The sequence below is a fragment of the Vicia villosa genome, linkage group LG3 (assembly GCF_029867415.1).
Source record: "Vicia villosa cultivar HV-30 ecotype Madison, WI linkage group LG3, Vvil1.0, whole genome shotgun sequence".
Taxonomy (NCBI): Eukaryota; Viridiplantae; Streptophyta; class Magnoliopsida; order Fabales; family Fabaceae; genus Vicia; species Vicia villosa.
In genome coordinates, this window is record NC_081182.1 from 49,522,270 (window position 1) to 49,594,358 (window position 72,089).

General features: G+C 32.3%; 2 protein-coding genes and 2 pseudogenes across 2 annotated transcripts; 2 read left to right on the forward strand and 2 right to left on the reverse strand.

Moving 5' to 3' along the window:
* The first annotated feature begins 21,944 nt into the window (after positions 1-21,944).
* Positions 21,945-22,903, forward strand: LOC131655675 (uncharacterized; annotated as a pseudogene).
* A 17,842-nt stretch (positions 22,904-40,745) lies between these two features.
* On the forward strand, positions 40,746-41,482 carry LOC131655676 (basic blue protein-like). The gene is made up of 2 exons (XM_058925509.1): positions 40,746-40,968; positions 41,044-41,482. Exons 1-2 carry the CDS (start codon positions 40,785-40,787, stop codon positions 41,247-41,249), a joined length of 390 nt encoding a protein of 129 aa, XP_058781492.1. The 5' UTR covers positions 40,746-40,784; the 3' UTR covers positions 41,250-41,482.
* Positions 41,483-49,213: 7,731 nt separating this feature from the next.
* On the reverse strand, positions 49,214-51,231 carry LOC131655677 (probable indole-3-pyruvate monooxygenase YUCCA10). Its single transcript, XM_058925510.1, has 4 exons — positions 50,579-51,231; positions 50,172-50,405; positions 49,884-50,009; positions 49,214-49,666 (listed from the first exon to the last, which is right to left on the reverse strand). The coding sequence occupies exons 1-4, from the start codon at positions 51,224-51,226 to the stop codon at positions 49,436-49,438; spliced, it is 1,239 nt and encodes a 412-aa protein (XP_058781493.1). The 5' UTR covers positions 51,227-51,231; the 3' UTR covers positions 49,214-49,435.
* A 1,559-nt stretch (positions 51,232-52,790) lies between these two features.
* On the reverse strand, positions 52,791-58,789 carry LOC131658012 (probable indole-3-pyruvate monooxygenase YUCCA11; annotated as a pseudogene).
* Between the last annotated feature and the right edge of the window lie 13,300 nt (positions 58,790-72,089).

The window sequence follows — 72,089 nt, forward strand, 5'->3', positions numbered from 1 at the left end:
GCACAATACAAAATTGTTGGCTTCTAGCATGTGATGTACATATCTCTTAGACTGTAGAGGAGTCAACCCAATTCACATGTAGCTAATCCAAGTGCTATATATTCTGCTTTAGAAGAGAACCTATAGATTGTTTGTTGTTTCTTAGCTTTTCAAGACACAAAAGATAAACTAATGAAGAAACAATACCCTGACGTAGATTTTCTAGAATCAATGCATCGACTAAATTTGCATCAGAGTATCATAGAATTTGCATATTATAAAATCTAGGTAACAACAACCCTCTGCCAAGATATTGCTTCAAACATCTTATGACTCTACAAGCTATGTGATAGTGCAATTGAACATGATTTTGGAGGAATTTACTCAATTATTGTGTTGCAAGTGTTATGTTTTGCCTTTAGTAATTTAGATACAACAATCTACCAATGAGTCTTCTAGATGAGGTGACACCTTCAAAGGGTTTGCTTCCATCTCGTTGTATCTTTGTTCAAGGAATTAAGAGTGTAGAAGCAGGTTTTGATGCAAGTAAACATATATCATTTAACAATCTATGTGATATTTTCTTTGTTAGATAACAATTCCTTCCTTTAAATGGGCCACTTTAAGGTCAAGAAAGTATTTCAGGATTTCTAGATTCGTGATTTTAAAGTTTATGTAAAGAATGGTTTTCATATTTGTTGAAACAAAATTGGTTTGTACCATATCCCTTAGATTTTGATGATAACAAAGTATTTAAGGAACAATTGGGTATTCTAATATTTGTTAAAGTGTGCAGGAACATAGATCAAAATTCATATTCAAAGTCAGTTCTGACTTTGCATTGAACATTCAAAGAGAAGCCTTAAGATCAAACTCTAAAGAATCAGCTTCTGTAGTGGTCAACTTTTAAAGAACAAAGTTTGAAGAAAGTCAACCTCCGAAGATCCAAACTCTGAAGAAGTCAACCTCTGAAGAGTCAGAGTCTAAAGGATCAGAAGTTGAGTTTCATCTTCTGAAGACTCGGAATCTAAAGCCAGTCAAAGCTCAAGGATCAAGAAACTCTAATAGGTCACTATTAAACTTTGAAGACATTTTGTCTTCTTCTGATTGTCCTCTTCTGATCATGTGAAGACTTAGCAGAAATCTGCAGAAGACAGTAGCAATGCGACTGATAATTCCTCTTATAGCAACAAATATTCAAATGGCCTCTAAACGATATTAACCATATCTGGAAGCTTTCCAACGTCTCTGATAATGATTCTCTCAAAGATTCATTGTGCATGAAGTCCTCTCCAATGACTCTTTTATGTTCCTCTATAAAAGTAGCTGAAAACTTTGAGAAGACACAAAAGGTATTGATTAAGTTTGTTTCTATGAGAATGAAGTATTGATTTTGATGCATATGCTAAAATTTAAAAAAATTTTAAAATATTCAAATTAGATTCTTCATTAGAAAAAAGGTAATGAGTTGATTTTTTTCTAAAACAGGATTAAAAATTCTGTTCATAATAAAAACTACATGGTTGACAACATACGACCAAAATTTTTTGGGAGTGTTAGTTTGAAAAATGACAACTCTTGCTATATTTAAAAGGGTTAAATATGATTTTAGTCCCTATAAATATGCAACCCTGCATTTTTAGTCCCTATAAAATTTTTCTTCGAATTACAGTCGCTGTAAAATTTGACGTAACCATATATGGTCCTTGTTGTTAGTTTCCACTAACGGAGGATGATGTGGCGTGTGTGACATGGAATAATAAAAAAAATGAAATTTCCAGCTTGGATTAAGATAACATAAGTGATAAAGTCAATTCATTCCTCTCATTATCAAACGTTATTCTGCAAGCTTTCTTCTTTCCCTAAAGAAAAACCCTAGCAACGCGTGGTCACTCATCTTCATTGGTGGTCCCAGCTATCGTGGCCATCGTTTTCCTGTCTCTGTGTGGTCCCTCATTTCACTTGGTGTCTTCGTCCTTTTGTGGTCCCAAGTAAACTCCTTTTGTCCCAATTTAGTAATGTTAGGGTTAATAAATAGTGGAATCTGAGTGTTCGTATTGTTAGGAATACATATTTTACATCTTGTTCCGTAATAGGTAACAAAACTGTTTGTACTGAATACCTAAATTTTTACCCTAATATGTACGTGAGTTAAAATTGAATCTTAAATTGGTAACATTATGTACAGGAAATAATTACATTTAAATTGGTGTTTTATACATAAGGTTGTTTTGTAAAAAAAAACCCCAAACATTAGATACGGTGGTGGGGATGTAATTGGTTTTAATAGTCAAGACGTAGATTAATGGTCCTTTTTTGAAGCCCGTGACTTAGTGAAATCCATTGAACCTTAGTTTGATGCTAATACTGTTAAGATGTGGTGGAAACATGAAAAAAGAACTTTTGGAGAAAATTTAAAGTCATTTAGCGATGACGGAGATGCTACTGAGTTAAGAATGTTTGTTGTTTAGCATAAGTGTGATGTTGAAATTTATTGTGGGCCAAAACCTGAGACATGAGGTAATACCTTTATGGATAGGGTTAGGGAGAAGGGGAAGGATAAACCAGATGATGCTAGTGATGATGAATCAAGTGGTGATTCAGTTAGGGATGTGCATTTTGATGATAGTGAGGAGGAGAGGATGAAGGGTTTAGATGAAGAAATGGATGATATGGTTGATGGTGTTGTTGCTGAACATATAAATTAACCAGCTCCTTGTGCCTCAACTGAATCAGTTAAGCAAATGTTTATCACAGAAGAAATGGGGAAGCAACATGTCATTGAAGAAGAATATATGACAGATGAGTTGGACAATAGGACTGAAGATGACAGTTGTGATGAAAGGCCTTGTGTAATAAGGTTCAATGAGGAAGATAAATTGAGTAAGGATTATATTTTCAAAGTAGGAATGGAGTTTCGTTCCTTGAAAAAATTTAAGGATGTCATACTTAAGCATAATATGATAAATGAGAGGGATTTGAAGTTTGAGAAAAATGATTCCAATATATGTAGGGTGGTATGCAAGGATAAGAAGAAATGTAATTATACTGTCTTGTGTAGTAGAGTGTTAACATCCATAACTTTTAGGATAAAAACACTGTATGCAAAACACATGTGTGGAAGAAAATTCTTTAACAAAAGTGCTAAGGTAGAGTGGGTTACTAAGGTCATTGTAGAAGGTCTGAAGAACAATACAAAGATGAAACTAAATGAGGTAGTGACAGATGTAAGACTTAGGTATTCAACTGAAATCCCAGGGTGCAGGGCATTCAGGGCAAGGAAAATTGCAAGACAAATAGTTTAAGGGGATTCAAGTAAACAATTCAGTTTGTTGTGGTTTTATGGTGCTAAGTTAAGAAGGGCCTCAGTAAGTAATACTTTCAAAGTCAACACTACTACCCTAGCTCCAGGTTTGAAATCTAGATTTGAGAGGTGTTACATTTTCTTTGATGGGACCAAGAAATCATTGACAAAGGCATATAGGTCATTTATTGGATTAGATGGATGCCACTTGAAACACAAATATGGTAGTATTTTACTTATTGCAGTGGGCAGAGATCCAAATGACCAATATCTACCAATTATTTTTGGTGTAGTTGAGAGTGAAACAAAAGACTCATGGAGCTGGTTTATGAAGTTGCTTATTGATATATTGGAGATGGTAGATGGTGTTTCATATCCTATCAGCAGAAGGTAATAGCTTCAAGTTACTTATCATTATTTATAAATTACAGGTTATTGTAAACACTAACAAAACACACCAATTATACCATAAACCTTCATCTTTTACATTTCACTAACAAGTACAGATTGACCATGAAAGAAAAAAATAGGCAAACTGTCTTCATCTTTCCAGAAAATCCATCCGACTTTAGCTGGATCTGGAATTCCACATTCTTCTTCATTGCTGACTCATACAACTCCTTCAATGTTTCAACAGGTTGCATATCCCTCGTCTTGGTCGAATCATTTCTCCATTCTTCATCTAAAGTCTCGATTGCATCTTGCCATGGTCCCATAGTATAATTCCATTCGAATAGATTGCACGTTTCCTCGCTTTGCCAAAAGAAACATCTCTAGAATAGTCTCCCTTGATTACGACTGTTCTTGCAATGATACAAAATCATACGAAGATTGTAGGCACACATTCTCCATCTACGATTTCTAACACTTGTTAACTGAACTGAAATCGATTTGCTTCTAATTAAAAAAGATGACATACCTTGTGTAATTGTTGAGCACGATGAAGAATGATGAAGAAGAACAACTGTGAAGAAGATTGTGAAACAACCCGATTTGGGCGCAGACAAGGATGAGGATATGGTTTTAGGGTTGTGTAATTTCACTTAAATATAAAACAAATAACATTATTATAAAAGTTGGCCTACGAGTCACATAAATAAAATACACTTGGCAAGCCACGTCATCCTCCGTTAGTGGAAACTAACAGCAAGGACCATATATGGTGACGTCAAATTTTACGGGACCATAATTCGAAGAAATTTTTTATAGAGACTAAAAATACAGGGTCGCATATTTATAAGAACCCCTGACATATTTAACCCTATTTAAAGTATGTTCGATATTTTCTTTCCATCATCCCATTTTGTTGTGGCCTCATAATTTACTAGTAAAAGACCCGTGCGTCCGCACAGGTAAGTCCATTCTTATCTTAGATCATTGATAAGATTTAGTTGTTACTGATAAATAATTATAATTATTATAAAATTACTAATAACAACAAATATTTAGTAATAAATATATAGCAAATCACCAACATGATAAATCCAATATGCCTAATAATTATAAATATTTATAAATATCACTAATAACTATAAATATTTACAAATATTTGATCCGTTAAAATAAATAAAAATATCATTAAGGTATTGTGGTGATAGTGACCCGTTAAAATAATGAGTTTTAGTGATAAAATTTACAGGAGTCGGTAAAATTTAAAATTATTTATTTGATACACTATAAAATATATTTAGATATACATATAAATTTAAAATAAATCATCTAATTATAAAATGACCATGATCATATAAATTAAATTGTATTAAATAATTAAACAAAAAGAAGAGAAAAATAGATCCGTGAGATGAATAAAAAGAAAAAGAAAATTTTGACATTTGAAAATAAAAAATTTACTTCTCAAATAAAGAAAAGATTTACTTCTCAAATAAAGAAAAAATTTTCATTAAAATAAAAAATATATTATGGTGATAGTGACCCGTGAGATTGAACATTTTATTATTATATTGTATTTTTAGGTGATTTAGGTTGAAGCTTCTAGAATTTCGAAGATGCATATCCGAAACACATTTCTCATACATTAAATTACTTTCAGATATGTATCTTCGAATATTTTAGAATTTTTAGGACAGATGTATAAAGAATTTCCCGAACATTTATGTATTTTCATAGTCACATTCATTAAATTTACTTGTTGTTTTGGTTTGATTGACTTTCTCATGACCAAAAACTACGTAAACACATGGCAGGCCAATTTTATCAAATTAAGAGTAATTTATATGTGTAAATTTTATTTTAATTAAGAGTAGTTTGTGTGTAAATTTTATTTTGATCGTTGTTAAAAATTTGCATGTAGATGTGGAGAAAATTTTCACCATGAAGTGTTATGGAGTGGAGTGTCTATGTAATGTTTTGACTTGAGAGTCTATTTTAATAGATTATTTCAAAAGCTTAAAAATGTAATTTTTTTTAAAAAAATGCAATGTTTTGACTTGAGAGTCTATTTCAAAAACTTAAAAATGTAATTTTTAAAAAAAATGCGTATTTAAATGCAAGAAAATTGAAATATTTAATTTTTCAAAAAAAATTCTTTATTTGAGTACAATGGAAATTGAAATGCTTAATTTTTTTAAAAAATTCTTTATTTAAAATTCTAAAAGAGTGCTTCTAAAACAAACACTATCCATTTTTTATTACAATCTTCTCTTTACCAATATTGAAACTATGTAACACATTTGTGTTTTCTTTCACATTCCCAGTGCAATATATTTATCAAATTTTATATTTCTACTTTTAAGTGTTTCACTTATGTATTGTTTAAATAAAAACCTTTGAGAAACTGAGCCACTCAAATAGTACCTGTTAATTTCCAAAACACAGCATATATTCTTCCAGCTTGAGTAGAAAAACTTTCGGAAACAATTTTTTACACCATAAATATTATACATAACACAACACCAATGTCACTCTCTCTATACAGATTAACCTTAATTAGAGCTAAACAAAATATATAGAAATTGTGAATGGTGAGAAACAAATCAACCTTGTATGTACACTATACAGATTCACATTGCCAATGCTTGAATCATGGTGATGAGAGTTGATCTATCAACTCCAATAAACCAAGTTCTTAATAAAAATCCGGCGATGGTCTCTTATATTTTCAAAACAACAAACCAATCAAATAGAATTAACAAATAAACCAACAAATCCAACAAACCACCATTTCAGTAACAAAATCAAAAACCTGATTGTCTTACAACAATTTCATCTCCGAAATCGAAATCCTACATTTCACATAACCGAAATTAAGATCAAACAGAATCCTAGAAGGCCATGGTGTGAGATAATAACATCACTTACATCGTCGAAACGAGCAGGGGGAAGCCATGAAATTCGAGAAAACCTAGATACCGCAGCAATCGAGAAGAAACGTGGAGTTACAATACAGTTAGGTTTTCGGTGAAGAAAGGGAAATTGGATGGAGAAGTAGCCCTTAATTGAGTCGAGCACGTGACCGTTAAACCTTGGTTGCTCGTTGGTCGCTCCGGAAACACGCCGCAAATAAGGATCAAGATCGTTACGTTCTCTGTTCTCAGTGGAAAGACTTGTGAAGTGAACAGTGAAAGAAGGGGGTAGAAAACCGAACTGTAACTGTTGTGAATTCAATGCCAAGAACAAAGTATAAACCAAAGAAGAATAAAGGACAAGGAAGAAGAGGAACACAATAATTGGTTATAATTGTTATTCTTGTAAACTTGTAATCTTGTTCTAAGAGAAAGTAAAAGAATAGCAGTTATAACCAATTATTGTGTTCCTCTTCTTCCTTGTCCTTTATTCTTCCTTGGTTTATACTTTGTTTTTGGCATTGAATTCACAACAAATTGGTGCGGTGAGCGTGGAGAAGATGCCTTCAACAAAGTATGAGATTGAAAAGTTCACCGGAGTGAATGATTTCGGTCTGTGGCGCTTGAAGATGAAAGCTCTACTGGTTCAGCAGGGTTGTTTGGAAGCGTTGAAGGGAGAGGCAGCCATGAATGCAGAATTAACGGCAGCGGAGAAGAAGAATATGATCGAGAAAGCACACAGCGCAATTTTGTTGAGCCTTGGTGATAAGGTTCTCTGGCAGGTATCAAAGGAGACGACGGCATCAGGGTTATGGGTGAAACTTGAAAGTTTGTATATGACCAAATCGCTGGTAAATCGACTCTACCTGAAGCAAGCTTTGTATTCATTCAAGATGATTGAAGACAAAGTATTGGCTGAGCAGTTGGATATGTTCAACAAGCTGATTCTTGATCTTGAAAATATTGATGTGAAGATCGATGATGAAGATCAAGCGTTGTTACTATTGTGTTCTTTGCCTCGATCACATGCTCACTTCAAAGAAACTCTCTTGTATGGAAGGGAGTCCCTGACGTTTGAAGAAGTTCAATCAGCCTTGTACTCTAAGGACTTGAATGAACGAAAGGAGCATAAACCTTCGACTGTTGGCGAAGGTTTGGCCGTTAAAGGAAAACTCTTACGAAAGGATGGTAAGTTCGACAAGAAGAAAGGCAAAAGCCAGTCGAAGACTTACAGTGGCGAAGCATCTGGCATTCGATGCTACCATTGTAAGAAGGAGGGTCACACAAGAAAGGTGTGCCCTGAACGCTTGAAATATCATGGAGGTAAGGATAATGGCAACGCTGCCATTGTTCAAGATGATTTCGAATCATCTGATGTTCTTGTGGTTTCAAGCAGTGACTCTAAGAAGGAGTGGATTATGGATTCAGGTTGCACTTGGCACATGACTCCAAACAAAGACTTGTTCGAGGAATTATGTGATCAAGATGGTGGATCAGTATTACTGGGAAACAACAAGGCTTGCAAGATTGCAGGTGTTGGATCTGTGAGATTCAAGCTCCATGATGAGTCAATAAAGTTGTTGACTGAAGTCAGGTATGTTCCTGATTTGAAGAGAAATTTGCTTTCTCTTGGTGAATTCGACAAGAAAGGATATGTTTTCCAAGGAGAGAAAAGTATCCTAAGAGTCATGAAGGGTTCGAAGGAAGTCTTGAGAGGCGTGAAGAAACAAGGCTTGTATACCCTTGAGGCTGAAGTTGTAAGTGGTTCGACAAATGTTGCATCCACGAAACCTTTGTCGAAAACAGAAATCTGGCACATGAGATTGGGCCATGTCAGTGAAAGGGGTCTGGTCGAATTAGGGAAACAAAATCTGCTTGGTGGAGACAAAATCGAAAAGCTGAAGTTTTGTGAACCCTGTGTACTTGGAAAATCTTGCAGAGTGAAGTTCAACAAAGGCAAACAAAGAACACATGGATCCCTTGATTACATCCATGCTGATCTTTGGGGGCCTGCAAGGTGTCCATCACATTCAGGAGCAAGGTATTTTCTATCCATAGTAGATGATTATTCCAGAAAATTATGGGTATTCATCCAGAAGACTAAGGATGAAACTTTTGAGAATTTCAAAAGTTGGAAGACTCTGGTTGAAAATCAGACTGGCAGAAAGGTCAAGAGGTTGAGAACCGACAATGGCCTTGAATTTTGCAATGAGGCATTCGACAGTTTTTTTGCTGCCTCTGGTATTGCAAGGCATAGAACTACTGCAGGTACTCCACAGCAAAATGGTTTGGCTGAAAGATTTAATCGAACTATTTTGGAGAGAGTCAGATGCATGTTGACTAGTGCGGGGTTAAAGAAGGTGTTCTGGGCTGAGGCTGTTTCGACAGCAACATATCTGATAAACAGATGTCCTTCGACAGCGTTAGATATGAAGACACCTGAAGAAGTTTGGTCGGGACATCCACCAGATCTCGACAAACTGAGAGTATTTGGCTGCATAGCCTATGCTCACATTAGGCAAGACAAGGTCGAACCTAGAGCTCTGAAATGCATGTTCATGGGATACCCTGAAGGAGTCAAAGCTTATAGGCTATGGTGCCTAGAGCCAGGTCACAGGAGGTGTATCACCAGTCGAGATGTAGTTTTCAATGAAGCTGAAATGGCTTTTAAGAAAACTGATGATGTTGGTCGAAGTACAGAAACATCTGACGAAGAGCTGGAACAGGTAGAGATTCCTGTTGAGGTGGAGCATGTTGATGCTGAATTGCATATCCCAGATGAAGTCGAAGAAGAAGCAGAAGATGCTGAAGTTGAGGAAACTGACGATGACTGTTAGAACAAGATTTGTTCTGATCAATTATCTTAGTTTTGATGATAACAATAATATGAATTTTGCTTAAGATAATATGGTACTCTAATCCAATGCAATTTCCTTTTCAGGAAATATATAAAGAGTACGCATAATTCAGCGCTCAGAAGCTTTGTCTCAAAGGGTTCAGCATGCAACATCAGAACATGGTCTGGCAAGACATCAGAAGATGGTCGAAGCAGAATCAGAACATGGGTCTATGGAAGCATCAGAAGAACAAGAGAACAGAAGCACTGAAGTTCTGATGGTATCACGCTCAGAAGCACTTCAAGGTCAGAAGATCAGAAGATGCTATGCACCAAGCTGTTTGACTCTGATGATATTCAAACGTTGTATTCACAAACATCAGATCAGAAGGAAGTACAAGTGGCAAGCTACGCTGACTGACAAAAGGAACGTTAAAAGCTATTCTAGGCTACGTCAGTAGACACAGCGTGAACAAGGCTCGAGGTAGTTGACAAAAGCGTATAACATTAAATGCGATGCTGTACGGAACACGCAAAGCATTAAATGCACTCAACGGTCATCTTCTCCAACGCCTATAAATATGAAGTTCTGATGAGAAGCAAGGTTAATGATTTTAACGACTCTGAACGAAAACAACTCATATCAACTTGCTGAAACTCTGTTCAAATCAAAACTCAGAATCTTCATCTTCATCAAAGCTCACTACATTGCTTTTGTAATATATTAGTGAGATTAAGCTTAAACGTTAAGAGAAATATCACAGTTTGTGATTATCGCTTTTAAGAAGCATTTGTAAACTCTTAGAATTGATTACATTAAGTTGTAAGGAACTAGAGTGATCGTGTGGATCAGAATACTCTAGGAAAGTCTTAGGAGTGAACTAAGCAGTTGTAACTAGAGTGATCGTGTGGATCAGAATACTCTAGGAAAGTCTTAGGAGTGAACTAAGCAGTTGTAACTAGAGTGATCGTGTGGATCAGTAGACTCTAGAAAAGTCTTAGAGGGTATCTAAGCAGTTGTTCCTGGAGTGATCAGTGTGTGATCAGAAGACTCTGGAAGACTTAGTTGCTGACTAAGTGGAAAACCATTGTAATCCGTGCGATTAGTGGATTAAATCCTCAGTTGAGGTAAATCATCTCTGCGGGGGTGGACTGGAGTAGTTTAGTTAACAACGAACCAGGATAAAAATATATGTGCATTTATTTTTATCTGTCAAGTTTTTTAAAGCTACACTTATTCAAACCCCCCCTTTCTAAGTGTTTTTCTATCCTTCAATTGGCATCAGAGCGCCGGTTCTAAGGTGCAAGCACTTAACCGTGTTTAGAAAAGATTCAGGAAGAGAAAAACGCTTCAGTAAAAGATGGTTGATGAAAGTGAAAAGTCTACACCTACACCTGCATCTACATCTGGCTCTGCTGAGCAATACAACGGTAACAATGGTTATACTAGACCGCCGGTATTTGATGGTGAAAACTTTGAATACTGGAAAGATAAACTGGAAAGTTACTTTCTTGGTCTAGATGGTGATCTATGGGATCTTCTGATGGATGGTTACAAACATCCAGTAAATGCCAGTGGCGTAAAGCTGTCAAGGCAAGAAATGAATGATGATCAGAAGAAGCTTTTCAGGAATCATCATAAATGCAGAACTGTTTTGCTGAATGCTATCTCTCATGCTGAGTATGAGAAGATATCTAACAGGGAAACGGCCTATGACATATATGAGTCCTTGAAAATGACTCATGAAGGAAATGCTCAAGTCAAGGAGACTAAAGCTCTAGCTTTAATCCAGAAGTATGAAGCCTTCAAGATGGAGGATGATGAAGACATTGAAAAGATGTTTTCAAGATTTCAAACTCTTACTGCTGGATTGAGAGTTCTTGACAAGGGATACACCAAGGCTGATCATGTAAAGAAGATCATCAGAAGCTTACCCAGAAGATGGGGTCCTATGGTGACTGCATTCAAGATTGCAAAGAATCTGAATGAAGTTTCTCTGGAAGAGCTTATCAGTGCCTTGAGAAGTCATGAAATAGAGCTGGACGCAAATGAGCCTCAAAAGAAAGGTAAGTCAATTGCATTAAAATCAAATATCAAGAAATGCACTAACGCTTTTCAGGCTAGAGAAGAAGATCCTGAAGAATCAGAATCTGAAGAAGAAGATGAACTGTCTTTGATCTCCAGAAGGCTAAATCAACTCTGGAAGACCAAGCAAAGGAAGTTCAGAAGCTTCAGAAGTTCAAAGAAATTTGAACGTGGAGAATCTTCTGATGACAGAAGATTTGACAAGAAGAAAGTCATGTGCTATGAATGCAATGAGCCTGGACACTACAAGAATGAATGTCCAAATCTTCAGAAGGAAAATCCCAAGAAGAAGTTTCATAAGAAGAAAAGTCTTATGGCAACCTGGGATGAGTCAGAAGATGATTCAGACTCTGAAGATGAGCAGGCTAACTGTGCGCTGATGGCGACAGAAGATGACGGATCAGAATCTACATCAGAATCAGAGTCTGAAGAGGTATTTTCTGAACTTACTAGAGATGAGTTAGTTTCCGGTCTAACTGAACTTCTGGAACTCAAATCTCAAATCAGTCTCAAATACAAAAAGCTGAAAAAGCTATTTGAATTTGAAACAAAGAAGCTTGAGTTGGAGAATTCTGAATTAAAAGAAAAACTTTTAAAATTATCCAATAATGTTGGATCTCCTTCTGATTCAGAACAATCCACTCCTAGTCTAAACCATATTCTGAAAGAATATGATTTAAGTTTCAGGAAGTTCTTATCTAGAAGTATTGGCAGAAGTCAGCTAGCTTCTATGATATATGCTGTGTCTGGAAACAAAAGAGTTGGCATTGGTTTTGAGGGTGAAACCCCATACAAACTTGAACCTGTTGATGAAATGAAACTCACATACAAGCCATTGTATGATCAGTTCAAGTATGGCCACTCCCATGATATTAGGCACACATCACATGCTCAAAGTTTTCACATAACACACACCAAAAAGCATGTGACACAACCTAGGAAATATCATGAAACTCACTTTAAAAATTATCATGCTGTTCCTCCTATTGTTTACAATGTTAAACCCAAGTTCAATCAGAACCTGAGGAGAACTAACAAGAAAGGACCCAAGAAAATGTGGGTACCAAAGAAAAAGACTATTTCTTTTGTAGATTCTCTTGATGACAAAGAAGATAAAAGTCAACATGACATGTCTCCTGGACTCAAGTTGATCTCAACACTTGAAGGGAAGAAAGACTGTCTTCCAAGTTCTGGTACTTAAATCTGTTGAAGAAACTTTATCTGAAGGAGATCAGAAAAGATAGTTTATCAGCTTTGAAATCATTTGTCTTGTCTGTTTCTCAAGCAATGGTGTCTCGTTCTTGTGTATTCTAAATGCTCTAAATACTACAGAATATACAAAATTGAAACATTGATTGTGGACGAATCAATAAACATCTGGTTTGATGATAAACCTGTTTCTGATAAATCAAAGAGCTTAAGAATTTCTGCAGATACAGTTTTGTCTTATCAGAAGCTGCAGAACAAAGAAGTGAACCTCCAGAAGCTGTGTATATCAGAAGTAATGGATCAGAAGATCATTCAGATTTATATCAGCACACTTCAGAAGGAGTGTTTCCAGAAGAGAAAGTTGATCAGATCAGAAGCAGTGATCAGAATCTGAAGGCGTAAAGTCTATTCTGAAATTTACAGCTGTCATCTATTATCTGATGGTGAACACGTGTCTGTACGGTTAGTACAAAGCGTGCAGTTGAAAAGACGCCGACCTAGGTAACTGTATTAAATCATTTCATTTACTGTGTTCTCTCTCCTAATGTCATTTCTCATTAAATGCATAATGATTTCTTTTTAAATCTTTTAAATAACCCGCTTCATCTTCATTCCCTCTTTTTATCTCTTTCTCTCTTTTGTGCATTCATTTCGTTGCATTTCTCTTCAAACCCTAGTTTTCTGATTTGATCTCAAAGCATTATCATCATGAACTCTTCCTCCTGTTCATCATCCTCAAAAGAAAGACTTACGTCTTCACAAATCCTTCTACGAAATTATGAATATGCTCCTTTGAAAACTTGCTTGATACCCACGAAGGACTTGGAGGTTTTATGTGAAACTGCTGTGGACTTCAACAATCTTAAAGCGAATGGCTTTAAGTGTGATGCAAGAATCCTTAAGCAAGGATGGTCCAAGTATCTCAATAGATTGGTTGGTCCAATTTATCCTGATCTTGTGAAGGATTTCTGGGTACATGCAACGGTTACCCCAACGGCCATCATTTCATTTGTGCTAGGGCATGAAGTGGTTATCTCTGAAAAACTGATCAGGAAGCTATACAATCTGAATGATGAAGAAGGGTGGTCTGGTTTTCGATATACATCTGTTGATTGGTCAATAGTTGAAAAACAAATCTCTAAGTCTTCTGGGATTGACTCTAATAACACAGGCACCTTGAAGCCATTTTATAGAGTATGGGCTGAGATTATTCTGGGTTCTCTTCACCACAGAAAAAGGATGCTCTCCTCCTCTTACATCAGTCCAGATCACAAGCACACTCTTTTCTGCATTGGCAAAAAGACTGAGATCAACATCTCTCACATTCTGTTTGAGAATCTGAAGACTTCAATCCTTGAGTCAAGAGAAGAGGAAAGGGCGAAGTACCCTCATCTTTCAAGAACGACTATTCCGTTTGGAAGAATGATTTCAGATATTCTTATTGAAAGCAAAGTGCTGGACTCCATCAGAAAACTCAATGCATCCCATTTGCTTGGAGTAGTTCAAGGTCCCATTTTTAATGGTGTGGATCTGTTCAGATTAGAACTCATTAAAAATGTACCTTCTGTGTGCCCAAGTTTTCCTGACATTCTCTCAAAAAGAGTTGTTGCTGAAGGTTTTGCCTCCCTGTTTCAAGAAGAACTGCATCAGGTTGTCAAGTCTTACCTGGAAGATTGTGTTAGGAAGCAATCAGATATTGATCCTGCTTGGATCCGTGGCAGATTACTTCCGTCCAAGGCTGATCTTCTGAAGAAGGATCAGAAGGAACTAAAGGCTAGGCTAAAAAGAAAAGCCCAAGAAGATGAGGCTGAGAAAGCCAAGAAGTTGAGGGTCACCTATGATCCTGACAAGGTGGACTCTGAAGAACGAAGAGATAAAAGGATCAGAGATTCCTTTCGCAGAACAAGATCTTCTTCTTCTGTACAAATCTCCAGAAAGGTTTTTACTCCACCTCCTTCTGTCCCTAAACCTTCTCCCAAATCACCTCCTTCTGAACCAAAAGTAAACTTCACCTTACCAAATCCTTCTCCATCATCCTTCTCCTCTCCCATTCTAAACCCCACACCTTTAAGTATTCTTCCCCCAACTCCTTCTGATAAATCTTTCTCACCAATTCCCTTTACAAACACTCCATCCTCGTCTCAATCTATCATTTCTGATATTCCATCCTCATCAATCATTCTCTCAGATATCCCTTCTTCCTCATCCACCGTACCTCCACCTTCTATATCCCATCTCTTACCTACTAGAAAATCCAAACCTTACTGTCTTCTCTACCCTGACTACAAATTCACCTTCAATCCGCCTGAACCTGAACCCTATACCTACCTGGAACTTTTCAGACATGAGGTGATTAGCAGTCTAGACCTTCTGAAGGATGCATTCCTAAATGGTCTGGATGATGTTTCTACAAGAAATCTCTGGAGAAGATTTCGCAAGGATTTTCAAGTAGAAGCAATGGGAGTACAGAAAAGACTAGTGGCTGCTGCCCCTGGTTACCCTGGTTACCTTCTGGAGGAAGATAATGGTATATACTACCATCCTCTCAGAAATTGTGTTGCTGCTGAGGAGAAGCCCTTTGTGGATGAATTGGAAGTATTAAGACTGGCTGCTGAAATGGAAGCAAATCCATGCAGGGATATGGTTATCTTTATTCCTGATTATCCTGTTTTGCTAGGAGACTTCAAGACTCTTTTTGACTTTCTGAGGGAAAACCCTTCTAAGAAAGACCCAAGCTTGGTCATTCCAGAAGTTGTTGACCCACCAGTTGTTGAAGGTCCTTCTGCTCCCAGGAATCTAGCTGCCATTCTTCAGGCACTTGAGAATGGAGACTCGGAAATTCCTGCTGCAGAATATGGAGATGCTTCTATGCAAGAAGCAGATGCTGAAGATCATGTTGCTAAAACTGTTCCTGTTGAGGAAATCCCTGCAAATGATCTATCAATGGAAGCTGCAGATCAACATGCTATTCCTGTGGTTGAAAGCGGTGAAGTTTCTTCTGATGAACCTTCTCGTCTTGCAAGGACTTTGGAAGAAATTCAGAGGAGACAGGATGAGCAAAGCTCACTCAATGCTGAGTATAGCGCTTTCATGGTGAGGCAAGAAGGACACAACAATATGGTTCAAGAGATGCTGACCAAGATCTTGTCAAGACTAGGGCCATCTTAGATTAAGTCTGTGTTGTTTCTTTCTTTTCGTTGCATCTGTCTTTGTGCATCTGATCTTTCTTATCCTCATGTTCTTCTGTACCTGCTGTTTGAACTTTAATGAAATCATCTTCTTCCTCCGTGTGTTTCGTTGGTTTATCTCTGAATCTTTTTTGCTTTTTGATGATATGACAAAAAGGGGGAGAAGATAAATGATAAATGATTTGATTTAATCAGTTGCATTCACTAACAAGAACTGCAAGTTCTATATGGTTTAAGTGTTTTGCAGGTATAAAGAAGTGAAGAGAATCTTCAAAGCAAACACAAGAAGCAAAACCATGGAAACTGAAGCAAGCTGAGTGCTGTCAAGCTTCAGAAATCAGAAGCAGAAAGAAGAATAGAATTTGATCCATATTTGTCTATGTTATCTGACAAAATTCTATTTGCTCTGATACATCATTGTGGCCTATATGGCTCTGATACATTTAATGTGTTCAAATATACATTTTATGTTCTGACTCGTTCATGCTGACTTTTGTCGTTTAGTTTTGTTCTGTAACATTTCAGGATGTAGAGATGCTCAGATGATGCTCTGGTACATTCAACAATGTTCTGATACAAATCTAGCATGAAGTGATGTTGGTAGAAATTCAAAGTTCTGAAGCTATCCGAGGGAAGCAAAAATCAGAAGCTGCGAATGTTCTAAAGATCCAGAAAACTCAAGTTCTGAAGCTGTCCTGAATGGAAGCAGAAATCAGAAGCTGTGAATGTTCAGAAGATCAAAGAAATTCAAGTTCTGAAGCTGTCCTAGATGGAAGCAGAAGTCAGAAGCTGTGAATGTTCAGAAGATCAAAGAAATTCAAGTTCTGAAGCTGTCCTAGATGGAAGCAGGAATCAGAAGCTGTGAGTGTTCTAGGGATCTAAAGAAATTCTAGTTCTGAAGCTGTCCAATGGAAGCAGAAGTCAGAAGCTATGAATTCTCTGAAGACAAGAAGCTTATATGATCGTCTCTACCGAAATAATCAGGGAAGTCTTTTATTAAAGTTCTTCGAGTATTTATTTCAGGGGGAGATTATTTATCTCAGGGGGAGATTGTTAATCTCAGGGGGAGACATATTCATATGCTTATGCTATAGCTGTGTAATTTGTCTTTTGCCGTCTGTTCTTTCTGATCGCAAATTCATATCATTTATATATGTTTTTGTCATCATCAAAAAGGGGGAGATTGTTAGAACAAGATTTGTTCTGATCAATTATCTTAGTTTTGATGATAACAATAATATGAATTTTGCTTAAGATAATATGGTACTCTAATCCAATGCAATTTCCTTTTCAGGAAATATATAAAGAGTACGCATAATTCAGCGCTCAGAAGCTTTGTCTCAAAGGGTTCAGCATGCAACATCAGAACATGGTCTGGCAAGACATCAGAAGATGGTCGAAGCAGAATCAGAACATGGGTCTATGGAAGCATCAGAAGAACAAGAGAACAGAAGCACTGAAGTTCTGATGGTATCACGCTCAGAAGCACTTCAAGGTCAGAAGATCAGAAGATGCTATGCACCAAGCTGTTTGACTCTGATGATATTCAAACGTTGTATTCACAAACATCAGATCAGAAGGAAGTACAAGTGGCAAGCTACGCTGACTGACAAAAGGAACGTTAAAAGCTATTCTAGGCTACGTCAGTAGACACAGCGTGAACAAGGCTCGAGGTAGTTGACAAAAGCGTATAACATTAAATGCGATGCTGTACGGAACACGCAAAGCATTAAATGCACTCAACGGTCATCTTCTCCAACGCCTATAAATATGAAGTTCTGATGAGAAGCAAGGTTAATGATTTTAACGACTCTGAACGAAAACAACTCATATCAACTTGCTGAAACTCTGTTCAAATCAAAACTCAGAATCTTCATCTTCATCAAAGCTCACTACATTGCTTTTGTAATATATTAGTGAGATTAAGCTTAAACGTTAAGAGAAATATCACAGTTTGTGATTATCGCTTTTAAGAAGCATTTGTAAACTCTTAGAATTGATTACATTAAGTTGTAAGGAACTAGAGTGATCGTGTGGATCAGAATACTCTAGGAAAGTCTTAGGAGTGAACTAAGCAGTTGTAACTAGAGTGATCGTGTGGATCAGAATACTCTAGGAAAGTCTTAGGAGTGAACTAAGCAGTTGTAACTAGAGTGATCGTGTGGATCAGTAGACTCTAGAAAAGTCTTAGAGGGTATCTAAGCAGTTGTTCCTGGAGTGATCAGTGTGTGATCAGAAGACTCTGGAAGACTTAGTTGCTGACTAAGTGGAAAACCATTGTAATCCGTGCGATTAGTGGATTAAATCCTCAGTTGAGGTAAATCATCTCTGCGGGGGTGGACTGGAGTAGTTTAGTTAACAACGAACCAGGATAAAAATAACTGTGCATTTATTTTTATCTGTCAAGTTTTTTAAAGCTACACTTATTCAAACCCCCCCTTTCTAAGTGTTTTTCTATCCTTCAATGACTACCTATTGTCGAGAGATAGGTCGAGAAGAGTCATCAAGCCACCTCAAAGACTTGGATATGCAGATCTTATAGCTTATGCCTTAATCTCTGCAAGTAAGGTTCTAGACGAAGAACCTAGAGACTATAAGGAAGTTATGAGGAGTCGAAATAAGACTGAATGGCTGAAGGCCATGGATGATGAGATGAAATCTCTTCATGATAATCATACTTGGGAACTGATCAAGAAACCTGATGGGGCAAGGTTAGTCAGCTGTAAATGGATTTTCAAAGTTAAGGAAGGAATTGAAGGAGTGACGTCGAAAAGATACAAGGCAAGGTTAGTTGCAAGGGGTTTCACTCAGAAAGAAGGTGTCGACTTCAATGATGTGTTTTCTCCTGTTGTGAAGCATAGGTCCATTCGAATGTTGCTTGCCATGGTGGCACAGTTCGATCTTGAACTGGAACAGATGGATGTGAAGACTGCGTTCTTGTATGGTGATCTAGATGAAACGATCCTGATGAGGCAACCTGAAGGGTATGTCGAAAAGGGGAAGGAAAATTATGTGTGCAAGTTAAAGAGATCTTTGTATGGGCTGAAACAATCTCCTCGACAGTGGAATAAGAGATTCGACAAGTTCATGGCACGCATAAGTTTCATTAGAAGTCAGTTCGACCACTGCGTTTACTTCAGATTTCGACCTGGTAATTCATTTGTTATTTTGTTGCTTTATGTGGATGATATTCTCATAGCAAGCAACAATGTTGAAGATGTGATGAGGGTGAAGGCTGAACTCAATAAGGAGTTCGATATGAAGGATCTGGGAGCTGCTTCCAGGATTCTTGGAATTGACATTCGAAGAGATAGAAAGAAGTCGAAGTTATGCCTATCTCAAGAGGCATATCTACGGAAGATTCTTGAAAAGTTTGGTATGTCGAATTCAAAGCCAGTTGTGACTCCAACAAACCCTCAATTCAAGCTGAGTATTGATCAGTGTCCCAGTACTGATGTGGAAAGAGTCTATATGAATAGCATCCCATATGCTAATATAGTTGGTTCTTTGATGTATGCTATGGTCTGTACTAGACCCGACATAGCATACGCAGTAAGTCTTGTAAGCAGGTACATGGCGAATCCTGGAAAGGCTCACTGGCAAGCATTGAAGTGGATTTTAAGGTACATAAATGGGTCTCTAAATAGAGTCCTAATTTATGGTGGAGCCTTAGATGAAGATAGTAAAGCAGTAATCGAAGGATATGTCGACTCTGATTATGCAGGTTGTATGGATTCCAGAAAATCTATTTCTGGATATGTTTTCACTATGTTTGGCACAGCAATTAGTTGGAAAGCAACTCTTCAGAAGGTTGTTGCTCTATCAACCACTGAAGCGGAATATATTGCTCTCACTGAAGCTGTGAAAGAAGCATTGTGGCTTGAAGGCTTTGCGAAGGAGCTGAAACTTCAAGGTCGAGGTATCACTGTTAAATGTGATAGTCAAAGTGCAATACACCTGTCAAAGAATTCAGCCTATCATGAGCGAACTAAGCACATTGATGTGAGGCTGCATTTTGTCAGAGGAGTAATCGAGCGTGGAGAAGTCCAAGTGCTGAAGGTTTCGACTGAAGACAATGCTGCTGATATGATCACCAAGACATTGCCGAGTTGCAAGTTTTTCCACTGTATGCAGTTGATAAAGCAAGCTAGTTTGTTCCCTTGATGTTGTAGAGTTAGATCCAAGGTGGAGATTTGTGAGATATTGGATCGAACTCTAGTATTGTCGAAGGGTAGCTTCTTGGTTCGACAGGGTTAAGCATGAAGTCGAAGGTTGTTCACATGCTTGTGTCGAAGATGCTAGGGTTGTTAGCATGTTAAATTAGGTTTTAGTGTTTAAACCCTAATTTGTTAAGTTAGCTTGTTTATTAAGTTGGCTTGTGTAATGGGCCTTGTGGAAAAAGCCCATTAGTTAGTATGTTAGGTTTTATTATAAATAGCATACTAGTCTCTCATTATTGCTAAGCTGCAAATCCTAATTTGGGGTGAGAGAGGTTATTTGTTATTCTTGTAAACTTGTAATCTTGTTCTAAGAGAAAGTAAAAGAATAGCAGTTATAACCAATTATTGTGTTCCTCTTCTTCCTTGTCCTTTATTCTTCCTTGGTTTATACTTTGTTCTTGGCATTGAATTCACAACAAATTGGTGCGGTGAGCGTGGAGAAGATGCCTTCAACAAAATTAGGATTTGCAGCTTAGCAATAATGAGAGACTAGTATGCTATTTATAATAAAACCTAACATACTAACTAATGGGCTTTTTCCACAAGGCCCATTACACAAGCCAACTTAATAAACAAGCTAACTTAACAAATTAGGGTTTAAACACTAAAACCTAATTTAACATGCTAACAACCCTAGCATCTTCGACACAAGCATGTGAACAACCTTCGACTTCATGCTTAACCCTTTCGAACCAAGAAGCTACCCTTCGATAATACTAGAGTTCGATCCAATATCTCACAGTAACAGTAGCAAAACCCTTAATGGAAGGGAAGCTTGGAAACCGAAAATGAAAGAGAGAGTAGAATAATGAAAGAGTTAGAAGAGATATTTTGATTTATGAATGGAAAAGAGAGTGATAACGAAAGAGAGAAAGTAGAAGAGCGTGATAGAAAGGGGGTTTCTAAAACCCTAGAAGTTCTTTTGAATGGAAAGAGAGGAATGAATCCTATGCAAAATGATTTGAAATGAAAAGAGGGAGTGTTAAGCAGGTAAAAGCATTGTCTTTTAGATAATACTTCTTCCGTCCCAAAATAACAGTCATATTTAAAAAAAAAATTGTCTTAAAATACTTGTGACTTTAGATTACCAATGCAATTTTATATTTAATCTTCCAATTATACCTCATAATAAATACTCTTAATTTATTATTTTCTCACTTAACATTAATGCTAATTTGAATACACCAATAGTTAATCAGGATAATTTGGTAAAGTCACTATTCTCTCTTTCATTTATTAATGTTTCTTAATTTGTATGAAATGTTCAATTACGATAAATAATATGGGACGGAGCGAGTAGTGTGAATTGAAAAGAATGAGTAGTATTGTCAGTCACCTAGCTAATGCAAACGTTCTGATTGATCAAGAAAAATGTATTTAGTCAATTATCATTAAAGGCATATCTTAGTGTGTTTAAAAAGTGAGTAAAAGAGTAAATTAGGTAGATCATTAGCGTGTTCTAATTTTAGTTAGATAATTGATTCTCTCAAGCGACAGTTAAGTCAAAAAGTCCAAAAGTCCAATTTATATATAACGTATTTAGTAAGACGGAGAGAGTAATCAATCACTTGTCCTTATACAAGAGACTTTTCATAAAAAAATTATAGACTTCTGGCTTTTATTCAACCCGGCAAGCAGTCTATCCCAACACGCAGCATGCTCTTTCGTTATCAATGTCTATAATATTTGATTTAGTCCTTTTTGTTGTCTGACTTGGCTTCTACTAAATAAAAGACCAATATTTAATCCATCTTCAACCAATCAAAAGAAGTTAACCATTGACCATAATTTTCAAATACCATAATCAAATAAACACAAACATTTCATTCATCATTGTAAAACCTAAACCAAAGTAGCAACTGAAAAAAGAAAAAAAAAACAGCATAACCATGAACGTAGAACAAGAAGAGATGCAATTTCTAGAACTCTTTGGAATCTTCAAAGAATCCAACAAGATCCTAACTTCATGGATCAAAACATTCAGCCTAATTGCCTTAACTCTCATCCTCCCTCTCTCCTTCATCTTCCTAATTAACATTGGAGTATCCAACATCCACTTCAGAAAAATCATGATCAACACACAAGAAATAATCGACACACCACAAGACACTCTTCAATGCTTCACTTTTTATCTGATCTTCTCCTCTTATCAACCTCTCCAGTAGTCTATACCATAACAGCTTCTTACACTACAAGAAAACTAAATATCACAAGTGTCATGAGTGTTGGTCCAAAGGTTTGCAAGAGACTCATGGTCACTTTCTTATGCACATTTGTAGCTTTTTATGTTTATAATATTATGGCAATACTAGTTTTCATTATTTGGGAATTTTTTATTGGATATAACAATGGTGGTGTTGTAATTCTAGTAATTATAGGGATTTTATATTTTATTGGGACTTTATATATTACATTAGTTATGCATTTAGCTAGTGTTGTAACTATTCTAGAAGACTTTTATGGAGTTGAAGCTATGATGAAGAGTAATGAATTGGTAAAAGGGAAAATGGGTTTGTCAATAGTTGTATTTTTGATGCTAAGTGTTTCAATATTTGGGATACAGTTTTTGTTTAAAGAGGTTGTTGTGGGAGGTTGGGGGTTGAGTTTTGTTGGGAGAACAATGTATGGGATACTATGTGTGGTGTTGTTGCCACATTTTTTTCTGTTTGGATATGTTATTCAAATAGAACTTAATCATGGAGAGTATGAGCCTTTGAAGGATAAAGAAGTTCAGCTGGAGAATTGCCAGGTGTAATGTAGGATAAAATTTAAATATGATAAACGGTTGTTTGTAAAAATTATTAATCTATAAATATCAATTACATGTTTATATTATAAGGGTCATGCTAACATGGGTCCTTTGGGCACATGTTAAAGATACTATAATTAGAAAAAGTTAAATGTAATTATTAAATGCAATAAAGTCATATTTAAAGTTTCGATACATCGGGAGGGGGATGAAACCACTTGATGCCAGAACTCGCCCCCGAACCGGACTAAACCGGTGGTATAAAGCCATAAAAAAAAGTTTCGATACATTGAATGCACACGTTCCAAGAAAATATTTCTATAAATATCTCATTATCTTGTGCCCTTAGGGCACATGTTAGCTTTTTCCATATTATAAATAAATGTTAGTGTCAAGAATTCAACATTGAATTAACAATTTACATTCATTTAATTTAATTTGTGATAAATTATTGTGAAATTAAATATTTCAAACAATATTGGATGACACTACGCCATAAAACGCTTTTTTTTGCCTTTTACAGCGTTTAAAAGCGCTGCCGTAGATAAAGACAACGCTTTTTTAAGTCAAAAGCGCTGCCTTAGGTTTACTTCAAACAGCGTTTTTTCCTGAAAAGCGCTTTCGTAGGTGGTTCTTAAGCAGCGCTTTTCCTTGAAAAGCGCTTTCGTAGGTGGGTCTGTAGCAGCGCTTTTTCTAGAAAAAACGCTTTTTAAAGTAATCTTTAGCAGCGCTTTTTTCCAGCTTTTATGCTTTCTTTTATCATCTTAGGCAGCGCTTTAAGAGCGCTTTTTTTATTAAAAAGCGCTTTCGTAGGTAGACCTTTAAGAGCGTTTTTAAAAGCCCTTTCGTTGCTAAACGCAATATTTTAAAGTGCAACCTGTAATTTAAGCCTCCCGGTTCGACCTGTAATTTATTTTTATTTTCAACCTGTAATATTTTTCGAAATAATCCCTAAACCTATAATTCAAGCCTTACATATATATATATATATATATATATATATATATATATATATATATATATATATATATATATATATATATATATATATATATATTTATATATATATATATATATATATATATATATATATATATATATTTATATATATATATATATATATCAACAAAAACTCGTATGTAGGACATTATATATCATTATATACCAATATAATACCATTATAATCCAAAATAAAATATATACACCATTATAGTTCAATTCACATGTTTGCAACAGATACATATAACTAAATCATCTCTAACAATAACTAAATCAGAATAAGCCCGAAATTCTCAAAATCCGACGAGCGGACGGTCCTGCAAAGTATGAACAGAACAACACAGTCAATTAAACTAACTTTGGTCAAACACAATTAAAGGCTCCAACACAAAGTCATTATCAAAATACGTCACACAATAATGTATTCATAACACTTTTCACACAATAATGTAATCATACCTATATGATTCTTTGATGAATATAAAATTGACACAATTCCTCTTTGATTTCTTCCAACTTAAGTTTCATGTAAGAAGCAAAATAGAATTCATCAAAGTACTACATAACAAAAACATAATATGCATGATTTAGTTAAATGTAATAAATTATAAGAAATTATCCTAAGTTATAAATTTATACCGTGATTGGAATCTCTAATTGATTCATTTGAAGGATTTCTTTCAAAAACCTCAAAACAAAGTATCCACAATCTGTATCGTTTCGCTGTCGCGGACACTACATAGAAAAACAAATAAGATTTTATAGTTGTCTTATTTTATCAAGTAGCATAACTATTATAAGCAAAATTGTGAACATTAATGTACCTGCACTTTGATCCAAGTAATGTTGTTTGATTTAGTCCGTGATACATGTGCGTCTCTTTGACTTCGGAATACTTGTATTGATCTAACAAAATAAAAACATATATTTAGATCAATCTCACAGAAATAATTAAATATATAAGTATACACGAATATTTAGAACAATCTCACTTACCTATCAATCATTGACTTCATATCCGGATAATTGGTCCACTCACCATCTACCAAATTCAGATAATAGACCACTTCTTTTATAGGATCGATAGCAAGCAACAACCAGTGTGCTCTATAAATTAAAACAAAAGTTTATATGAAAGTTTTGCTACGCAAAAGAAACAAAGATTAGATGAACCAAGAATGAAAAACTAACCCTATTGATTGAGTATTATACACCCAAAGATACAAGCTTTTTGTATTTCCGATGGCCATGAATCTCTCGACTAAGTGATGTCTAACTGAACCTAGTTCCCTATCAATTGTTGCTCCGCTGACATGGGAGGAAGACACAAAATGGAATATGTTTGACAATTCAGTCCTGCGCATCATTTTGTCATACAACAACCTTAAATAAAAACATAATAAACATTAGACTATTTTCATTGAAATGTGTAAATAAATTGTTCAACTAATTAAATAATATATTGATCGGATTACCAGATGTATGAGTGAATATTACTGACGCCTAATTCTTTATGCTTAAAAATCTCTTCCATGTCTTATAGTGCAACTCTTTCGTTGGATTCAAAACCAAAGATAGTTTCATCCATATTAATTTCATGAATAGCACTTGTCGTCAAATTTGACATATCCACAAGTGTTCCAAGCGCCTGCTGGTATCGAGGCACAAAAGCACCTCTTTTTGCCACGGCCTTCGGAGGACCCTTTTCCTTTTCCTTGGGTGGTACGCTACGAATTTGCTGGCTCACTTGTTGTGATCCTTGAGCAGATACCTAAAACTCATATAACTTAGGTAAATTATAAAATCATTCAGTTTTAGATTCAAATCATATAATTAACACTTTAAGTGTACATCTTTTAGTGATGCAACAGACTCGTCGTGCTGCAAAACCCCTTTACCCTTAATTGCGGGTTTTGTAGGAGTCTAAAATTATCATGTAAAAAATAATTAATGTAACAGTTCAGAATTGACATTTGAAAACCAAATGATTCATAATGGTTTTCAACATACCTCATCATCAATGAAAATGAGTTCCGAGGGCCATGCAACAAATGACCTTTATTGCATCTCGCAGCAATGTTGTCTTTGAGACCATGTCAGCTACCGATAGCAACGCATCGTGATCTAATACAACATCAACCGATACTTTCAGGTGTCCATCCGAGAGTGGTCTATGGTGAAGTAAATCTCCCAAAGTTTTGTGCACTTTTCCCTTGCCAACTAGGCGATAATCTGGTGACGATAAGTATAGTTGGCAAGATGAAATGCCCTAAACCAATAATAAATATGTTACTGTTAATTCAATAATAGAAAGAGGTGGAAAAAAAAAGAGAAACTTGAACAATATAGAGTCATTATCATTACAGAAATAGAACAATTGTAAGAAAAAAGAATTTATAATTACCTCGGGAAATTTATTTTGACATTTGATACTAGCTTTATCACTAGTTTCTTTCACCGACGAAGTATTGCATTTTTCCCTCATGTATATCTCTTTATCTCTTTGCAATTCAGAGACTTGTGCTTGTAAATCCTGCAATTTTTACATTACTTCTTCATTGGTAGGATTTCTTCTCCTAGGATGCCTATAGAAAGAGGTTGGAGTCACACCATGACCTTTACCCCTCATCCGACCGGGATACTCAAGAACATCTAGTTCTCTACTAAGTACGCTCCTATTATCCTGGTCCTCATCGGTGGATACCGATTGCGACATGGTCTCCTGTAATTCATTTACATTTCGAAAATTATTAATGGAGATAAAAAAATCAATTATATATTAATAAACATTTGATTTAATTAAAGACACAATGTTATACTTACACGTTCATCATAAACTTTTTGAACATTGGGATCAACAACTCGATTCTTGCCCACACGAGCTTCCTTCCACAACATATGTACTGGAAGTGAGGTTTCCTCACTTTTCGTCTCCTCTAACTAAGCATCGACACAAATGATAAGATCGTCAATTACAACACATTTAGACAATTAATAAGAACGTAGCATTTCTATTTACTTATAATTTTTTCCTCTAAGCGTGCATATCCCAAACGCCCTTTTTTGTATGGATACACGGGTTTTGATGCTCTCGCCCTATTTTTGGCACTCCTACTTTCGGCTTAACTTTTCTACTTGTATTTTTGGCTTTAACGTGCATTACCACCTAGCTATATTTATGTAGTAATTTTTTAGTTTGTTATAAATTTCTAACTATACTTTTATAGAAACATCACCGGAAATAGAATTCTAAACTTAGCTAAAACAATCAATCATCAAAGTTTTATTTACTTCCTACATCAACTCAAATGGGCATTGAATTCTAGATAATCAATCAGGGACTAATATTAGCTGATGATTTTAGAGTGCCAACTTAATTAAGATATCAAATTTGGCATCTCTTGCACTCTTAAAAAAAGATTATATTTTGAAAGACAGAACTCAAATGTGAAATCGACTCACCGAGAGAGAAGAAGAAGTGTGTCAGTGGTGGTCAAACAGGTCAATGGAGGCGGGGATTTCCGTCGCTGTTCTGTACTCAACCGCGAAGTGAAGGAGAAGATGATAAATGTAGAATAGTGGAAACAATGGCTTATCCCTCCTTGTACCCGTTCCGTTTTTGTCGTTGTTCTGTACTCAGCCGCGAAGTGAAGGAGAAGACGAAGAGCTTTGCGAGGCGGTGTTAGGTTCTCTACGGCGGCGTTTTTGGGCGGCACGATTAGTAGGGAAGAGAAGGAGAAGTAGTGATGACGGAGTGGCAGTAGTGGAGGGAGATGAAATTGCAAAGTAAGGTTTCGTGTTTTGTTAGAGAAGAATAGTGAAGAACAATGAAGGAAAACTCGTGTTTTACTTTTGTTTTAAAAATTTTAATTTTAAATAAGCTACGACAGTGCTTTTAAAAGCGCCTTCGTAACCAACCCTTTACCAGCACTTTTTAGAAACAAAGCGCTTTCGTAGCCTACCCCTATAGCAGCGCTTTTGAAAGCGCTTTCATATCTTACCTTATAGCAGTGCTTTTGTAAAGTGCTTTCTTAAGGTACCCTTAGAAAGCCTTTTTTTAAAAGCGCTTTCGTAGGATCCCCTATAGCAGCGCTTTTTTTCCTTGTTTTTTAGTTTTGTTTTTAGCGAAACCTATAGCAGCGCTTTTGCCTAAAAGCACTTTCGTAGATGTGCTGATAAAAGCCAAATTTGACGTAGTGTGAGTTGTATGAATGTTAATGAAATTTTTAAATTTGTATTAGATTCTCTCTCTTCTCAATCATAAGAAAAAAAATCATATTTATTAATTATTCAATAGTTTTCAAAATTTTAGTTTTTTTTTTATAAAAGGGACTAGAGAGATTATTTAAAATAAAACCATATATATTGAGTATAAAAATCAACATATGGCTAAAAATGGAGGAAAAAATAGTCTCTAGTTACTTGGCGTCCAAATGGCAAAATCTTATCCAATAAGAGAGCTAACAATCCTAGAATTTTTTTTAATAAAAACTTATTGAAAAAAATACATAAATAACCACATTTCGATGAAAATTACAAAAATAACTATGTTTCAGAAAATATTATAAAGGAGGCGTCAAATGAGATGACCACACCTCTTAAATTTCTAAGGAGGCGCCAAATGAGATGGCGACACCTCTTAAATACCTATGAGCCATCTCATTTGGCGTCTCTATAAAAATTTAAGAGGCTTCACCATCTCGTTTGACGCCTCCTTTATAACATTTTCTGAAACATGGTTATTTGCGTAATTTTCACCGAAACGTGGTTATTTATGTATTTTTTTTCAATAGTTGGTTATTAAAAAAAATCACCATCCTATCTCAAATTTCAAGACAAGGATTTGTAGAAATAGACTACTATGAATTTTTTATTTTATGGTAAAATACTTAATTAATTTTATTATTAATATGATCTTGAATATATTTTAGTAAATCAATAAAATTTTGAAAACTAGCAAAAGATAATGTCATTTGTGCTAAAGCATGAACAACTTCGTTAACTTATTTACTAAAAAGTTTAACATGAGAGTTCCTAAAGTAAATGGCTAGTAATAGTATTTACATTCAAGTTAAAGCACATAAATCTGAAATAGTTGATTGTTGTTTATTCATACTTTCCACTATGCTTTTAGCACCCAACTCAAAATCCGTTCCATCAAAATCAATATCATGCAACCATGTCATAAATGACAGAAGGCTAAAGAATTTCCTATATCAACCTCGATAATAGGAGAAAACCAATGAGTCCGAGCTGCGACAAATTTTTCATCATCATCTTGAATGGAAGCACCTATTTCTACCTTATTACAAGAAATACAAAAGGATGCGTCGATGTTGCATTTGAGACCTTCCGCGAAAAGTTTGCTCCAAATATTATCAATAGACCTTTGAACTTGGGTGGTATTGTTGGATCGTAATTGTTAGGCATTCCTCCGTCCTAATAACAAATGCCTACATAAATTTGCGTTAATTGTTACTGTTATATCAAGAGTTGTGGCGATTTTAACCCCCACAATAAACAAATATGGCATTTTCAAAAACACCATAAATTTTGTTGTCGCTAGGTAAATAGTGGCGGTTTAAAATTTTGTATTTGTTATGTAAAAATTGGAGATGCCAATTACATATTTAAGGAAATTGATGCTATTAAACATTAGCTACTTTTGAAGTCACCTTTATTAGCCTGTAATAATATTTAAAACTATGATAAATAATAAGATGCATAATATAGTACCCCAAAAATAGTGTTTAGCCACTTGTTGTGCTATTAAAGGTTCAGGTCTCAAATGGTTAAGAGTCACTCATGGTTGCACCCATCAATCTGACTAGCCACTTGTTGTCTAACTAAAATTTATGACCTCAAGTAGTTAAGACTCACCCATAGTTTCACCCAACAATCTGACCAGACATTGGTCTTTTCTTCATTTGCATAATGTCCTGAATAGACAAGTCATTCATTGTTGGCCAGTCATTGGCAATGTACTTCTAAAGACTTAAGTAATAACTCTTGAAGTCTACATTTGTAAAAAAATTATTTCTCCTGTCATACTTCCTGCTCATCACCTGACACCATTATTTTTTGTCTCCTATCTTTAACTTCCATTCATGCTTGAGCAGACAAGCCTTGTTCTTCTCAACAAGATTTTTCATCTCAAAACTACCATATAATTAACCCCTAAGGGTTGGCCTAGCGGTGGAGGCTTAGGTCTTGAGAGTGTGCTCTTCTCAAGGTCCAGAGTTCGAATCCTGCTAGGTTCTATCGATTCTTGTGTTGGGCCAGTTCATACAGAACTTTGTTCTGGCTTTAAAAGGGGCTCCCGCTAGTGGACGGTGGGATTGGTCCCTCTTAGATTAGTCGGTCGCAAGGCCGGATACCAAGATTTCCGAATGGATGTGCTTCCTAGGGCTGGACAAAACATTATCAACCGGTGATAACCGCCCGATCCAATTCATTTATTTGGCATTCGGTCGGATTTGAACGGTTTTCGGGTCTAGTCGGATGGTTAATTAGGATATAATTGGGTTGGACCGGTTCGGTTCGGGTGACTATTTTGGGTCCGTCGGAAACCGAACCCGACCAAATTTAAATGATATTTTATATTAATTATTTATTATTTATTATTTATATCACCCATTAGTATCTTTCTCTCACTCTTAAACTTACTCACATAGAAAACCCTAGATCATTCTCTCTCATTTCCTCTTCTTTCCTTAGTCTCAGCCGCCGTCTTCAACCATCATCGTTACCCCCTCCTCTCTCTTTGGTTTCACTCATATTCATCTTCCTCTCTCACCGTCGCCTCACCACCCATTCATCCTTACCACCTTCTCACTGCATGTAGCCTTCATGTATTGCTTTACAATCACTTCGATGAGTTGATTTGATGGAACCAAAGGTGGATCTACGACTTTAAGGACATGAACTTCTATGAAAGGTTATTTTTTTTCTTCTTTTTTAGGATTGTGATTTAGGTTTTATGTTACTGTATCTTCAAAACTATTAAATATTGGGTTTTTTGGTTTGTTTAGTTTGTGCTTTCAAAGTGGGTTTAATGTTTCAGTTTTTAAAGTTTCACAAGTTATTTAGGATTGATTATGATGAACTGTACAGTTTTGTATTTATGAAAATAATTTTGATTTTGTATGCGTTTTTGTGATATTTTATTTTTATCTATTGATTTAGATCATTGTATGTGCAGATCTAGTGTTTGGAGAAGATCTGGTGTTTCTGAGGATATTCAGAGTCAACTCAGTTCAAGGTGGACAACGATGAGAAACAACACAAGAACCCTCATAAGGTTTTTTTTCCTTTTCTTATTTAAATTAGTTTCTGATCAATTTAAAGCATTATTTAGTGTTCATAATACTTCATTCACAAAAAGTATTTTGTTTGCTATTTTCAGGTAAATAGATTTTAGGAGTTTTGGCATATTCCAGGCCCTGCATTCATCGCATCAACTTTTAACGGTTGTTTTCTAGCATTTATCTTGTGGAGGTAAAATTTCTAACACTCTCTCTCAGATCTATGATTTCATAACATAGTACTCATCTTTATGTTGCTAGACAGTTCTTAGTGTACATGGGCTTTTAGTGTAGGATGGAAATCTTTTCCCTGTATTTCAGATCTATGATTACAATCGCTATCAAAATCTTTTCCCTTTTATTTGACTTGTCTTCTCTCACTATTTCAGATCTACGATTTCAATTGCTTTTCATGGAGCTCTCGGCTGTCACTCAACGACTTATTGGTGCGTGGGTTTGTAAAAGTTTATGTTTGATTAAATCTATGCATGATTAGGTTTTTCTGTGAGAAATAGTTTATACTTGATATAGTGTTTTCCCTTTGCTCCTTTAAATACTAATGTTCATCTTACAAATGTGTTATTAGTTGTTACTTCCATTGCTTAAAGGTGCATGTATGTGTACTAACATTAGTGTTCTTTGTCTGTACAGGATGAGATTTAGTATGTGTGTGCATAACCTATAAGCTATAACAGAGCATTAATATGTTGATAGCTCTAAATGACACAGTTGGCTAAATTTGATAACAAAATGATATCTTTGGCTGGAGAATAAAATGCATCAATATCATTTTTATTTCATCTGCATAATTTACTTTACTTTTATGTATCCATTAATGTTGAGATTTCTTTTTTTTGTTGTATACTGCAGGAAGATAAAAAGACACTTCATTAGAGATGGATTTATTTACAAAACAAGCATTAGAGTTGGTGAGTTTTCTAACTTTGTTGTTGGAGTCTAATTTTTATATTGTTATTTAAACATGGAAAGCTAAGAGCAAGAGTCAAAACAACTAATTAGTTTTGTGGCAGTGTTGATTTGAACTGTTGAAAAACTAGTTTTATGTGTAGAAATTATATCTATAGTGAATTTCTTGTATTATTTACGGGTGCTCTTGTGTTGTGGCTAATGTTTGCTTAACATTCTTTTGGAATAATCATGTAGTATTTCATGAATATTTTCAAGTCTAATAGGTGGATTGAATTAAGTGGATTATGGGATAAAATGGAAGAAGAGTAAAATATTGTTATACAGAAATTGTTGATATATGATTTCTACTTGTTATTATTACTTTGGGTTAAGCTAGCTACTTGTTAGTTTATGTATGTGAAATTAGAAATTAGAAGTAAACAATATTTTTCTATTTCCTTAAATTTTCTAATTTCAAATTTGTTTTTTTGTAGGATCTTGCTGTGGATTACTGTCAAAGAAAAATATAAAGAATCTGTGGAGAAAAGACATATTCATGTCTTTATTTATAAAATTAATTGTCACAACTCACAATTGAAGGACTGAGCAACAGTTGATATTTACTATATATTTTCTAATGTTTTAATTTTAATAATTAAGAAACATTTAGACTTAAATAACTTTACTTTTTAATGGAAAAAAATATAATAGTTTGATCAGAATGAATAAAACTTCAAAATAATCTGATTTTTTAAATTAAAAACAGTTGAAATCATTCAATTTCGACATTTTAAAATGGGTCCAAGAAATAAAATATTTCAATTGGCCCACAATTTAAAATGGCCCAACAATTGTCTCAATTTATATAAATATTAAAATAAAATAAAAATTAGCTTGAATTTAAATCTGGGCTTCAAATTTTAAATAGCCCAATAAAACACTAACCGAAAAAAACCGACATTGCAAACCGAACCGATTTGAACCGAATCCGAGTAAACCGAAAACCAGACCGGTCGGAATTAGGGTCCACATATCCCACCCGTGGGTTGGTTCGGTTTCTGGTTTTGGGCCCGAATCCGAACCAAACCGAACCGAACCGTTGTCCACCCCTAGTGCTTCCCATCCTCAAACTCACCCCTAATAAAGGCTTGGCACGTGTTATCATTGTATAGGTTAGAATTGCCTTAATGGCTGATTTTGCTAGAGTGGTTCTTCTTACGAAGGACAACTTCTTGCATTTCCAACTAGTCAATTTTGATTTGACATTTTCCGTGATATGCTAGAAATCCTTTTGTTTGTCTCTTCTACTTGTTAAAGGGAATCCTAAGTATTTCCTCTAAATCATTAGATCTTTAAATCCTGAAAGATGCTAGAGCTCTCTTCTGGTATGGATTGGAGTATCTTCTGAAAGATCAAAGAGTTTTTCTGTTGTGGAAATAGTGGCTACATTTTTTACACATATTATAGTAACATGGTTTTCCACCAAACTATGTGAAGAACTATTCGACTAATAATGTTTTTCGTTAATAAGGATACAAAAGATATTGATGAATCTTATCCATAAAACACTTAAATTATTATAAGCAAACTACCTATATACATGTCAAAATGTCAAATGCTCATGTGTCCATAGCCAAATATGTTGGAACTGTAGAATATTCTCCTAGACTAACTATATGTCATGTATTATATGTTGTTGATTTCAACTTGAATTTGATTTCTGTTCCTAAACTTGGCCTTGATAACAATTATACTATTCCATTTGATCACAATAAATGTTTGTACAAGAAAGGAAGGCCTTCAAGATGATTGGTTTGGCCGAGGTCATTGAGGATTTGTATTACCTAACCATATAAGATACACTAGTCACCATAGCCACATATCAAGCTCCTTCATCCAAATTCATTAATAAAGAAGCTATTTGAAATTTCATGCTAGGACAACTCTCCAATTCCATACTTCTAGTTTTGCATAATAGTTTTCACTTTGTAAATGTTCATCATAACTTTGTTAGTGATTTATATCATTATGAAAGACATAGAAAGTTAAAATTTCCTCTTAGTACCAATAAAGCAAATAAATGTCACGAGTTATTTTATTTTGACATTTGGGGTCCCATGAGTAACTTGTATGTTTTATTCAATTTCTTCTTCACAAAATCGACATGTTTCACTATTAAGGTTAATCTAGCTTATCACATTTTTAATCACATTACCTCATATATTACTAAATTGGCCCATTCCTTAAATAATTTGACCTTGGGATCATGGATTTTTTTATTACGGTGCAAGTGACTATATATGCTCATCTTTAATATTGGACATGTAACTCCATACACAAGAGAGGAGAGCTGAATTATTGATAATTGAAATCATTTTATAAAACAATTGAAGAGTATGCAGCATAAATTAATATATATATATATATATATATATATATATATATATATATATATATATATATATATATATATATATATATATATATATATATATATATATATATATATATATATATATATATATATAATTGGAAAATAAAAGAGATAAGGAAAGATAAATAACACTAGAGAATTATATAGGTTCATCCAAGAAAACTTAATCTTTTCCCAATAATTTATCATGATAGTATCCACAAGTCTTGAGAGTTTTTAGAAGGTTATGCCCATGAACCCCCTTATACAAGGAAATGATGTTCTCCAAATAACTTCTAACCAAACAATGAATAAGGATTGAAGTGGTTAGTCTCCAAACCAAACATCGAATTAAGCTTGATGTGGTTAGTCTTCAAACCAAACATAGATTTTTCACAAGCTAATCTTAAACCAAAACAAAAATTTGAGTGGTAATCCTGTGAACCAAATCAAGGGTATTACACAGGCTGACCACGAACTGAACCGAGACTTTAATCAGGTTGATCTCAAACCTATTGAGATTTTATTAAAATATGAAAGGCTTCTCAAGAACTTTGATGTGTGTGTGTGTGTGAAACTCGGAAATCGCCATAATGTTTCCAAAAATGCCATTGTGTCTTTACAATAAACTAGTCACTCAGAGGAACACGACCAGGCGGACTTTCACACTTCCTCTCTTTCATAATTTGAAGCTTCAAGTATTGGCATCATCATATTTGACTTTAGAATCAAACAATAACCTTAAGTCTTCTTGACGAGGCTACATATATCTCCTTGTTGAATACCAACATTTGAGATTTTGATAGATTAAACTATCAGCAGGCCTAAAATTTCCCTTGGGGGTCGTTGTCTATAATATGCTGACTTTAAACATATGCCTAGCTTTTATTTGGGAGGATAACTTGATCAAATTTCCTGCACATCTTTGGCTTCTTGAGCTATCTTCAACAATTTTTTGACTTCAAGTGTTGCCATCATCAAAACTAAATAACTACTTGCATTTTTGATATCCATAAGCTTTACCATATTGGATATGTATTGACTATATCTATGGATCTATGTGTTGCATATATAAATATGATAATCCTGTTGAAGATCCATCAAAAGTTTTGATGACGACAACAATGATTACAATTGGTGTTAATAGCTTTCAACTCTTTGATGGTGGTGACCTAACTAGAGAAACATCTCATGCCTCATCAATAGAAATAAAATCAAGATTAAAGTGCTTATATGATTGATGTATTTGGCAAGAGTTTAGGAGGCCTAAGAGTAATAAAAGAGAGGGAGTATGAAAGCTTTCCAAGTCGTGTCGTTCTCAGTGACCCAAATTTTTGTAAAAATAAGGAAGTAACTTCTAAGTATTGAGGTAACTCACACATGTAAATATAGAGTGCGACATAAGAATGTAGGAGGTGAATTAGATTTTATGAAATTTTCTTATTATATTGCAGATGTTCTTTTTTTCTCGGAATTACGACGACGAACTTAGAAAAAAAATACACAAAAAATAAATAATAAAAATATAAATGACAAAAGGATATATCCTAGTCCCCCTTAAAACCAAGAGTATATCTAGATCCTCCCCACATTGAAGGATTTTACACTATGTTAGACCTTTGTACAAGCCTTACACCAAGACCTCTTTTATAAACTTCTAATATAATCACCAAACTTATGGTGGACTTTGAATCATTCTGAATAAAACGACCTTTTCAAAAATCATCAAACAATATGATAATTCTCACATAAAATAGAAATTACACTTATTTATATTTGCAACACTTAGAAATCACATTACTTTCTATTACAAATACTTTTTAGAAAGCATACCACTTTCTAGTACAAATAATCTTCACCACACACTTGGTGATCAAAACAGATTTTGAATATATGAAATGATTTTGAATCAATTCCGATACAAAAAATTGATCTTATCTTTCAATGTATAATTCAAATATAATAGCCTTAAATGCTCAGAAAGTTTGAATGAAACCCTTAGAATGATATGAAAGTTATGCATAAAGTTTTATTGTTAATGTTGTATGAACACTTGAAAAAAGATGTGAATTTGTATGAAATTATACGTGAAAGAAGTTATTTGAAAATATGATATATTTTTCTTTTAATACATTATATGAGACCTCTTAGATTATTAGCAATGTTTGGAGAAAGTTCCCGAGGGATTGCAATGGTTTGGAATAACACTGGTTCATCAATTTTAAAAAATTCCCAAGGTGCAATCGATTGCTTGAAAGATACAATTGATTGTCATCTTTGCAAAGTTTAAATTTTTCTAACAGAACCATCATGCAATCGATTGCGCAAATGAATCAATCGATTGGCACTAACTAGTTAGTGCAATATCCTCTCAGATGTTTTGAATGATGTCAGAACTAGGAATTATGTAGTATTTATACATTGGATCTTATCTCTCAATGTCTTAGTTGCATTTTCATCTTAGGACGCGTAGGAAACAAGTCAACAGCTTTTTGTCAAGTTAGAAATGTCAAAAACATCATTTTTTTAAAATTCATGTTTGGAATCGACTTATTCGTGTTAGGAGTCGACTCCCACTAACAACATCTTGAAAGAAAACTTTATCTCAAAAAGGAGTCGATACATATGGGCCTTAGAATCGACACACTGCAATAAGGATTTGATTCCCACTGAAAGCTTTTTGAATTTTTAATCTTTGTCCAAAATGAGTCTACTCCTAGGCTTTTGGAGTCGATACATAACATGAAGGAGTCAACTCCCATGTGTTATTAGTCGACTCCTACTGAAGCATAATTTCTCAAAAAAATTATGTCCACTTGTAGTCGACTCCCAAGCAATATGGGTCGACTCCTTTTCCCTTAGGAGTCGACTCCCACATTGAATAAGTTAACTCCTACTATTCAAAATGTCCAATTTTGTAATTTTGCAACTCTATTTTTATGTTTTATTCTTTCACACACTCTCACATATATATAGTCATTCATGCATCATTTCTCACTATTGGTGTAATCAAATTGGGTTAAGAATTCTTTGGGGGTTTCAAGATAAATTCCTTTGGGGTTTCTTCCAAGGATCAAGGATTTATTTGAGAGTTTTTCGCAAGATTGTTCAATTTGAATTCAGCCAAGTGAAGCTTTGAAGAACGATGGTTTCTATCAAAGGAGTAACAGTAACCGAAGGATCACTTTGGTAATCTTTGGTCACGGTACGTTTGCAATTTAGATTCTGCCGAGTAAAGGCTTTGAAGAACGGGGGTTCTATCAAAGGTTTAACGGTAACTGGAGAATCAAATTAGAAGTATCAGGTTACTTGATCAAGCTCAAGATTAAAGAGAGAGAAGAAGATAGGACAAACATCAACCATAGGGTTTGGACCAAATTTGGATTGCTACTTTTTCTCTTGCAAAATACACTTGCAAAGGTTAATTTTCACTATTCCAATTTCACATGAAATTTGGGGAAAATGTACTCATAGCGAGGTTGATTCGGGATCTGCCTAAACAAATCCTTTCCTCTCTCTCTCTCTCACTCTTTCTCTCTCATTCTCTCTTTTACTTTTACGTGCAAATTATTAAACCATTGATTGTGCGATTGATACATAGAGAATATTTCTTTGTCTAATACTTCAAAAATATTTGTTGAGTTGTTTACAATCTATGTGATTATAATTGGTTTCTCATATCAATAAAATCTAAAGAAAAATATGGTTTGAATTAATTCCACACTAAGTGTTCGACGAATTGCTTAAGTCGATTTTTGTGTATTATTTCATTGGAAGCTCACTACTAGTGTGTGATTTATATTCAAACATACTCGCTGAAAAGATATTGTTTGCTCTTCTCATCTTACGTACTCGTTCTATCGGTTAACGCATACCCGGTCTTTTCGATAATCGTTCAGGTTGGACGATTGACAATCCAGGATTGTTTATGTGCGTCATAGTAAAACATTTTTTTAAAAACAAATTTTTTAAATAATAAAATTTTATTTGCGATTCATTCACCCCCTCTAGATCGTAGCTATCATCTAACCAGTGGTATCACGGGCACCGATTTATCTTATGCTTCAAAATCGCTTATTACATAATGGATTTCGAACCTAAAGGGGCGTATAATATAGTGCCCGTTTTCAATGGCGAAAACTATGGTTATTGGAAAGATTGTATGCGTATCCATCTTAAATCCATTGATAGGAAAGTATGGAGTATCGTCCAAAATGGTCCCTTTCAAATTACTATGACAAATGTGGTCGGCGTTGTTGTACCTAAACTAGAAGCACAATGACACACAGAAGATGAGAAAAAGTGGTCTATGATTGAAAAGCAGGTAATGTTCTCATACCCTCTTTAGGAGTTGATCAATATTATCGTGTTTTTCATTATACAATTGCTAAAGTTATGTTTGACTCATTGCAAGTTGCCCATGAGAGTACTAATGAAGTCAAATGCATCAAGCCTCCACTTTTGTATTGTGACAACCAGAATGCTATTGCTGAAGCGGTAAAGCAGCAAGCAACAAAAGTTTTGAAAATATTTATCCAGGAAATTATCGGGTCCACAAAGATTATTGATATCAAACTGCCGTTCAACAATTTCCACAGTTATGAGTTTGATTTGAATTGATAAAAAGTAAATGTGGGAATTAAACATATGAACAAGAAAGAATACATTCTTTGGAGAGGAGAAACTATCAAGCATGAATTTACACTACTAAAAAAAACTTAAGCATATCGATAAGTCGCACTCAACATACAATACTCATCAAAATCATCACATATCATTCACAACAGTGCCCATCTCTGCAACACTGAGCTGAGAGAACAACCGTATTACTCTTGTCGAGGATCTCTCAACCGACTCAAACAACACGAAAGCATTAAGCTTCGATACCCACGTGATTATTAGCTCTAAATCTATCTCTAGAATCTAGAAACTAATAGATTTCCTTCCCTAATCAAGATTTGTGAGGTCTATCTCTACAACAACACAAATCCAAACATAAATGCAAAAAGATCAAGGAATAAAGCACAAAATTGATTTGTAAAGCATATATTATACAACACCATGATCAATACATATACATATGTTCAAAGTAAATATACAAACATACCCAAAAAAAATAGAGTATACAAAGAGAAAAGAAGAAGAGGAACTAAACATTTTTTAGCTTGTCAACACCAATCGATGAGAAATTCGACCTCCGATCATCAAGATGCAACCCTATTTGATGTTTCTAAGCCTCCCTCTACCAAAAAAGGAAGGTTGATGGAGTTGGAAACAAATACCCCAAAACCATAATCTAAAAAATATGTTTTTGCCCCTTTTAACGCACTTTTGTCCTGCCAGATTCGCCGGGCGAGCCTGTCATTCGTCGGGCGAACGACACCAGTAGCAACATCACTGTTTTGGCCATAACTTGAGAACCGTAACTCCGATTTGTGCCCGATTCGAAATATTAGAAAGCTTATTCAATTTTCTATCTTAAAATGAAAAAATATCAACCAAATTGATATTTTTTATTCTTTTATAGTGAGCCTTATTCGTTGATGAGTTGGTTCTGTTGCTCAAAATTGCGCGTTTGAAGTCGTGTCTTCGGCACTTTATTGCTCATGCTCCAAATATGCATCAATACCTACAAAATGAATAGAAAACTATCAAAAGATACACAAATGAATCAAAGCACGAGTATAAACAAACTAAACGTATTTACACATTAAATGGAGGATTATTCAACGAAATTTACTCAAAAACACGATAAGTGCCACAAAACTATTTGAATTTAAAATAGAAAGATTAATTTTAAAAATAAACTAAAATATGAGGAATAAAAATGTAATTAAGACAATAATTTATAGAGACAAAATTAAAATTTTCAAATTTGATGGAGACTAGATATATTTAGTAGTAAATATTTTTTTCTCAATACTTTCTTAATTAATAGTATCCCATCATGAGCAATAATTGACCGCATGTATCAAGATTAGTAGCATCCAACTTAACTTAATTAAGAAATATTTAATAATTAACCTTTTCTTGACCTTTAATTTAATAATTAACCTTAACTATTGAAGAAAAGCCAACAATCTGTCTTTATTGTGCTGTGAACATCCTCAATATTCCATCTACATAATATTAAAAACACTTTTGGTCCCATAACTCAACAGATTCATCAACCAATTCTATTATTAAATCTGACAAGTCTTAATCTTTGCAAGCCAACTCAACCATTTCACATATAAATTTGCTATAGCCACTAATAGTTTACACTAATATATTGAGAATATCAAATATGTCTGAGGGAAGAGGCAGTGCATCTATGAACATAGTCACTATGATGATTTCCCTCATATGCCTTTTGTTTCTGGCTGAAAATATTAATGCAGAAACTCACATTGTTGGTGGAGTTAAAGGCTGGACATTCAACACCAAAAATTGGCCTAATGGAAAAGAATTTAGTGCCGGCGACGTGCTCGGTAAGATTAATTTGAATTTGTAAATATTCTTAGTTATGCAGTATATGATGAATCTTTTTCTATTGATTGTTGTAGTTTTCAACTATAATTCAAAGATGCACAATGTGGTTGCCGTGGACAAAGCTGGATACACCAGCTGCAAAACGCCGGCAGCAGCTGGTTACCAAACGTTCACTTCAGGGAGTGATCAGATCAAGCTAGAAAGTGGGGAGAATTACTTCATATGCAACTTTCCTGGTCACTGTCAAACTGGGATGAAGATTTTCATCAATGCAGTCTAGTGTTCAAGCTAGGTCACTATATTATAATAAGATAATTGATGGTCAATTAGCTAGGGATTTCGATCTCTTTAGTTACCAAAAATAATGGCATGAGTAATATGTTAATTTGGTCAATTATGTACGTAATAAAGGGAATGGTGGTGAGGTGGTTTTCTATATACTTACAAAACTAATAAAATGAAATATGAAATGATATGAATAATATGTATGCATAACAAACATAATCATTCATATGATTTGGTTCTCTGTCATAAACAATTTATTTGCAGCTTTTAACACCAATAATACTTCTCAATATAATTATAAGATTATTGATGATATTTTTTATAATAAATAATACATATTAAAAAAGTTTTAGGCCGCCTCATCCTTACAGGGGAGAGACTATATATAGTTTTGTTTGAGAGTTTAGAGCGAAATGGTGGAGAGGATTTTAAAAATTTTTTTTGATTGCATGAATAATAAACTGATTTTAGTGTAGAGAAGAGTTTAGGGAGATTTATTTTCATATAATTAGTAACAAACCCGTGCATTCGCAAGGGTTCTGGTACGAGACGCGCATTTATATTAAATATATATTTTTAATAGAAAAAAATGTATATTAAAAGTACTTAACATTTTGTGGAAAAAAATAAGAATAATTAACATTAAATTGTGTCTAAAAAAATTCAAGAACAAAATTGAAAGCACCAAAATTAAATTGTGTCTAAACAACCTTTTGTAACTTTATGTTCCCGTTAATAATCAATATTTTGATCAGTAACTTCATGTTCCCATCGTTAATTTCAAAATATTTAGATCAGTAACTTCATGTTCCCGTTCATATTCAATATTTTGATCAGTAACTACATGTTCATGTTAATATTAAATATTTTAATCAATAACTTCATGTTCTCGTTAATATTCAATATTTTAATCAGTAACTTCAGGTTTCCGTTAATATTCAATATTATGATCAATAACTTCATGTTCCCGTTAATATTTCATATTTTGATCACTAATTTCAAGTTCCTGTTAATGTTCAATATTTTAATCAGTAACTTCAGGTTCCCAGTTAATATTCAATATTGTGATCAGTAACTTTATATTCCCGTTAATATTCACTATTTTAATCAGTAACTTCATGTTCACATTAATATTCAATATTTTAATTAATCAGTAACTTCAGGTTCCCGTTAATATATTGTGATGAGTAACTTCATGTTCCTGTTAATATTTACTATTTTAATCAGTAACTTTAGATTCCCCGTTAACATTCAGTATTGTGATTAGTAACTTTATGTTCCCGTTAATATTCACTATTTTGATCAGTAATTTCATGTTCACATTAATATTCAATATTTTAATTAATCAGTAACTTCAAGTTCCCGTTAATATTCAATATTGTGATCATTAACTTCATGTTTCCGTTAATATTTACTATTATAATCAGTAACTTTAGGTTCCCGTTAATTTTCAATAATGTGATCAGTAACTTCATGTTCCTATAATATTCAATATTGTGATCAATAACTTCATGTTCCCGTTAATATCCACTATTTTAAATAGTAATTTCAGATTCCCGTTAATATTCAATATTGTGATGAGTAACTTCATATTCCCGTTAATATTCAATATTTTGATCCGTAATTTCATATTCCCGTTAATATTTAATATTTTAATAGTTGATTAATTTTTATATTTAAATATTTGATTAATAGTTTTATTGTTCTATTTTTTATAATTTTAATATTAGAAGAAAATAATTTATTAAAATGTTATTGCATATATTTTTTCCTTTGCCAAATAATAATTATCATCCATAAAATTATTAACAAAATGATTGCATTCAATAAAATTTAACTATAAATAATAGTAGTATGTTACAATTGAATAAGTAATACACTTTTTTCCGTATATATATATATATATATATATATATATATATTTCCTATTTAAATTGATAACATATATTTGTGAAATGACATCAATAACAAATAATTTTTCTAATATTTATTTGTGAAAATATTATTTTAATTGTATAAACTTCATTAATGACATATATTAATATAATAATATTTTGAATCATATAATTACAGTTAATGATAAGTGACGCACATTTTTGTATTTTATCCAATAACACATCTTTTCAAATATATTTTTAAATTCATTTTAATTGAAATATTTTTTTAAACTAAAAATAGTACTATTTTCTTAAAAAATATTGTATCTTAAAATAAAAATTATTTCAAATTATATTTGTTCGTTATTAATATTCAATTACTAAAGTTAATTTTTAAAAATCAAATACTATTTTACATGTAAATTAACAATCATTTAAAATGATCATAATAATCATTTTATTAAAAAAATAATTTATTAGAGTATTTTGATTAATAAGTTATTAATAATAATAATAATAATAATAATAATAATAATAATAATAATAATGTAATAAAAAGTGAAAAGTGAAAAGTGAGTTGGAAAAGTGAAAAGAGAAAAAGTGAAAAGTGAGTTGGAAAAAACAATAAAAGACATTTTTGCTCTCAAATTTATAATTTAGACCGAGATAACAAAAGGGTATTTTTGTGATTTCCAGAACAACAAATTTTTTTATATTATAGATTTCAAGAGTGTCTCAAACTTCTTTTGTAGTGCTACAATTGTATTATTTAATGTTTAACGCATTTATCATGCATTTATCATTTGATATTGAACTCTAAAAACTTTTTTTTCACTTTATCTTTTTCCTTTGTGGTTCATAATTCTCTAAGTTTGTTCAATGCTTCATTATTAATTAAATGAGTAGGAACAAATAGATCCGTAAAACATAATCTCACAAATCAAGATCAATAGCTTTTATAAATATTTTCATTTTTGTTTTCCATACAATATACCTTTCAACATCAAATTGTGAGAGTTTGTTTAAAGAAATACTCTTACTGAAATAAATATTTGAAGCCATCATATTACCCCCTGAGACGAGTATTCTTACAACAAAAGTTAGGATTATGTCATTTGTTAAACAACAACTCCAAACATAAGAGTGAGGGGAATCGTGATATTCAGATTTTAGAAACCTTTTTAAAAAATTGCTTGATTTTAAAATAGACAATTTTAAGAAAGAAGTAATAGTGAACATTAAGCAACATAATCGATAAATGACAAATATATAAAGAGATGGAGTAAGAGAGATCAAACCAAATATTATCTTGGTTCGGCCTAAACCAAGCGGCCCCAAGAGTTTTCTCTGGAGAATTTCGATATCATTAGCATGAGCTTTTAAACAAGTTCATCCAACAGTCTTATACACTAAGATTTTTAAAATGTTAGCTTGCAACCTACATATCTATTACAAAATCACAAGAGAGCTAAGCCTTTGAGTACACAAATTCAGCGCAACAGTAGAACAAGACACCTATCAAATGTAGTTTTTCACTCTCTCAGCACTGAGACAATTTCTAATGAATAAAATTTATAAATAAAGGAGAATGAGTGTGATAGGAGAGTTGATAATTCATAAATATTGTGTGTTTAGACGGGGGAGATATACAGGTAGATGATGATAATGTAACCAATGACTAAGAACCTTATCTTAATGAGCAAGTTAAAGAGGTTTCACCTGCGCCACCGGTTGAACCTAAGTTGAGAAGATCCAATAGAGAGTGTAAAATTTCTCAAGGATATCCTCCACAAAAGAATGTGATGATCACTGATGATGGAGAGCCAGAATACTGCCAAGAGGCCATTTCAAATGTTAATAAATGATTATAGAGGATAAAGAGAACTCAAGAATGTGATGATCACATGAGAATCACACATTTGAGTTGTTGAAATGTCCTATGGGTAGAAGAGAACTCAGGAATAAATGAGTATACATGATAAAGTTTGAAGAGAATAAATCTTAACCAAGATACAAAGAAAGATTGGTTGTGAAAGGTTTTAATTAGAGAAAAGGTATTGACTTTGAAGAAATTTTCTTACATGTGGTGAAGATGATGTCTATTCGAGCTGGGTTGGGATTTACAATTATCTTGAATTTATAGATTAGTAAACTTGATGTTTTCGTGGCGCAATAAATAACCGAGCGTATCGCACGCTCAAAATACAACAGAGTCGCCACCGATCTTTATTTATTCCAAAGAAAATGGAAAATATTGAATATAACCCATGAAAGAAAATAAAGGATCGTCACAACCAAGCGCGGATTCGGGAGTCGGTTATACAATGGGAAGGTATTAGTACCTCTCACATCCGTTGTACTCAACGGTACCCATTTAGTTAGTCTTGCGAATGAGTGATAGCGTGAGTCAATTACGATCTTCTACTAATTTAGCGAGAGAAAAAAGAAAAGGTTTTTGTTTTTTAGTTTATCGTGTCTGACGAGATGTTGGATTCCGCTCCTACGTATCCTCTACTACAATGAGGAACTCAAGATCACGTAGTTCTAAATAGAAAACCACATGTTGGTTGATTGCTTTTAAGGAATGATACTTTAGACATTTTGAGTGTTTAAACCTTTGCTTGTTGCTCACTCTTGGAGGCTGAACTCTTTATTTGTTTCGCGTCGAAATGACTAAAGCACACTCATTTCTGAAAAGGTTTTCAAAGTCGCACAAGGGTGAAAAAAGAATTTTGATGAGTTGAGTTAATTTTATATGGATATAAGACTATTGGAATGGCCAACCTATGCAGCTCGTATCTAAATTAATTTAGGAAAAGGATGGAAATTCTTCCAGCTCATCCTTTCAATACATTTATTTAGGAAAAGATTTTCGTGTAGAAATGACTTAACATTGGATTAAACATTTGAAATTGATTTAAGAAAGCATTTGAGTTAAGCGTAAGAGATACCTTGCGTTGAATTGAGCACCCATGTTGTATTCAATTTGAATTTGATTTGGGAAAAAGGCATGACGTTGGATCAAGCGTATTTTTTGTTCTTTTTTTACAAATGATTCATTTTACGTTATTCCTAATTAACAAATAGCTAATGCAATAATAACAAATTAAATGAAAACAATAAAATTATTACACGTCATGGAAATGGGGGTACGTTTTTATCAAATGTGGATAATGTAAAGAAAAATAAATACAACAAACAAGGAAGTATAAAGAGAAAAAGAAATAATATCTAAATATTGTTGAGTCTCCCTCATAGATTGCTCACACATGATTCATATCTTTTAGTATGCATAAATATTTTGGTATATTCAAACTTGATTAAAATATTATTATTCAAGTCTATGAGTTTGTGGAATAAAAGCATTTGGCATTCTTTTCAAATCACGTGCAAAGAAAAGTGTTAAAATCATGAAAAAAATCAATTTTAAAGGTATTTGGTATGAATTAATCATTTACACATGTAATTTGATTCGAAATAAATCAAACAGAAGTGACCAAAATATTTCCAAAACCATTTGATTAGAATCAGGGTCTTCACATGATTCAAGTCAGACCTTTTTGTGTCACCTCTGTCCAAAATGATTCGAATCATTCCTTACACATGATTCAAATCATGCAACTTTTCTGGTTTATCATTTGATCCCTTGAGCAATTGATTCGAATAATGAATTGCGCATGTCTCGAATCACATTGCCTATGATTCAAATCACACACTACACTTGATTCAAATCAAATGCAAATGGGTCAAAATTTCAAATTTTCTTTTATTCCACTCACTTGCTCATTTGACATATTACATTCTTTAACCTTGATTCAAATCTAACCAACTTTTTCAGTCTTTCTTGTGCTTAATCTCAAGCACATTTATAAGTACTTAGTCAACCTTTTCAAGTTGAGAATTCATAATCATTTGTGAAAGTGTTCATAATTATTTTGTGAATTTTCTATGAAAATCAACCACCTCTTGGGAACTCTTGCAATTAGAAAACTTTCATCTTCAACCTCATTTATTTTTCACATATTAATCATTAGCGGATGTTAATTGATTAGGGGAGATGTTGTCTTGAAACTAATCATTCTTGGAGATTTGTTCAAAAAAATTCAAGTTCTTGCAAGATTGGGGTTGGTGCCCTAGTGCTGACAAATTCCAATGAAAAGAAGAAGATCTTCTCTCCAGAATTGCATTAGTAGTGAAGGTGTGGAAGGCTACGGATAAGGAGGAATTATTTTTACATCTTCAGACAATTTCACCGCTTAAGGAATTAGTTGGATCAAGGGGTTGATTTCTACATATGAAGGCTTGAAGCAGTATTGGTGTTATTGGAAGATTGAAAGCATTAATCTAGTCAAGATAGTGCATAAGGGTTTGGCAGTTCGGCATCTATACATGTCAAGATCCGAAATTGAAGTTTTATCGTCTTCAACATTACTACGGATAAGTGATTGTATGAAATCTTTGTATATTTGTCAAAATCTAATGGAATTATGCAGGAACTCTCAATAGTGCACGGAGACTCAAGCGAGGACAAAAGATTTGAAGCATTTTAAATCACTGTGACATCTCTCTCACTCACTCTTTAATTTTCATTTCGTAGAACATATGTGCTTAGGTTTACAGTTTGGTAATAGCGATTTAATTTGAAAAGCTTAGGTTTTGCTGGAATTTTAAAACCATCAAGAGCTTTAGTGGAGATTAAAATATGTGAAATATCGTGCTTTTAAAATTCGACTTATTGATAAATTGCGTAACCACATCTCGTGACTTATCCAATTGATTCAATAGCATACATTATTTTTCCTCTTCTAATCATTACGATATTTGTAAAGTGATTTGGGTTGCTACCTATTAATTGTCCATTGAGTATAATTTTACACTTTCGCTCTACAATATTCTTCCGCGTGCAAACTCTGAAAACCTCCGATTATTCTTATTTGAAAAGAATTGGCTGACTTTTTAAAAGTATGTTCAACCCCCCCCCCCCCCCCCTTCTCTAGGATATTTTTTATTGCCAAATTCACACCCGACAGAAAAGACTCAAGTGATATAATGGGGTGTAGCAAACCTTATTAGTTTAAGCTATAAATTTAGTATGTGGTTCCTATCACTTAGCTAATTTTATTGATTTTCTTGTTGAGTAGTTTTACCTTCTCTTAGAGTTTTTTTGGTATACCCACAATTTGTGGAGGTGTTGTTTGGAGTGAGTTTTCTCACCTTTATTGTTTATCAGCGAATATTGTTATTCTCTAGTATTATTATGAAGACTTTTGTATTCTCATTATTGATATAGTGGAAGGTTTTATTGGACTAGATTTCGTGATTTTATTCTCTCAAATTGATGAAAGTTTTCCACGTTAAAAATCTGATATTCTTGTTATTTAATTTTTCATGTTATTATTATTGTGCTATGGAATTGGTTAAGCTGGTTGTTAGTTTAAACTTGTCATATTTTTTAATACGCACCTGTACGAGATCAAATCTAAGACTAGATACTAAAGAGACCTAAAGATCTATCATGTAAGCAAGTTCTTTTGTGTAAATCTCAAAAAGGAATTTAACATATTAATATTCTACATTTATGAACACCGATTAACTAATAGAAATTCAAAACCCGTTACCATCTTGGCGTATTTATCTTTTCTAATGGTAAAAGCATTAAATTAAACATCAGTTTGAGGTAAAGCGGACATAGAAACATAAATTTAGAATCTAGTTGATACTACAATATATATATATATATATATATATATATATATATATATATATATATATATATATATATATATATATATATATATATATATATATATATATAAAAGAGCATTTTTAATTTATATTTTCTGACATAACACTTACATTTTTAATATTTTATATTTAGTTCATTTATTGTATATGTTGATACTAATACTGATTTAATCTAATTTATTTATTTTTATTATTTTATTTATTTCAATCATTCTTATTTTTTAATATAAACTTTTAATATACTATATATTATCTCAAATCTATTAATTTTGTAAATAATTTTATAAAATTAATAAAAAAATATAATTTAAATATTTAAAAATAAATTCAAATTAAATTATATGAAATTGAATCCAACAAATTTTTTAATTAATCATCTGAAACACAATCGAACCGTTTGCATCGAAATTGATCCAAACATCATAAGGATTAAGGAAACACCCAACATATAAGTTTAAAACCATACACATATATGGTTCATCCACCTAGCTTGGAAGATACTATATCTTATTCATAAACTTAAAAGTGTTTCAGGTGTGCAAGAAGAAAACTGAAAAACTCATTCATCTAATAGCTTGATTTGAGCAATTTTGTCCTCATCATCAGTTGCATGTATCTTCTTTGTCTTGATATTGACACTGATATCCGTTGCTACTTTCTGAGCATCATAATTAATGCCTTGTAATCCCCTTCTTGAAAATCCAACACAATAGAGTCCATTCTCCCCTTTCCAGTGATTTGGATAAGCAGGTTTTGGCAATCCATTTTCATTAAACAGCTCTTTGTAATCCTGCATTGATAAATTTGCAAAAGTCATATAAATAATAATAATAATTAATTAATATTTTAAATAAAATATATTAAGTTAAGTGTATTATGAGTAGTATTAATTAAATAATTTTATTAATAATAATTTAATTAATTAATAATGTATTAAAAATTAAAAAAGTAAGACAATTTTTTTTGCTAAATAAATCATTCTAGAAAAGTGTGATGTAATTCACCACCTTAAGCCACTTGTGCACATTGGTTCTATATCCCGTAGCAAAGATAATGACGTCAAAATGACCAGTTTTTCCATCTATAAATTCAATAGTCTTGCCGCCTTTTATGCTTGAAATTTCTGAATATACCTGAATTCATAACAATCAATTTGTTAGGGTTGATTTTACATAATATTACAATAATAATCAGGATCGCAGCAGCCGTAATTACTACAATCGTAATTACTACAATCGCAACACTCGCAATCAGAATGTATTAGAATAGATTTGATTCCTTGATTAGATATATACCTTGATTTTTCCTTGTTTGATGTGTTTGATGGTACCAACATCAACCGTAGGAGTACGACCGCCCTTCAATTTCAAGGCAAAGGGTCCTTCCTTTGGTCTAACCAATCCATACTTTGACAAATCTCCATACACCAATTTGCTCATAAAGAACATAAGTTTATCCACATTTTCAACACTCAAGTATTTCAGCAAAGACATTCCAATGTACACCATTTCCTTTATCAAAAAATGTACCTATAAGAAACACCAAGAGATTTAATTTATTAGATTGTTAACATTGAGTACCATATTTTTCTAACCCAAAATAATATTGATAATATAGAATAAATAATTCAAACAAAATATAAATGATCAAACAATTGACACAAAATATATCAAAAACTACAACAGAGAAATAGATGATTTACCGGACTTCTTATAACCATGGAGCTATTCGCCCCCCAAGTAGACAGATCATAACCAATCTCCATACCCGAATTTCCGCTACCAACAACCAACACATTCTTATCATAAAAAGGCCTTCCATTTTGATACTTGTGGCAGTGAAAATATTCACCTTCAAACTTTTCAAGCCCGACTATCTTTGGAATATAAGCATCACAGCTTTCTCCCGATGCAACCACTACATAATCAGCAACATAAACTTCACCAACATTTTTCACACTATCCACTGCACAAACCCTCCATTTCCCGGTTTTGACATCGAACGAAGCTTCATGGACACACCGGTTGCAGCGGACGGAGATCTTAAAAGTGCTCACATAATCGTCCAAATAGCGAAGAAAATCAACCCTAGGGATAAACACCGGAAGATCAGATGAGAAAGGCATGTGAGGCAGGTTACAAAAGCTTTTACCCAAGTGAAGTTTCAAACGATCATAGGTTCTTTTCCTCCAAACAGGAGAATGACAATCATCTCTTTCTAGAACAATGTTTTGAACTGAAAGTTTGTTGAGACATGCAGAGGTTGCTAATCCAGCAGGCCCAGCACCTACTATCACAACTGGCACTTGGATTTCCATAGTTTTGTTTTTCATACTGTTTTTTTTGTTCATTCTGCACCTCAATTTATAACAACTTACGTCTGCTTTTGGTTTAATGCTTTCATTAGTTATAAAGGGTTAATCCATTGAATTTTAGACAAATTATAACAAAATATATTATTTTTAGTTATTTATAGAATAAAATATTATTTTTTATTGCCAACTACTAATAATATTAGGATTTATAAAATTTTATATTACAATTTTTTATTGTTTTTGTAATCTTTATGAGTTTTTATTGATATTTGGTTAAATGTATTTTTTTCTTTTTTACTTTGAAGTGTAACTTAATTTTTATTATAAAGTTGCTTTTTTTATTGACACTTTTCATTCTCTTTCTGGTATGGAAAGTTCAATAAATTAGTTGTACTGTTCAAAAAAAAGTATATTTTAATTAAAAATAGTTTTATAAAATTTTAAAATAAACATATATTGTCTTAATATGAGTTTTAACCTGTCTCTTATTTTTCGTGTCTCTTATTTTTCGTGATGTGGCTGATTTTTTTAATAAAAAAATAATATAATAAGAGTTAAATGGTTATGCATCCATCATGTGTAAAATAATTTTACACTGTCGTTCAATAAAAATATGTCATTTATGCATATCGTATCAATAATTTAAAAATTATAATTTAATTTAGTGAAATATATGATTATGATTGGTTGACAGTGTAAAATTATTTCATTATTATTGCATCACCCATTTTCTAATATAATAAATAAAAAAATGAAAACTAAAAAAAAACATTAAGAATATTGTAACGACTAGAATAATGAGGTTGTCATCCACTCCATTTTCTTTTTATTATTATAAATTTGAAGAGTTTTATGTGTATTAAAAATAAATGAGTTCATTAAATATCGATATTTATTTTTTCTAAATTTTAACTATAAAAAAATGGAAAAAGTAAAAAAAATAAGATGATCTTGACTCAATATAATGAGTGATAAACAAACCACTACAAAAAAAAAGAGAATCCAAAAAATAAAACATTAAAACAAACGAAAACCATTAACATAGAAGGATCTCACATAAAAGACAATCAAACCTCACAGATAGGATTTAGACTAGATCTATAATACAACTAGGATGGTCATCAACTAACCTCACCTATAATATTTATTAATTTTTTATAATAATTTTAAAAAATTTAAATTATTTGACTATTCCAATTATTATAATTAATAAAATTATTTTATGAAATAGTTAAAGTTTATCATCAAAATTAATATAATTATTAATTTTTATTTAAACTGCACACAACCAAAATAAGATATTTCTCGTGAAATGAATGAACAATATTATTGACACTAAAATATTTCCCTACATCTTATTTACGGTTCATCAATATGAATAATAAGTTTTGTCATTAACCATCTTATTATTTCATTATCAACAAATATATGTTATTAACCAATAATTTTATTTCTAATTTATTAATCAAGTTTACTACTTCATTAATCAATAGAATATATAACATTAATCAAATTATTACATTAAACTATAAAATATAATAACTATTCTTTATATTTTATTAATCAAATCTATTTATTATATTTTTTTATAATTCATAATTTAATTTGCATGTATCTTCTTTACCGGACTTCTTATAATCATGGAGCTATTCGCCCCCCAAGTAGATAGATCATAACCAATCTCCATACCTGAATTTCCGCTACCAACAACCAACACATTCTTATCATAAAAAGGCCTTCCATTTTGATACTTGTTGCAGTGAAAATATTCACCTTCAAACTTTTCAAGCTCGGCTATCTTCGGAATATAAGCTGTTGATGTTTTTATTGGCTGATTGGCATTTATGTTTGGCTAAAATATAATAGCAGCAATATGTAATAGAACGTATAAGTCTTGCAAATTTAAAAGAACAAAACAGGTACAACAGCAAGATGTTATATGGAATGTCATGACATCAACTTATGACATCGCGCCTCCAGAACTGAAACATGAAGATTCAGTCTGATACTCAACAGATACAGAATATTCTATGGAATATTATGTAATCCTATGTGGCGAAGATTTAAAGGTCAAAAGAATCAAGTCAGAATATTGAAGAATCAAATCAGAATATTGAAGATTCAGCAGTTTCTAATTTAGGAGATAAATTATGAAACTTATGATTGAAGACCTTTCTTTTAGCAGAAGATATCTGCTGATTTGTAACAGCTAGTAATGCTGCGATTTTAAGCCCAAGTCCAGTTGGGAATAGGTTATAAAAAGAAACCTTTGTAACCTAGTTTTGTAATCAAGCCGAGTATTGAAAAGATGTAGTCTTTAGGGTTTGTAAAGGTAGACCACCCAGGTTGTGAAATGGCTGCCATGTTCTTCTCGAAACCTGTAGGTAAGTGGGTGTGACTATGAAGACAGAAGTTTGGTGATCTGATTAACATAGCTGAAGATAAAAAGGATCCGTCTAGTTCAAGTAAGAAAGTGTGTTAATCATTGTGTGACATTGAGAAACAACATATCAAGAGGGATTTCAAATTGTCTTGGCAGACCATGATCTGATATAAACATGGTAAGGTTATGCTCAACATAGTACAAGAAGTGGCAGTTCTTTATGTTGAGATTGTGGCAACCTCTCTGTGTGTGCATCTAGTATCAAGAGGTCATCAGTTGATTATTTCGGGTGGAGATAAGTTGGTAGACTAGAATTTGTTGCAGAAAGAGAAATGGACTTCGTGGAATGTACTGGTAGTACTAGTCTGAACAGCACAGTTGTATTTTAATGTCAGACACGATGTTATAACATCTAATTTCTGGTATGAGTATATAATGAGTACTTTGACGGGAGACTTAATACTTATTAGATGAGAAGCATGAATACAGGTTCCAGTTGTGTATTCAAGGACTAGTGTGAACTAAATGTTAATGTTCACTGTTGTCTTCACAAGTTTAGGAATTTTGGCAATGGTATCTGGTGAAGCATACTGATACTGTTAAATATCTTGATGGGAGATGGATATTTGCAATAACTGTATGGAGAGAAGAAGTATGTGATGAAGAAAAATCTCTACATGAAAATACATCATCACTATTGTTGAAGACACCGGAGAGATAAGGTTCAGACTTATTTGCTAAAGATTAGTTTATGGTTATACAATTATAGTTTCTTCTACTTCAAGTTGCAGAGTGTGACAATCTGAATCTTGTGTAGCAAGCAAACTGAAGATTCTAAATTTGGAAACTGTGACAAATTCCAAATGAAGGGTACTTCAAGGATGAACATCAAAGATGTCCTAAATTTGTATATCTCAAGGTGGAGTAAGAGAGTATGAAGATCAGCAAGGACAATGTTATTCTGCTTCTATGGAAAGTCTCTCAAAGACTGATATTTAAGCCAGAAGAACAATGTCATACAAGATGTCAGAACATAACTCAAGACATGTTTTATCCTGAAAACCAGCAAGGATCATTCTTTGGATTATCATCTAAAAACATGTATTGATGGTGTATATCACTTGTTCTGATCTAGTGCATATTCCAACCATTGCACAAGTCCACTTGATGCAGTTCTTTTTCAAATAACATCTCTTGATCAAGACACTTATTACAATCTAGGTGTGTTATTTAAATTGCTCAGGTTTCTATACTCTTTTCTTTTTCATTTTTTTTTAGTCTCTTATTTCCTTCTTTCGAATATGAGTAAGTTTAGAGTCTAGGTTATGTTTGTCAAATTGTGACAAGCATATGGTATAAGGGTAGTGTTCAAACATTGTTAAGTCTGAGGTCATTCTTTGTAGTTGTTTTTGCAAAGATAGTGAATAGGCTTTCTATTCCAAGTCTGTTTGTTTTACTGTTTAGAGTCTTGTTTCGAGTCATGAGCATAAATTGTTTCTTGTGTTCTAAGTCATTCTATAGAGGAATTTTATCTCTATAAGGGTCAGAGTTTTTGAGTCTGGTAAACTTATGTCTTGCATGATGTCATAACATCACTATGTTTTGTTACTCTAGAAGAATATCTAGAACCCAGCATGTGAAGAATGAAGAAGCAACATTAGTGTCTGAAGTGACAGTTTTGACTTAATGTGGATTAGAATGGGCAGGTTCTGATCTTGATGATAATAATATGTTCTGGCAATAGATAATTACTCTCATGATGAAAACTTGACTAAGTGGGTGTGACTATGAAGACAAAAGTTTGGTGATCTGATCAACATAGCAGAAGATAAAAAGGATTCGTCTAGTTTAAGTAAGAAAGTGTGTAAATCATTTTGTGACATTGAGAAACACCATATCAAGAGGGATTTCAAATTGTCTTGGAAGACCATGATCTAATATAAACATGGTAAGGTTATGCTCCACAAAGTACAAGAAGTGGCCGTTCTTTGTGTTGAGATTGTGGCAACCTCTTTGTGTGTGCATCTAGTGTCAAGAGGTCATTAGTTGATTATTTAAGGTGGAAGTAAGTTGGTAGACTAGAATCTGTTGCAGAAAGAGAAATGGACTTCGTGGAATGTACTGGTAGTACTAGTCTGAACAGCACAACTGTATTTTAATGTCAAACACGATGTTATAACATCTAGTTTCTAGTGTTAGTATCTAATGTAAAGGAGCAACATTGCTAAAAGTGAGTGTGTTCAGCAGGATAGTTGAACAGAGAGTGAGCTCTTGAAGATATGAAGATGCGTCTTATGTTTTCCATTCATCATTACAAGGTTTTCCTTGAAGAAGCTCAGACTATCTCAGATAGCAGGACTGACTTTTTAGGTCAAGATATATTTTTTTTTTAAAAAAATTTCTTGGTCAGAAATGCTCTAACATCATAAAGAAGGTGTACTAATTCAGAAGAAGCACATGCATCATGGTTAAAGCAGTTCTTATAAAGAATGCATGTTCTTATGAAAAAGGTTGATATAACAGAGTGTAACATTATGTCAGTTATCTGTGAATGGTTGAAGCTAACCATGTGCAATTAGGATCCACACTTCTTTCTCTGGATTGATGAGGTGGTTGTGTGTCAACAAGTGTTGGAAGGTTTTTAACTGCTGCATTTAACAGTTTCAAGGTGTTCAAAACAATGAAGGTCTATGACTAGTGATTCAATAGAGTGAGTGGGAGGTTTGTTACTTGGTTAATTAGATGCTTTGTCAAAGTCTCTTGAAGAATCTTGAGCTATGTGCTTAAGGGGTGAAAAGGTGACAATGTCTGACAGGATGTCATGACATAGTTAAAGACATTGAATCTACTGAGTCAAACAAGGAAATTTGTCTTGAGTTTATCTCTTCACATCAATGGACGGTGTAAATTTCAATCAATGACTATACATGTGCTGCTTTTAAAGATAACTCCTATCAGAAGAAACAGTCAAAAACTGCTTTGGAGAGAGTAACTGCTTTCGGAACAGTTTTCTAATCAACCGTTTGACCGTTGAACAAGACCAAGACCATCATTATTTCCTATGATCTCAAATTGCTATAAATTGGCGTCTCCACATATTGCAGAAATCAAATTCTCTCAATATGTCCTTCGTGTGTGTTCAAATAAGTTATGTCTGGGTTTGGTACTGTGATGGGTTCCTATGCTAAAGTTTGGCAAGTCAAAGAAATACACGGGAAAGGGAAGTTATTTGCTTCTGTCATGAGTTTTTATGTGAGTTCAACAAAAGTGTTCCATCATATACAACCTTCTGTATAGGATCTTTTGTTGTTGTGATTTGTGATCTGAGTTATGAACACAATTGTGATTTGTATTCTGAGTTACGATGAGTGGTGGTAAGAATTCATTCATATTCTATCTTAGACCTGAAGCTAGGATTTGGTTTCTAGTTGAAGACTGAGTAAGGGTTCACTTATGCCACTAGTGGTCCTTAGAGACAAAGGTTGTCTCCCATCGTCTTCCTCATGTACACAAGTGTTGCATGAAGATGTTCCACTGCATATTATGACATCGGCTCTATCTTTGTCATATTGTGGCTAAAAAGAGGGAGAGTTTCTGATTCTGCTACTGTCAAAAGAAACAAAGGAATATTCAGACAGAGTAGAATGTGAAGCCTTGAAGAACAGAAGACCAATTCTGAGAATGTAAAAGATATGATCTTCTTTGTTGTCTTGAAAGTTGAAGTTATGTTTTGCTGCATATGTAATTTAATGTATAATTTTTAGCCAAAATAAGCCAAAGGGGAGATTGTTGATGTTTTTATCACCTGATTAGCATATATGTTTGGCTAAAATATAATAGCAGCAATATATAATATAATGTATAAGTCTTGCAAATATAAAAGAACAAAACAGGTACAAAAGCAAGATGTTATATGGAATGTCATGACATCAACTCATGACATCGCGCCTGCAGAACTGGAACATGAAGATTCAGTCTGATACTCAACAGATACAGAATATTCTATGGAATATTATGTAATCCTATGTGGCGCAGATTTAAAGGTAAAAAGAATCAAGTCAGAATATTGAAGAATCAATTCAGAATATTAAAGATTCGGCAGTTTCTAATTTAGGAGATAAATTAGGAAACTTATGATTGAAGACCTTTCTTTTAGCATAAGATATCTGCTGATTTGTAACAGCTAGTAATGTTGCGATCGTAAGCTCAAGTCCAGTTGGGAAAAGGTTATTAAAAGAAACGTTTGTAACCTAGTTTTGTAAGCAAGCTGAGTATTGAAAAGATGTAGTCTTTAGCGTTTGTAAAGGTAGACCATCCAGGTTGTGGGATGGCTGCCATGTCCTTCTCGAAACCTGTAGGTAAGAGAAGTATTGTTCTCACTCGAAACATGTAGGTAAAAGTTGAGTATTTTGGTTGTTGATTGAAGCTGTGAAGCAAGATCAAGTATATATTCTTGTAAGTTGTTTAAATAGCTGTTACAGGGTTGTAACAATTAGGTATCACTAGGGAGTGAGCAGAGGTTTTCTTGTCTTAGATTGAGTTCTAAGATAAAGGTTACATTGGGTAGTGACTAGGTAAACCAGAGGTTATTTATCTGTAAACCAGAGGTTGTTTACATAAAATAGTACTACTGATAGTGAATTATTCTTTTTGGCTTGGTAGCCCCCATAGTAGGTTGTTTGACCGAACTGGGTTAACAATTAACTGTGTTATTTACCTTCTGCAATTTAATCTCTGTTCAGTCTTGGATGTCGTGACATCCTGAGTCTGTCATACCAGAATTTCATAAGCATCACAACTTTCTCCCGATGCAACCGCTAAACAATCACCAACATTTTTCACACTATCCACCGCTCAAACCCTCCAATTCTTGGTTTTGACATCGAACGAAGCTTCGTGTAACACCGGTTGCAGCGGACAAAGATCTTAAAAGTGCTCACATAATCACCCAAATAGCGAAGAAAATCAACCTTAGGGATAAACACCGGAAGATTATATAAGAAAGGCTTGTGAGGTAGGTTATTAAAGCTATTATCCAAGTGAAGTTTCAAAAGATCATAGGTTCTTTTCCTCCAAACAGGAGAATGACAATCATCTCTTTCTAGAACAATGTTTTGGACTGAAAGTTTGTTGAGACATGCAGAGGTTGCTAACCCAGCAGGCCGAGCACCTACTATCATAACTGGCACTTGGATTTCCATGGTTTTGTTTTTCATACTGTTTTTTTTTTGTTCATTCTGCACCTCAATTTATAACAACTTACGTCTGCTTTTGATTTAATGCTTTCATTGGTTATAAAGGGTTAATTCATTGAATTTTAGACAAATTATAACAAAATATATTACTTATAGTTATTTATAGAATAAAATATTATTTTTTATTGCCAAGTACTAATAATATTAGGATTTATAAAATTTTATATTACAATTTTGTTATGTTTTTGTAATCTTATGAGTTTTTATTGACATTTGGTTAAATGTATTTTTTTTTTCTTTTTTACTTTGAAATGTAACTTAATTCTTAATATAAAGTTGTTTTTCTTTTATTGACACTTTTCATTCTTTTTCTTGTATGGAAAGTTCAATAAATTAGTTGTACTATTAAAAAGATGTATATTTTAATTAAAAATAGTTTTATAAAATTTTAAAATAAACATATATGTTCATGAGTTTTAACTTGTCTCTTATTTTCTGTGTTGTGGTTGATTTTTTTAATAATAAAATAATATTTATTATTTTATTATTTTACACATGATGGATGAATAACCATTTAACTCTAATTATATATAATTAGAGTTAAATGGTTATGCATCCATCATGTGTAAAATAATTTTACACTGTCGTTCAATAAAAATATATCATTTATGCATATCGTATCAATAATTTAAAAATTTATAATTTTTGTCAAAATTAAAAAAAAATTATAATTTAATTTAGTGAAATATATGATTATGATTGGTTATCAGTGTAAAATTATTTCATTATCATTGCATCACCCATTTTCTAATATAATAAATAAAAAGATGAAAACTACAAAATAACATTAAGAAAATTGTAACCACTATGTCATCCACTCCATTTTCTTTTTATTATTATAATTTTAAAGAGTTTTATGTGTACTAAAAATTAGGGGTGTTCAAATCCAAACCAATTCAAATAAAAAACCGCAAATCGATCCAAAAAAATCGAAAACACTACTAAAAAATTCGCTTTTATGACTGATTTAGTGACTAAATAATTTTGGTCACTGTAGTGACCGAATTAGCCACCAAAATTTTATATTCATGAGCAAATTTTAAGAGGTCACTAAATCGGTCACTAAAATAAATCAGCCACCGATTTAGAGACCAATATTTTGTGACTGAAATTTTGGTCACTATAGTGACCGAATTAGCCACCAAAATTTAATATTCATGAGCCAATTTTAAGTGGTCACTAAATCGGTCACAAAAAATATTTTTATATACAATTTAATTTTTATATATAAATTAGACACCGAAATTTCGGTCAATAATATTTTTTGTTTTCTTTTTCTATTTTTATTCCTCTTTATTATTTTACAATTTCCTTTCCATTTTTTTAAAGATTTTAATTCTCTTTCAAATTTAAATTTTCACTAAAATTTTCATATTTTTATTGTTTTAATATATAATATATTTATAAAAAACTATATGTATGTATATATGTTTAAATATAAAATATAACAATTGTTGTTAAGTGGTGTAGTGGCAAGTTGTTATTAAAATACACGCAAAGCTTAGCGACTAGCACTTTTTCAACCGAGAAGTAATGGTCGCTAAATCGGTCTCTAAATGTATTAGTGACCGATTTTTAAGATTTTTCGGTCTCTAATTCGGTCACTAAAAGCGAATTTTCTAGTAGTGAAATTGCAAAAAACCGAAGTTTATTGAATGTGTTTGGATGCCATTTTATGAGAACCGCACAGTTCGGATCGGTTTCGGATTGATTTTTCAAAATCGATCTAAACCAAACCGAACCGCATGTATATGTATTTTGTACTTATTTATATTTTATTAGTATGATATGTTACATAAATTTATTATTATATGATAATTAATTTTTTTTATCTTATCTATTAGTTTAGTTTAATCTATTTATTTTTATTATTTCTTTTATTTCAACTATAATAGATCATTTTCATTTTATAATATTAACTTTTAATATATTATATGATATATATTATATCAAATGTATGATTTATTAGTATTTTTATAATATTAATAAAAATATAATTTGTAATTTGGATATCCAAAAACCGATCCAAATTAAACCGCATTAAATTGGATCAGATCGGATTGGATTTTTTTGACATATCATCCAAAACCGAACCAAACCGCAACTAAATTTATTTTTGGATCGGATGAGTTTTTGTCTTAAAACCGATCCAAACCGAACCGCGAACACCCCTACTAAAAACTAGTGTCTTACCCGTGCGTTCGCACGGGTACCCGTCGTTTTCGCGCATTGTGATTGAGAAAAATAAAAGATATTAGTAAAAGTTTAAGTTTTGGGTAAAATTGAAAAAGTTATAAAAATAGTAATATTTTATTTGACAAATTATAATGAAGGAAACGTTTTAAAATCGCAAATTCACAAATTATAATAAATAAATAAATATTCAATCCAATTATATAATTTAATTAGTGATAAGTATTTAATATAATTGATTAAACTACAAACTATCAGCCCAATTTCAAACTTTCAGCTAAGAAGAATCGATTATTTTTGGCTAGCTAAGTAGAAAATTAATTATTTTGGCTCAATTATAACTACAAACTATCAGCCCAATCTCAAACTATCAGTTCTCTCTTGTAGTCCAATGAGAAACCACTACAAACTCCATTTATAATAATGATTCATTCAAAATACATAATTAATAGAAAAATACTTTGACCAGTTACTTCATGTACCCGTTAATATTCATTATTTTGATAAGTAACTTCGTATTCCCGTTAATATTTCAAATTTCTTCCCATTAATTTTCAATATTTTGATCAGTAACTTCATGTTCTTGTTAATATTCATTATTTTGATTAGTAACTCCTTGTTCCCGTTAATATTCATTATTTTGATCAATAAGTTCGTGTTCCCGTTAATATTCCAAATTCGTTTCCGTTAATATTCAAAAAATTTATCAGTTTAATGTTTCTGTTAATATTCAAAAATTTATCAGTAACTTCGTGTTCCTATTAATATTCAATATTTTGTCAATAACTCCGTATTCCCGTCAACATTTATTATTTTGATCAGTAACTTCGTGTTCCCGTTAATATTCAAAATTTGTTCCCGTTAATTTTTAAAATTTGGATCAGTAACTTAATGTTTTCGATAATATTCAAAATTTTGATCATTAACTTTGTGCTCCCGTTAATATTTAATATTTTAATCAATAACTCCGTGCTCCCGTTAATATTCAATATTTTGATCAATAACTCCGTGTTCCCAGTAATATTCAATATTTTGATCAATAAACTTCATTTCCCGTTAATATTTAATATTTTGACCAGTAACTTCATGTTCCCCTTAATATTTAATATTTTGATCAGTAACTTCGTGTTCTCGTTGATATTCAATATTTTGTTCAATAACTTCATGTTCCCGTTAAAATTCAATATTTTGATCAATAACTTCATGTTCCTGTTAATATTCATTATTTTGATCACTAACTTCGTGTTTCCGTTAATATTTCAAATTTGTTCCTGTTAATATTCATTATTTTGATCACTAACTTCGTGTTTCCGTTAATATTTCAAATTTGTTCCTGTTAATATTCAATAGTTTGATTAATAACGCCATGTTTCCGTTATTATTCAATATTTTTAGCAGTAACTCCATGTTCCCGTTAATATTATATACTTTGCTCTGTAATTTAATACTCACATTAATATTCAATATTTTGATTACTAACTTCATGTTCTCGTTAATATTCAATATTTTGATTAATAACTTCATGTTCCTGTTAATATTCAATATAGTTTGATCAATAACTTTGTTTTTCCGTTAATATTCAATAGTTTGATCAATAACTTCGTGTTCTCGTTAATATTCAATATTTTGATCAGTAACTTTATGCTCTCGTTAACACGCCATTTTTTATCAGTAACTTCATGTTTCCGTTAATATTCAATACATTTAATATTTTCATCAGTAATTTAATATTGCCTTTAATATTCAATATTTTGATTAACAACTTCATGTACCCATTAATATTAAAAAAAATCTATTAATATTCAATATTTTGATTAATAACTACATGTTTCCGTTAATATTCAATTTTTTTTATCAGTAACTTCATGTTTCTATTAATATTCAATATTTTGATGATATTTTTAAAACAAAAATAAATTAATTTTAACATTGTTTAAAAATATTTGATGATAATTAAAATATTTTATAATAACAAAAATCTTAAATTGACAAATTATAATGAAGAAATATACTATCAAATTATATAATACAATTAATAATAAATATTTAATATAATTGATTAAACTCAATTTACAAATCAAATATATTATTCTATATATAAAAATATTTGAATCAATAGTTAATTATTCCTATATATAAATATTTTTGTTTTGGAATTATTTATAAAACTATTTAAATCAATTGTAAACTTATTCTCGCTATTATTCAACATTTAATTAAATATGTTAATACCAGTAGCATATGCACGTACAATATAATTACCCGTGTGTATCCGTAATATATTATTTTGTATTTGGATAGAATTGACCCATTAAAGTTTTAAAGGTAATACTTCAATTATATTATATTATATATAGATAAATATATATTGATTATTGATGAACTTGTCCAGTTAAAATTTTAAATTTTATAAATGACAAACAAATTGTATGGTTAATAAAAAATATCATACAATTTTGATATTATTTATTCATATATTACTTATGTTTCATTCTATTACTATTTATTCATACATTACTTATGTTTCATTCTATTACTATTTTTTCATACAGTACTTATGTTTCATTCGATTACTTATGCTTATTAACACCCACAGTTATTTTTAAATATGTTTTTTTTAAAAATAGTCATTAGATCTAATATATTTATTTTAAATAATTTAGTAGTGTTAGTAAGAAATCTTATTAAAGTGAAAATAGAAAATAGTAGTTAGTTTTTCTATACAGAGAATGACGATGACACATGTTGTATTTCAAATATTTTGAAAATATACTTTATTTTTATAATAATAATTATGCATTTTTTATCAAAAAAATCCATACAATATATAAAAGCAATGATATGACTAAAATACTTTATAAAAATATGTATCTAATAATATTTATCCTTTTGTTAAATAAAAATATGTATCTAATAATATTTATCCTTTTGTTAAATGAGAGGTTAGAAATCTTCTAACCATATGAAATTTGGTTTCAAAATTATGTTGATAAATTCATTATTTTGGAAAGTTTCTATTAAATAATTTTGAAGGAAATCAAGTGAGATAAATTATTTTTATTAATTTTTAATGATAATTTGATTCACTCAATTTTTGGTGATACAACATCAATATAATTGGAGTACTAAATATATCTGTAACGTATTTATTTTAGATCATTTAAGATATTGGTATTTAATTGATATTCTATATCAATTAAATTATTTCCAACGTAATGATTTTAATGTATGGGTCGTTAAAAAGGCTTTTATATCTTACAAAATTAGATAATTTTAGATAAATCATACAAAAGTACAATATTTTCTCAAAATTATATATATTTTTTAGGTAAATCATACAATATTATAAAAACAGTATAATTTTATAAGCAGGGATGGAGCCACTCATGGCATTATGTGGGCATGTGCCCCCACGATTATTCTCCTCATGCATATATTGATTTAGCATATCTATATATAGCATATAGGTAAGTACGTTTTTAAGGCAAGACATTAGCAAATTATAAGTTCTTGTTGCAACCATTATATATCAATGCTTTAACTATTTGTTTGTATTTTATATGTTATAAGCTATAAAATATATTCTATCAATAAAAAATTTATAATAGTGTTATAAAGTTTTGTTAAATTAACAAATGGTAAATACTGATATCTATATTCGGATTTGAAATGAGATTTTTTATAATTATTGTCACTTATTTTATGGAATTAAAAATATGATAGCAATGATATTTTTTAAATAATAAATACTTTACTTATAAAAATAATATATAATATATTGAATATAAATTAATTAGTATACATATTAATATTAAAAAATTATACATATATTCAATTACAAATATAAATGTTTGTAAAACTTTATAAGTAATACAAAAAAGTGACATAATAATAAAAAAAAATTAAATGTATATACAATTGATTTTTTATTTTTATTTGCCAAACAATACATTTAACTTAAAATTATCATTTGTAAAAAAAAGAAAATACTTAAAATTAACATGTTCATAAAATTATATATCGCCCCCATATCTTAAATTTTCTGGCTCCATCCCTGTTTGTAAGATATAAAAGTACAATATTTTCTCAAATCTAATAATTTAAAAATACATATTGTAAGTACTAAAAGAATAAGAAATCAAAAGTTGCAATCACATGCATTAAATCATAAATTAAAAGTTGCAATCAATCAATCAATGATTAGTAAAGGTAATTATAATATTTAACTTTTTTATAGGTAAATGATTTATGTCTTTTCATTCTAAACTCTTTATTTACCTAAAAAAATATACTGTTTTTTCTTTATTCTTTGATGCTATTTTCTTATACATTTCAAAATTATGTATATATTTTTAATTTGTAATATTTTATTATATTCTATCTTTATTTTTTATTTTTTTGTTTGACCTTACAAAAAATAAATATTAATTATATTTTATAAAACTAACTTTATAAATTATATATATATATATATATATATATATATATATATATATATATTGATAAACTTATTTTTTTAATTTGACCTAACTAAAATATTCTTTAGTTCTATAAATTAATATACAATATTATGTTATTTATATATTATAATATCTATAATTTTTATAATTACTAAAATTTAATATAAATATCACTCATAAAATCAATTAATCAATGAAATTTATTTATTAAAATTTGCAATAATATACCAATTATTTCCATATCAAGAAAATAGGTGTGTTGCTTCATATTATGTTATTTATATATTATAATATCTATAATTTTTATAATTACTAAGATTTAATATAAATATCAATCAAACATAAAATCAATTAATCAATGAAATTTATTTATTAAAATTTGCAATAATATTCCAATTATTTCCATATCAAGAAAATAGGTGTGATGCTTCATTATTTCAAACCATTCTTTAAAATCACGTTCAAATCGACCATAGATAAGAAGTTAAAAATTGCAATCACATTAAATCAAAAATCAAAATAATAAATCAAAAATTGCAATCAGATTAAATCAAAAATTAAAGTTGCAATCAATTAAAGATGATTATGATATTTAATTTTTTTTATAGGTAAATGATTTATGTCTTTTCATTTCAAAACTCTTTATTTACCTAAAACAATATACTGTTTTTTTCTTTATTCTTTGACTCTATTTTTTTTATAGATTTCAAATTATGTGAAAGTATGATCGGTTATATATAGTAATGATAAAACCGTTTTGGAATGTGGAAGGTGGAGGACTTGGAAGACAGAAGGGTTGGAAGTTATGGATGGAAGAATAGAAGGTTGAGGCTGCTGATGTGAAATATTGTGGAGACAACAGCTGATGTGGACAGTCTCAATGATCAAGAAAAGAAAGACTTTACTTATATGATAGATAAATGAGTTCAATAAATATCGTCTTATTATATTTATTTTGTCAGAATTTTAATTATAAAAAAATGGAAAAAATAAAAAGTAAGAGGATCTTGACTAATATAACGAGTAATAAACAAACCACTTCAAAAAAAAAGAAACAATAGAATCCAAAAAATAAAACATTAAAGCAAACGAAAAACATATAACATAGAAGGATCTCACATAAAAAAACAATCAAACCTCACCGATAGGATTTAGACTAGATCTATAATACTGCTAGGATGGTCATCAACTAACCTCACCTATAATATTTATTGATTTTTTATAATAATTTTAAAAAATTTATATTATTTGACTATTCCAATTATTAATTAATAAAATTATTTTATGAAATAGTTAAAGTTTATCATCAAAATTAATACAATTATTAGTTTTTATTTAAACTGCACACAACCAAAATAAGATATTTCTCGTGAAATGAATGAGCAATATTATTTTGACACTAAAATATTTCCCTACACCTTATTTACGATTCATCAATATGATGACCAGATTTTTTTGTAAAAAAACTAAATAAAATATAATATTTAAAAAAAAAATAAATATTTTTTGTAACACAAATATAAGTTTTGTCATTAACCATCTTATTATTTCATTATCAACAAATATATGTTATTAACCAATAATTTATTTCTAATTTATTAATCAAGTTTACTACTTCATTAATCAATAGAATATATAACATTAATCAAAATATTACATTAAACTATAAAATATAATAACTATTCTTTATATTTTATTACTTTTTTTATAATTCATAATTTAATATAAAATTTGGTTGTAATGTAAAGATCGATTATTATATTTCATATTTTAATCTCAGAACTTGGTTAATGTTATGTTTTTTTTTAACTAAAATGAATATATATTAATTCAAAAAGTCAATGAAGTACAAGTGATCCCAAAGGATCCAACTATCCAACAAGATAAAGAAAAAGACCAAGAAGCCTAAACCATTAGCCTAGCTATGTGATCTCTAAGATACTTTTCTTTCCATCCTCTATAGGTGATGTTATCAACAATCTTACTAACAGTATTCTCTCTATATTGATTATAAAAAATTATAGCATTTCTGTAATACGGTGAACTGATTTTATTTGAAAATGTCGCGGTTAAGCAAGAGTCGCCACCGACTTTTATTTTATCCAATATAGAAAGGCTAAAAGAACAGGAAAATACCTTTTAAAAAGATTTTGAGTTCAGGGGGTAAGTTATACAAAGGGAAGGTGTAAGGCACCCTTTGTATCCATGGTTATCCATGGGCTCTTAATTGCTTAGCTCACTTTGTTTGAAATGTTTGATTTGTTGGAAAAGATTTTTGAAGAAGAACTTTAGCTTGTAAATAAGCGTAGTCTGTTTGAATTTGAATTGAAAAGAGTGGAAAAGAGTTTTTGAATTTAGAGCAAGCAATTAGTAGCAACTACCCTAAGTTTGAAAAATCGTTCTTTTAGCTTTTCGGGCGAAAGGATCTATCCATACCATGAGAGGGCAGGAAGTCTTTCAATTGGATGTGAAGGGTCATCGAGAAATCGTTCGCCATAAGACTGTCCCATGCCATAAAGAGGGCAGGTAGTCTAAGGGAAGGATATAATAGTCATTTAAGGCATCATGCGAGGATACCTTAGCAATTGGACAATCATCATTTACCGAGGCAACTTCGAGGGACAAGATCATTTGTTAAGGCAACTTAAAAGGGACTATGATCTTATGATGATGAATTGAGAGTAACATTTGTTTTGCTTAGGTATCCTCGGAATCGAGGGACTTGACTATTTAGTACATTTAGAGGCAACAGGAAACAATATACGGCAGCAGGCAACGAGGGGGGTTACCTTAAAGGTGTGTGGGTGCAACAATCACGTGATTCAATTCATATGTATTATCTTGTAATTAGTGATCTAATTCATTTAACGAAGCTTGCACTCCCTAGGATTACTAACCACAGCATAAAAATAAAGGCAGAATGAAAATCCTACGCTATTACAATAAACACCTGCGGGGATGGGGAATTAAAAGGCAAAGAATAAGAAGGACCAATAAGTAATCAAAAAATCTTGAATGTCCTGATCTTCCTTGAACCTTCGATTGACCCTGAAAATTAAAATGAAAATAATAGGGGAATGAGTGTATGAGAAGTTCAATGGCATTGATAAACCCTAATTCTAATTTAAAAATTAAATTAAAATGACATATGAATAAGAAAGGATTAGGAACTTAGCTTTTCGATTGTTAGGGCGCGGGGTTGGAGGATTTTTGATTAACCCTGAAAAGTCGAACACAAAGAAGAGAAGTGTTACTGCATTAACTGATTTAAACCTTAACAAACCCTAAAAAGTTTATAAACCCTAAAGGGTTATTAAGAAAACTTATTGTGACCCAAAAGGTTTACCAAACTTAAAAATGCGTTAGTGGATAATACCTACCTAGGGTATATACAAAAATAATAATTCTTTATTATTTAAAAACAGTTATTGATAAAATTGGAAAAATCGAGTTTTCGATTAAATAAAATAAATGATTATTGTTATAAAAATAGTTTGTTTAAATAACATAAATTTAATAAAAGAAAATAAAAGAAAGAAAAAGAAAATAGACAAAAAAGTCATGTAATTAAGACTAAAAATAAAAATAACAAAATAAAAACTTAGCTCAGATTGGGTGTGGTAGGCTTCTGAGGCTCCATGGTATACCTCCCTTTCCATATGCGTTGGATTCAGACTTGAAGAGATCTGACGGTTGGTGTTTGCATGTGCATGATGATCACGTCTGACTGCACTGCGCATGATCTGTTATCAACTAGTGATAAAAAGAATATGGTCCTGGGGAGTATCGAACCCAGGTTCCTAAAGATACAGCCTTCCTTCTCTTGCCAAGTGAGCCACGTTTTGATTCAATAATAATACCGATTAGTAAAAGATAAATATAATAAAAGTAACTAAATGGAATTTTTTCAAACCAGTCAAACTGTGGGCCCCGTGTACTAACGTAGCGGCCAATCTGAAGTAGAGAGAGGGAGGTGATTCGTTGACTCGCCAGTGAGGGATAAACACGCGTGCTGAGAGAAAGAGAAAGTCTGACCGGCCAATAGCATTCACACGCATGCACCGCAAGTGGGGCCAGAGGACACCTCATCATCTTCTTCCTTTTGCCCTGCGGAATCACCTGCGGGTATAGCTATGGAATTACCTGCAGATTTTCCGCAGGTTTCTCCTCTTCCATGGCTTCGAATCAGAACCTGAAAAATCAAACGCCACACACACAAAACCTTCCCAGATATGCTAATAAGCTTTCCCTGAGTCCAATGGCATGGTTGTTTAGAACTAAAAGGACCTGCAAATACAAGAACGAGAGCTTGGTTCTCACGAACCCTAACAATGGTAGATCAACATATCCGTATCAAAACTCACGCACTATAGCTCAAAACATTCGTAAGCATTAGTATGTATATGAACATGGGCATCAAACTCATTTAGATGGCATAAAATAGAGGTTTGAGATTCAAGAAGTTTTACCAAATGGTGCAATTTCGTGGTGACGCTTCTGGTACGCTGCGAACTTTAATTATGGCTGGGGACGACTCCTAATGACCTCAGGAGTATGATGAATCGCATGGAACTCATTTATATTGGCCGTAGACTTAGAAACCTTGTGCCCTAATTTTTGTGAAAGTTTGCAAGTTTGGAAACCCTATGCTTTCACTCCTTTTTTCGTCCCCTTTGCTAGCTGCCTCTTGTCATTATATATACTGAAGCATATTAGGGTTAAAAGATTACCCATAAATCAAGTGATTGGTGAGAAAAAAATAAACAAGATTTGATTGAAAATTTGTATAAAATCTTGCTATTTTTGTCTCAATTTCCTTCCAATCAAATATATGTAACTTGCTTGAGTTCCAAGAATGATCCTTGATTAACAAAATCAAATCATGCACCACTTTTGATTATGATCTTATTTTATCTTGATTTAAATTGAATAAAATCAAAATAAATAAAATATAAATCCCAACCATGCATGCACCAACGAAATTACAAGGTCTTCAAGGTATTTCTTGGGCCTTTGGTTGATAAAAAATGAATCCATGCAATTAAATTCCATTCCTTTATATTTTATTTAATTTATTTAGTTTTTAAGTGAATAAAAATTCAAATAAACATAAATAAAAAGATAAAAATATGATGATGGATTTAAAGGTCATATTATGGGTCATGGATATGTTTGTAGTGAAAATATTAGGCCCATTAATCAAGAAATCCACAATTGTTCAATTAGGGTTTCATGTATTTTCTTGATTTTTCCCAACTTCTGTAGATCATAACTCCTTCAATATTTGTCATATGAAGATGTTCTAGTACTTTTTGGAAAGCCCAAGATGTCTTCTACAAGCCACTTTGGAAGCTTTTTTCCATTTGGAGATTTTATCTTACTGATATTTCTCCTGTCAAAAAACTGCTTTTTGCGAGCTTCTGGGTGGACCTGTAATGTTTTGGCTCATATCTCTTAAATGAAGAATTTTTAGCCTTGGCATGTGAGAGACAAAATTGTAGAGAATTCAATTTCCTTCAAAATGAGCTTTGGGTGGGAAATTTCTAATGTTCCGTGTGAAAGTTATGGCCGGTCAAAGTTGGGTTGACTTTCTCCTTGAAAAACCCTAATTTAGAAACTTTTGAAATTGTTGATTTCTGATCTTTCCTTGATGAACCATGATCAATACTTGATCAAATGGTGAATGATACTTCAATATTAGGATCTTTGCAAAAAATCAGGAGTTTTGACTTTACTTTGCCCACAGTTGACTTTTAGGTCAACCTCAGTCGACTGTTGACTTTCTGAACATTTGAGTGATCAATCTTTTAAGCTGAGACTTGATACTTGTCATAGAGGTAATGTAAGATACTTTGAGCCATATGGGATGCCTTGGAGCCATTGATTCATTGATTTTCCTTTGAACAAACCAAACCCTAGTTTTTGAGCCTTGTATAGGAGAATGTGTCTTGGAGCTTTATGTATTGATTTGAATTTGTATAAGAGAAATAGTATGGGCAAATTTTGGGGTATGACAGCTGCCCCTGTTCATTTTTCTTAAACCTGAAGATGTAGAGTGGTTTGTATGTTAGTCGGAATCTGAAGGTGGAAGAGGATTGAACACTAGAATACCCAGAAATTTGCTCTAGCTGATGATGAAGGGGCTTTTATCGGAGATGGGCTTGAAGATGCCATCCATGTGTATGATGGGGATGGGCTTAAAGATGCCATCCAGTAAATCATGCATTAGATTATGTTTGGAGTGTTGATCATGTCATTACTGTTTGTAGTAGACGAATTAGATCTTTGAAAGATGATCGTGTCTACACCGTTCGTGATGATAGAATTAGATCTCTTGTTGTGTCAGCACCGTTCGTAGTAGCTGAATTAGATCTTTGGAAATGATCGTGTCACCACCGTTTGTGGTAAATGAATTAGATCTTCGAGCGTTGACCGTTACGGAACCGACCGAGGTTACCGCTTTTAGATTTTGAAAGTTGATCCTTATGGAATCGTCCGAGGTGTCCGCTTTATATTTTAAATGTTAATCATTACGGAACCGTCCGAGGTTTCCGCTTTAGATTTTGAAAAGTTGATTGTTTAAGGAACCGTCTGAGGTATCGACTTAA

Excerpts from the sequence above, each read along its gene's own strand:
- LOC131655677 (XM_058925510.1), bottom strand. The coding sequence starts at position 51,226 with ATGAACAAAAAAAACAGTATGAAAAACAAAACTATGGAAATCCAAGTG. Across the intron at positions 50,406-50,578 it reads CCATGGTTATAAGAAGTCCG|GTACATTTTTTGATAAAGGA; the intron begins GTAAATCATCTA and ends TGTTTCTTATAG. Across the intron at positions 50,010-50,171 it reads TCAAACAAGGAAAAATCAAG|GTATATTCAGAAATTTCAAG; the intron begins GTATATATCTAA and ends TTATGAATTCAG.
- LOC131655676 (XM_058925509.1), top strand. The coding sequence starts at position 40,785 with ATGTCTGAGGGAAGAGGCAGTGCATCTATGAACATAGTCACTATGATG. Across the intron at positions 40,969-41,043 it reads TAGTGCCGGCGACGTGCTCG|TTTTCAACTATAATTCAAAG; the intron begins GTAAGATTAATT and ends TGATTGTTGTAG.